Here is a 72,089-nt window from a genome sequence, read left to right as displayed (position 1 = left end):
AAGCAGAGGAACCTCAGTTCACTGAGTTTTTTTTTAAAGGTGAGAGAGAAAGTGAAGAATGGGGAGACAAAGCTACTCCAGAGGCTGGAAGAGGTGACTCCGTCTACACGGACTGGCTTCCCCCACCATGGGGGCCCTGACCCTCCTGACAGCCTATGGGGGTCATCACCCACTCTTGATGTGGCAACAACGAGGGCAGAGGACTGAGAGACTGGCCCACCTTGACACAGCTTGGTCCGCAGGGAGGGGGTCCACAGGCACCCAGAGCACCAGGGACGGGAGAAGAAATGGGAAGATCCCCTGCTGGTATTTGCTGTCCTGTCCAAGTGAGCTTCGGGACAGGAAGCCTCAGGGCCGGGAGAGGCTGCCCAGGGCTGTCTCACTGAGACCTGGACCCCTGAGTGGATGGTAAGAACCTCCTTGTTTGATGGCACCAAGGACTCAGACAAACAGAGAAGATGAGGAAGCTAGATGACACAAGGCAGTGGATCTCCAAGTGAGAACTGCCTGCCCTGGTCTCCAACTGGCAGTCTGTCGAGAAGGGTTGAACCGGTGGCTCAGTGCTGAGTGGGAGGGTCTTGGAAGCTGCAGGAAAATGTTTGCTGAGGGACAGGCTTTGAGTAAGGGAGTCACTGGGCAGATTTTCTTTAAGACACAACCATCACTTGGACACCTGGAAATGAACTTGAAGGGAGCAATGCAAGAGACAGATCATGTGGGAAGCTCTTACAAGAGGCAGGTAAATAAATGGGGAGGGTGGTTTAATTCAAGAGGAGGGAAGGGGAGACAAAGGACTAGACTACAAATATTTAGAAGGTAAAGAGCATCAGTGAGGAGCAAAGACAAGGGAAGGCCTCAGATGATCCGGTTCATGATTGGGGTAGGGGCTTTGATGGAGATGAGCAGTACTGAAGGAGGGGGAGAGGTATGCTCTGGCTCCAGGACACCTGGGTGCAATGGGGCTGTGTGCTGGCAAAGGGAAGGCTCCAGCAGAAGGAAGACCGCAACTCCTGGTGAAACAAACCCAAGCAAACCTTGGTGTAATTCTCTGAACAAGTGGAGGGTGCCCTGGCCATGAGTCCCAAAGAGTGGGACCTGCCCACCCCAGAGAGAGCTAGGGAGAGGCAGGCTCCTCATGATATGATGGAGAACTTGGCATCTTGATCCATGCCCACTGGTGAGCATGGGGCATCCCAGTGGCCAGGCTGTTGCTTGATGGGGCATGACTTTGAAAATTATATCTTTCCCTGATACTGATCCCTTTCCTTCTACAACAGTCCCCTCCATGCCTCCACCCCTTTACCCAGAAGCCAGTGCCTGTGTCCAAGGGAAAGAGCAAATGACACAGCTCAAGTGCCCAAGAGCCCAAGCCTGAGCCAAATGAGCCAGTTCTCACGTGCAGGGTCGCCCACCACCCACCATTAGCTCAGCCCACCCACTCTGGGCCTGTTCCCCATTCCTCCTGTTGGTGGTACCCACAGCATCTCAGAGCCATCTGCACAGGGTCCCAGGAAGGCTCTCATGCTCTCCCACCCACCCAGGAGTCAGGGTTTCTGTTTTCCCCCAGCTGCACCTTTAACCGAGACCCTGCCCACCTTTCCAACCTACAAATGAACCTGCTTCAGTAGAAACCGGCTGTCATTTTCAGTTTTAGTTTGATTCCCTGGAAATGAGATGGCAGTCAGCGAGATGGAGCTGGCCTGCTCCACGTCCAGGCTCCAGCTGTCCCTCCGCCTTCAGAGTCCTAAAATGATTTCTTATCTTTAGTTTATGTTTATAGTCATAAGCACACTTTCAAATTTCTTGCTAGAATTCCTTAGTCATAGGAAGAAAATTAATTCCCAAGAGTAATTCAAATTAATTTATTATCTTAGTATTTTACTTATCTTCATGGTGGCCAACATGAAATTGTTGCTATTTGACCATTCTGATCTACAAAATGACAGTTTCTTCTGATTCAACCCAATATTTTCAGCCACCGATGGAATTCCTATTTTATAGATGAGTTGGGAGGAAGATTTGTTTGCTAGTAACAACAGAATTCCTCTTCGGGAGTGAACTGTTTTCTGTTCATGGGCATTTGCAAAAGATGGGAGATGGCAGGATTGCTTTGCTTAATCAAATCATGACCTTCTCAAGGTTTTTTTCTACTTTTTAAAAATAATTTTTGTGTACTTATTTATTTACTTTTTACTGGTATTCATTCTGGGCATTTGTTCCCAAGTGGGCTTTCCTCTAGTCGTGGCAGGGGTGGGCTACTTTCTAGTTGCAGTGAACGGGCTTCTCATTCCAGTGGCTTCTCTTATTGCAGAGCACAGGCTTTAGTGTGTGTGGGCTTCAGTAGTCATGGCTCCCAGGCTGGAGAGCACAGGCTCAATGGTTGGGAGGCATGGGCTTAGTTGCATCGAGACATGTGGGTGGAATCTTCCCAGATCAGGGATTGAACCCACGTCTCCTGCACTGGCAGGTGGATTCTTTACCACTGAGCCACCAGGAAAGTGAAGCCCCTCTTCTGTTTTTGTTCTGTCTCTGTCCTCTCAGACAGAGGAGCAGGGAAAAGGCCCTGCAGGCTGTGCCAGGGGAGGTAGGGAGTGGAGGGTGGTTTCAGAAGAAACCAGAACACACTACCTCTTGAACAGAGGGGACAGGTTACCCCTTAAATGCAATATCCCTTGGGATCCCTCAGAAACTCTGCAGCACAGGACCAGTATTAGTCATCCTGTAGTTTCATGTGTGATTCTATTATAGAAGTTTAGGGGGCTTGGAGACATCTGGAATCATTCATTCTGAGAGCTCAGATCATCTGACCCTCACAACTTACTGTCTCTGTGACCATGTCTTTGCTCTCTCAGGAAACCCCTGCCCAGGAAAGTAAAAGTTCCAAATAAATTTGTTTCAAGAAATTTCTAGTAAAGTCCATTCAAAGTAACATTAAACTATTAGACTTTTCAATAGATAAAATTAAGGACTATTTACATCTCACATTGTTGTGTTCAAATTCTAACTCTGATGTCATGAACTTCACCCAATCTGAACTAATCCCCCACCCCAGCATTGAAAGATCCTCTGAAGCCCATGCCTAAGCCTCATAAATACCCTGACTTTGACTTTCCTCTCTAACATACTATTCTAACTGCCAAGCCCATGAGGCCCTGATCACGTCAGCAGCAGATGTGGCCCTCAGCAGGTCATGTGGTGTTGTTTTCAGAGAGCCATGATTTGTTCAGAGCAGTTGCGCTAGGTCGTGGGGGTACAAAGGTCAACAGAACTGACCTTCTGCATCCTTGCTTCATGGAGCTAACATGTTGGCACCATAGACATATATCCAACCACTCATCACAAGTTATTCAACAATTGCTCAAAATTATTTAAGCACCAGGCTTTCCAGGAGGTGGTGAGTAGTAAAGAACCTGCCCACCAATGCAGGAGACATAAGAGACACGGATTCAAACCCTTGGTTGGAAAGATATCCTGGAGGACAGCATGGAAACTCACTCCAGTATTCTTGCCTGGAGAATCCCATGGACAGAGGAGCCTGGTGGGTTATAGTCCATGGGGTCTCAAAGAATCAGACATGACTGAAGCGATTTAGCATGCACACGCATGCACTTTAAGCACCGGGGTGGTAAATGCTACAAACAGAGGGCCCTAAACAGAGAAAGCCCTGATCAGGCTCATGGTATGCAGGAGCTTTTGGAGTAGAGATGGGGCTGAGTCTGCAAGGGATGCCAGCAAGGCTGGTTTTCATAGTAGGGCAGGACAGGGTCCCCAGAGAGTCTCAGGCTTAATAAAACTGGACTTGCATTTGTAAAGAGGGAGGAGCCTGCCTCAACCCACAACCAAGGGACTTTGGAATCTGAGCTGTGTATAGCAGTGCCTCCAATGGGGAAGGACTTGGCTTGGGGTGCTGGGGAGGGCCAGGAAGCAGAGCAGGGAGAGAGGCCCAGAGCAAAGGTGGTGACAAGAGTTCTCAATATGTAATCCTGAGGCCTGGGTGCAGGCAGGCAGGGGATGGGGGGAATGTATGGTGGGAGGGAGGTGGTTCCAAGTTAGAAGCCTCTCTGGGTCTTCAAAGAAGAGTCCACAGGGTCCTGGACTGATGCCATGGGAGGAGGGACCCTGAAGCTGTGACAGACGTGAGGCTAGAGAACAAAGGCCCCCTGGTGCCCTGTGGTGACTGTGGGGAGTGAGAGTGGGGGGTGGGTGGCTTCAAGTGGCCTGAAGCCCTGTCCAGATTCTCAATCTTAGGAGACTGTAAAGGAGGGCCTAGTGCCAGGAATATGAAAGAATACAGACAGGCCCTGAAACAGAGTGCAAGCTTGGTCTTAGAGCTGCAGGTGCAGTCCATGGAGGGATCTGGGCCTCCAGGATGGGGCCAAGTGGCCTGATTCAGACCTGCTGCCAAACATCAGGAGAGGCATCTTCATTTCTCTAATAGAAGCAAGACTGACCAGGACCATGTCTGCAAGGGGTGGGGAGAGGAGGGGCTCAGGGAAGAGAATCAAGGCAGAGACAAGAACTGGAGAAGGACAAGGGCAGGTTTGGGGGATGGGAGGACAGGATGGGGCTGCTGGCTGGGCCCTCCTTTGTGGATGAGTCAGAGAGGAGATGGGGGGCTGGAGGAGGACAGCCCCAGGGGAGAACCAGAGGCCTACTGGAGAGGCTTGTAGCAGGCTGCTGCTGCTGCTGCTGCTAAGTTGCTTCAGTCGTGTTCGACTCTGTGCGACCCCATGGACCGCAGCCCACCAGGCTCCCCCATCCCTGGGATTCTCCAGGCAAGAACACTGGAGTGGGTTGCCATTTCCTTCTCCAATGAATGAAAGTGGAAAGTGAAAGTGAAGTCGCTCAGTCATGTCCAACTCTTGGTGACCCCATGGACTGCAGCCTACCAGGCTCCTCCATCCATGGGATTTTCCAGGCAAGAGTACTGGAGTGGGGTGCCATTGCCTTCTCCCTTGGAGCAGGCAGGGGGTGATTAAAAGCAACGTCTCGGCTGGGGACACCTGGCATAGGAGACCGCCAGGCAACTCTGGCCTTTCACAGCTGGTGGTGGAGACTCAGCTCTGTACAGGGTGACGGCAGCAGGATGGCAGGGACAGGCTGGAGGGGAGTCCCAGGGCCTCCTGATAGTGGGAGGGTGTGAAGGGAAGCAGGGATCACTGAGGCTGAGGGACTGGGACTCAGGAGAAGCTGAGGGCAGACAGAAGGCCAGGGAGAAGCAGGCTTAGGAGGTCACCACAGCCTCAGCATGGGACACACTGAGCTTGCAGGGGAGGGTGTGATGTCCAGTGGGGAAGGGTCAAAGAAAAGCCTGGAGACCATCTGCTCTCCCACTGGACTGGAGACTGATGGAGATCCAGACCCTTGGATGGGCTGTCAAGTCCTGCATGCCCAGCACTAATCCACATGTGATGGCCTCGCCTGTCTAATTGGTTGTTAACTGTCTAACAGCAGCTGGAGAAGTGGCTGTAGCTGCAGCAGCAGCAGCCACACCAGCCAATATGCCACCTATCCAGGCACGTTGCATCATCCCCACACCAGGCATCAGGACACATGTAATCAAGCCCACCTGACCAAGGAGGAGTTCAGTGATTTCTCCAGCTCAGGAAGTAGAATCAGACTTTGAACCCATGCACTCCACTGCCAGAGACCATGCTCCTGCCTGTGGTGGCCCCACTTTGGGTGGGCCAGGTGGTCAGAGTAGATTTGTGAGTCAGAAGAGAGGAGAGACCTCAGCCACCAGGAGAGTCAAGGAAACAGACACAAGAACCGAAGACATGCACCTTCCTTTCCGATTAGGGATAAAAAGGGGGAGAGAACATGTCATCTGTCCTCCCCTCCATCCACATCCTCATTCCTGGAAGAGGACTGAGTACGCTACCTCACCTCTGAGGAAATACGTCCTTATGAGGCTTCTTACTGAACACTATGGACGACTCATCTGGCTCTAGGACAAAGTCCAAGGAGCCGGCTGAAGGCAAATTCGATGGACTTTTGAGCTCTGAAATGAATAACAGTACATCCATCATTCCCGTGGAAGTGACCTTCCAAAACCTCTCTCTCTGTAGCTGTCTTTCTTCACACACACACAACACACACACACACACACACACCCTTAAAGAAGTCTTGAGTATTATAAGTGGGATAAGAAGACTTCTTATCCTGTAGAGAGTCTGGCATCTATCTCTGAAACAAAAGCTCTTTAGGCAACCGTCAGGTCAGACACCTCCACCTCTGAAACAGTGATAGCTGGCCACTATCACTAACACATAACATCCAGATGCAGTTAAATTCCCCCAAAGCACAGGGAAGGGGCATCACTGTGGGCAAGTGGGGTGTGTCCCTATCTGAAGAGAAGGTGATGAGACAACAACCTAGTGTAACTAAATCTCCTCTCCTTCCCAACCATGCTGCTTAAGTCACAGCAGAGAAGCACACTTAGAACTGGACGGTGGTTCTCGCGAGGCTCCCAATCTATTTCATCTGTTTAAACATGTTCTCATCTCATGGCTGCCAGGATGTCTCCAGCCGCTAGAATCTTTTTCAGCCAGGCCCTGCCCTACCCTTGGTGGCTGCCTCCCCAGGGAGCTGATGTTCGGGTTCTTTCACTTCTGAGATGCAGTACACTTTATATTGAGACAAAGAATCTTTTTGTTCTTTGTGATGCAACTCTAATTTGGTTTTTGTTTTTGTTTAATTCTGCACATGGCTTCAGAGCACAGCTGACTTTTGCCTGGGATCATCTTGTCAATGTTGACAACTCCATTATTTATTTGTCTTGGAAAATTCTCTTTTCATTTTGCGTATAGCATCCGATTCAGGGCTTATTCCCGCCTGACTGCTGCCTATAACCTTTTATAGTTAAGAAGACACGTGTTATGAGCCCCACCAAGGGCAGGGCCCTGTGCCACAGGATGGGGATGCGGGGCCCAGGATCAAGGGCCAGCATCATGTGGGCACAGTCTGAGCTGGTGTCCGGGAGCCCTGTGTTCTTACCCTGCCCCTCTTCCCAAGACGTCCTGAGCTGTGGGCAGCAGACTCATGGTTGGCTTCATGTCACTTGCTCTGACTTGATCCTCCACATGCAGAACATGGTTATGCAACCACGTAAAAAGACTCACTTCCTTTCTGGTCATTTTCTGTTCTTCAGCATGTAACTCATCTACTGCCATGTCCTTTGACCCCTACTTACTGTCTTGCTCCTTAAAGTGGGCCTCGCTTGACCAGAGACCCTGGGGAATCAGCACACCCTTTCTCACCAACCACTTCTGAACTTACACCCACAGAGGTGATAGGGGGTCTTTGGAAGCACATGATTTAATCCAGTAAGCAATTTTTCCAGAATTTGCCCTGAGTACTAAGTTCATTCCATAATGATTATCATAGAACAAAGCACCAGGTTCTTGAGTAATTGTGAAAATGCAGACTCCTGGGTCACATTCCAGACTTTCTGAGTCAGGACCCCTTGGGGGTGGAGCCAGAGAACCTGCACTTTTACAATCTCCGGAGGCACGTCTTACAACAACTGAAGTTTGAGATGCAGGGCAAGATGTGCAGAGCAAGCCAGGTCTCAGGAAGCTTGCGACCATACAGAAGTGAAAAGCAGACAAAACTGCAGTTCAAAGTCATCCCCAGTATGGCCTCAGCAGTGTTGATAAGAGGAACGCAGGCCCTTGTGCCTGAGGACTCCGCTCTCCATGGCTTCTGGCTTCCAAATGTGAGTTACTTGCTGGCACAGGTAGGTGATGTTCTGCTGCTGAGAGAGAATGCTTTCCCCATAAATAATCTACTCTTTCATCCCAGTACATATTAAGTGCCCAAGAGTTGGACACGACTAAGCAACTTCACTTTGACGTTTCACTTTATGCATTGAAGAAGGAAATGGCAACCCACTTCAGTATTCTTGCCTGGAGAATCCCAGAGACAGGGGAGCCTGGTGGGCTGCCTTCTATGGGGTCGCACAGAGCCAGACACAACTGAAGCGACTTAGCAGCAGCAGCAACAGTACATCCTTTAAAATATACATCTGATGTCTTTAGTGACTTCCTCATATCTCCCCGACTTATTGAGTCATCAGCCAAGTTTTCATCCATAGCACAGCAGTAGTCACTAGAGTTAGCCTGAGATGTTCTGAGGCTAGGACAATCAATGGCCCCCAGAGATGTCCCCATCCTCATCCCTGGTGAGCAATGACTAAAGTACACCACATGGCAAAGGGGGATTCTCAAGATGGGGAGATTATCCTGGGTTATCCAGGAGGCACACTTTAACCACATGTGGTCTTAACAGTAGAGATCCCAGCTGATGCCAGAGAAAGAAGATGGAAAGGAGGCAGGAGAGGCTTGAAGCAAGAGAGGGGCTCAGCCTACCATTGTTGGCTGGAAGATGGAGCCAGAAAGGTGACAGCTTAGCAGATGCTGGGGTTGACCTTCCATATGGAAATGAAAACTTTGGGGCTGCAGTCACAGGGAACTGAAGTCTACAACAACCTGAATGCTCAGGAGAATGGACTCTCCCTGAGCCTCTAGAAAGGAGAGCAGCCCTGTTGACACTTTGATTTTAGCCCAGTGAGATCTACACCCACATCCCAACACATTTAAAATAATACATTCTTGTTGTTTGAGGCATTAAGTTTGTGGTTACTTGTCATAGCAACAAGAAGGAAGTTCTGCATTAGCCATCAGTGGTGGTCACCTTGTACTTGCTGGTTTTAGATACCTGTAAGGAGACATTATTGGGATCCGTGTTCCTACCTAATTTTTAGTTTATTCATGACCCAGTTATGTTTGAAGAAGTTCTTTGCAGAGCAGTGTCCCTTGCATAAGTTCTCTTGTTGACTCCATTCCATCTGAAATCAGGCAACCAGCCAGAGGTTGATGCGCCTCAATCTGTCCTTGAACCAATTTGGATGTTAATGTGGGTCCTTTTGACCTTAGATTTAGTAATGTTTTCACACTTTTATTCTGATAAAAAGCAAAAACAGTCTTTTGAACTTGTATTTATGCTCTTATATTTTAATTTTCAAGAGCTCTTTCTTTCTTGTTTTCCAAAAGTTTTTTAATACCATGCTGTTCTTATTTCATGAATACAAAAACCTTTCTCATCTCTTGATGATATGCACTACAGTTTTCTTTTCTTCTGGCGTTGTCTCTCATTTCTTTCAATGTTCTTTTTTTAAATTGTTTCGGTTCTTCCCTCTCATGGTAAAATCTCTCCTGAGGTGTCTGCTGGCATTCTCTGTCTGCTAGAGCTGAGGCACTAAAACTCCGATTGAAGCTGGCATCCCATGAACTCTACCACATAGGGTGACAGGCTGTATTGCCCCATTGTTTCCTTGGAAAACTTCATATATTCATACCTCTACCTCTCTCTTTCTTGGGTTACACCCCCTTGGAATGCAGGATTTCACTTATTCTCCCTCATTTCAGTAGGGTGCCTCATCCCTATCTTTGCTTGCATGACTAAGTCCCAAGTATGATTTGTTTTCTCTGCAGAATAAACCCTCCTTCTCCTTGTTGCATAGGTTAACAAAGCAGATAGAGTAGGGAGTGGAGACAGATGTACCTAATTACTCGCTTGGACACATTTTCAACCAGTTCTACTATTTTGTCCCTTACCAGCCAGTCATCCTGCCTCCTGTGATCCTGGGGGCCTCCAGCCCCTCTGGGGCCCTGCAGTAGCAGGCCCTTGCCTCTTGTGTTCTTTCTCTGTCCTGTTGCTCAGGTACCAATCATTGCCCATCACTCAGGTACTGCCCTCATCTGCCCAAACTTTGCTGATGTTCCCTGTCTTCTAGACTCAGCACTACTTCTCTCCTTGTCATTATGGGTTTATCTCACTCACTCACTCATTCATTCATTCATTGTCATCTTATGGAGTTTGGAAGAGAGCATGGGTTCAAGCCTCTATGTGTAATTGGAAACCCTAGAGAAGTTTGAGTCAAAAGCATTGACTATTCAAGTGGAAGCGACCTACTTCAATCCCTTCATTGGAAGGAAATGCAAACAAAGAAGAAAGACCTTCCCACTTTAAACTGCTCTTGTATTTCAGAGGTCCCTAAGAGTCAGGCCTCAGAGCAGATATTCTGAGATGTTCCTGTTTGGAACTGGTCAGTCTGGGTGGAGGACAGTGACAGAACTACAGTGCTTGTCCTAGTGGGAAGGAGAGTCACCCCCACGTAGGCAGCTAGAAGAGTTCCTCACTGGCAGGTCATGATCGGAGAGGTGACAGGCTTCTCCCAAAGAGAAAGACACCGTCACACAGCCCCAGAGTGGAAATGACCTTCTGGATGACCTTCCCTCTCTGCTTTCCTCCCCCATACACATGGACACCTCCAGCTGTGACAGCAGCCGAGCACAGGGGCAGGAAGAGAGACGAAAGCCATCGCCACCTGCAGAGCAGACTCACAAAAGGTCCAGCTGGCTTTGAAATCATGTGTTTCACATCTTTGTTTTCTCCCTATGAGTCAAAGTATGGGACCTGCATACCTTCTGCTTCTCCTCTGAACCATAGTGTCAAGAGGGCTCCCTGCCTCCTCCCATCTCCCTTGATTCTGCTGACACATCCTAACTGGGGATGGCCATGGCAGGGAACACACTGGACCCCCTCATAGGATGGCAGGCTGGGCCCTCCTCATTTCAGGAGCAGAGAGGTATCCTCCAAGGCCCAAAGCACTTCCAGAGTGGGGTCACAAGCCTGTTGTCAGGAAGTTAAATGAAATAATTCATGTGAATCCTCTCTTTCTATGAGAAGTTGTTTCCTTTTATTGACTTTTTAATTTTTATTTTATATTGGAGTATAGTTGAGTTCCCTGATGGCTCAAGTGGTAAAGAATCCACCACTGCAGGAGACACAGGAGATGCAGGCTTGATCCCTGGGTTGAGAAAATCCCCTAAAGAAGGAAATGGAAACCCACTCCAGTATTCTTGCCTGGAGACTCTCCTTGATAGAGGAGTCCATAGGGTCTCAAAGAGTCAGATAAGACTGAGCATGCACATGCAGAGTTGATTTACAATGTTGTGTTAGTTCAGGTGTACAGCACAGTGGCTCAGTTATACATAGACATATATCCACTCTTCAGATTCTTTTCCTACATAGGTGACTTTTATTGATTTTTTATTTTTTTGTTGAAGTGCAGCCTGTTTACAAAAATTTACACAACTTGCCCTGACCTAATTTAAAGTGAACAGACTCATGTGACCAGGATCAGAGCATGACCAGCCCTCCAGGTGCCCCTGTCCTGCCCCATTCCTGTTAAAACCCCAGTGATAACCACTCCTTGGTCTCCTAACACCACAGATTAGTTTTGCCTCCTTTTATATAAGTAATTGTGTGGGATGGAATCTTCTGGGTCTGGCTTCCTTTGCTCAGCTTTACATTTTGTGAGATCCACCCACACTGGATGTGTTGTGTCACTCGGAATGTTTTATACTGTAAAGCAATAGATAGAATTAGGTTTTCGCTGTACAATTCAAATGCCTTTTAGTGCAATCATTTCTTCTACTTGTCTTAAAAGCTACCAGGAAGAGTAAAAGATTATTTGTATTTTAAGCATATTCATATAATGGATCTGAAATTCTTTCTTTTATAAAAAAGAAATGGCAAGGAAAAGGGAACTGTGATTCGCCTGTGTCATCAGAGCCTGTCAAGTTCTCCAGGTGCCTGATGGGTTTTGTCTGTCTTCTTGCTTGTTCCATTCCCACAGGACCTGGGGGCCCCCTTTTTGGAGGCAGACCATCCCCACAAAGAAGAAGCCTCTGATTACCCAGAGAACAATGACAGTATCCAATTCTAGATGCTGTTTGCAATCTGTATTTAAGTAGTTACATAAATCATCAGGATCATACTGTTCATCTCAAGGGAAAATACAGAAGATGAAGCTGCATGGGGACAGTGTCACGACCTACTCACACCAGAGTACCCCATCCAGCGTAATTATGAGATCACTAAAATTAATGAAACTTGTATTTAGCTAATAAAATAGCCTGTGGTCAGATCACATACAAACAAAATTCATTAACTTCTAATTCAGGAAGGACGAAAGCCAAATTGAATGTTCTATGCTCATGTTTCCCTGAAACAAAGCAAAATCAAACAAGGGCGAAAAGAAACAGGATATTCGGAAACTGAACAGCAAGCAGCCAGCATCCTTTCTCTCCACGTGGGTGCTGTGCTGACTGCTGTACATTATTCTGTGCACTGTTAGCCAAGGGACCCCACAGACGCTGTAAAAATTTCTGTGAAGTAGTCAAATGCCCAGGACAGCAATGAGATTATTACCTAAACAGCAGATCATGAAAACAGCAGGCAGTTTTTCAGCAGAGTGGAGACAGCTGGCTGAGCACAGTTCCCAGATGCCATTTGGAGGCACTGGGAGGTAGGAAGGCTCGAGGGGGCCCCACTGCTCCCCAAGCCTGCTTGCTGCTCTGAGTCTCCACTCTCCTTTCAGAGCAGCTGCTATAGAGGTTGAGGCATCCTCATGGCAAAGACACCAACTCAATTACTTTCTTTCATGAAACAGAAATATCGGTCAGTGGCAGCGTTTGAGGAAACGCAAGTGTAATGACCCTGATTAAAGGGACACCAGAAAACAGAAGACGTTCTCGGGAGGGCACAGCAAGATCTGTGTGGCTACTGGCCCACCAACCATGACAGAGCCCAGCAGATGAAACAAGGCCATTTGTAAACATGAAATTGCCTGATCTTGGCTTCCAGCCCAGCTGCTAATTCATCAGAGGCAGAGATGACCCTGGGAGCCCCTCAGAGATACAGGTTACTTTAAAAGGCACAGATGTAGAAACAAGGGCCAGAAAGGGCTTCAGAAAAAGTCACATGAGAAAAGAGCTCTCCTGGAGCAGTTTGTCATAAACAAGACATCTCCGAGTAAGCCTGTGGGAAGCCGCTTTCTTTCACATGTCAAGTACAGAGCGTACAGAATACGTACATACAGCTTCTACCTCGCTTACACCTTTGAACTTCTTACTGTTTTCTTTTCCAGAACACTCCTGGTAATCTGAATGAGAAGTGGGTAGCATCTCTCAGAATACGATTTCTAACAGTTTGCCGTGATCCTTTCTGGGCTGCTGCTGCTGCTGCTAAGTCGCTTCAGTCGTGTCCGACTCTGTGCGACCCCAGAGACGGCAGCCCACCAGGCTCCCCCGTCCCTGGGATTCTCCAAGCAAGAACACTGAAGTGGGTTGCCATTTCCCTCTCCAATGCATGAAGGTGAAAAGTGAAAGTGAAGTCACTCAGTCGTGTCCAACTCTTCGTGATCCCATGGACTGCAGCCTACCAGGCTCCTCCATCCACAGGATTTTCCAGGCAAGAGTACTGGAGTGGGGTGCCATCGCCTTCTCCGCCTTTCTGGGCAACCATCCTCATATTCATCTCCCAGAACAGTGTCCACCCTAGGCCCTTTCTGTGGTTCTCTCCACTCAGAAGGGCAAGCCCCACACCAGGGCCCCTCAACTGTACCCCACTCCCCGAATCAGAGCCTGCTGGGCCTGCCAGACTAGGCCCCTACCAAGACCCCTCAGAGCCTGCCTGGTCCTACGTACGGTCACATAGGCTGTTCCTCCCACTCGAATCTGTTGAATTCAAATGCCCTTTCACACTGCAACCCAGATATTATTATCTCTGCTCTGTGCACAGCTGGGTTAGTAGGTTTAGCACAAACATTCTGAACAAGGAGAGACTCTGTGTTGTGGGGACAAGACAGAACCAAGAGAGGTGTCCCTCTGGGGTGGACAAAGAGAAAAACCCAAACCCTCGGTACCAGGGGGCCCAGAGCCACAGAAGCCCAGAAAGTGGCACTGTGCTTCAGCTCCAGAGGGAGGGAGGTAAATACCCAGACACAATACAGGTTAGGTGTGGCTACCAGACCAGGATCAGCCAATGAAATGGGAATGAAGTGATGATTCTGAACACTGTTATTTACCTTTACTTTTTTGCTTGTTTCACAGAACATTAGCAAATGCCACTTGACTTGATTTCCTCTCCCTCTCTGACTGCAGCTGATAAATTTATTTGGTATTTGGTCACTCCTGGCCACAAGCTAGTCACCTGAGAAATACAGACTTTATTTATTTTTGTAATCTCATAGTGATACTGAGTGCCAGGATCACAGAGACAGAATCCAGTGTGAACAAGTCGCTCCAAGTTCTTGGGTCAATTTTGCAATTAAAAATTGCATGTGCCCCTTTTATTTAATAGAAATGAGTCTTTTACTTTACTTGACAACGTTGAGGGGTCTGGTCAGGGATTTTGTTGAATGTGCTTCAATTTGAGTTTGTCCTGTACTTTTCTTGTGATTAGCCCAGGGTTGTAGGTTTTTGGGAGGGAGATGCAGAAGTCAGTGGCTTCTCAGGGCATCATATCAAGGCCACAGGTTATCAGTGTGATTTCTCCCTGGTCACCTGGCCAATGGGGTGTTTGCCAAGCTTCTCCACCATCAAGTTAATTTTTCTTTCTTTTCCGTGCCCATGGGAAAGCATAGTGAATGCAGCACACACCAGGGGCTGGGAAAGAGCATTTATACACTTATTTGGAATTCTTCCCCAGGAGACAAAAAGGTTGGCCCTTTGTCCCACGTGCCACTGATATGGAATTTTTAGTGCCAGTGCTAGTTTTGCCATGTTCTCTCTTCCCATTGCCATCATGACTATGAAGAGTGGCTCCATCAGCCCGGAATCAGAGAGAGGAAAGTGATGACACCAAGCTGTGTCCCCTCCTCACTCGCAACAATGTGTAATGTGAACAAGAAATAAGCCCTGGGAATTCCCCAGCTGCCCAGTAGTTAAGACTCCATGTTTTCACTGCCAAGGGCCCTGGTTCAATTCCTGGTCAGTGAACTAAGACCCCACAAGCTGTGCAATGTAGCCAAAAAGAAAGAAAGAAAAAAAGAAATGAGCTTTTATTGCTGTGAGGCTTTAAGATTTGAGGGTAGTGTGTGTTGTGGCACTAACACCAAACTGATCCTTCCTCAGGGAAGGGTAAACAGAGATCATATTCAACAGGGCAGAAGTCAGAAAGTTTGGGGTGTGCAGAGACTGCACACCCATTTTGTAATTTAAGACTGACATGCAGACAGGCCAGAATGACGACAGTGAGCTCTGACATCGTGTGAATGATGCTGCTTGGGGCAGATGGCTAAAACCCCTGCCAGCCAGCAGGTGCAGCCCTCCCTTCCAGAGCTCTCCGAATCCTGTAGCGTAATCAAATGATTATCTCCCCACAACCCGCCTCTGACTTCTCCTCCTGACTTGGTATTGCTGCATGTGGTGTAGTCATCTTTCCTTTAAGATTTTCTTTTTGATGTTGAATGCAATTTATTCCATGGTCAATCATTTCTAAAGGTTCTTCCCCGTAGTGTTAACACTGGTCCTCAGCTTTTCATTCCCCAGCCCCATGTCTGGCTCAGACCCTCATCACCTTCTGTCTGCACCACTGTGAAGGATCTGCATTAATCTCCCAGTCTGTCTTCAAACCTCCCTTCTTCTGCTCGAGGTTTGTCTCTAAATCAAAGACCAGCTCAATTATTTCTACTGTATGAACTGCTGTCTTGGTTCACCATTCATGGTCTCACAATCTGTAGTCACCTCAAATCTCCTTAGTTCTCCACATCCAGCCTACATGTTCAACATGCCTGATGGAATCTTATTTCCAAGGATTTATGTTTCTTTATAAATGTATCACCCCTCCTGTTATAATTTACCCTCTTTTCTCCTTTTCCATGTAGCAAATCCTGATGCCCTTTAAGTCTTGGCTTATATATCACCTTTTCTCTGATACCTTTGCTGACTCTTTTCCTATTTCAGGTAGAACTAAGAATACCCTCTTCCTTTTTTTGATTTAGAAAAATCATACACATCCTTTGATGTTTGACTCAATAATTATCTCTTTCATTACATTTTTGTGACTTTTTTTCCCTTCCTCCCTCCTTTCTTCCCTCCTGCCCACCTATGTCTTTATACTTTTCTTAAGAAAAAATAAACTTAATGCTGATCTTTTGTAAGGATAAAACAACAAGAAAAACATGGTTCTTGTCCTCCAGCCATAGCTGGCTACCAGAGGGGACACAATCCAGGACAGAACCACCAGCCTTGGGCATCCATCAGGGTCCAGCTACAGAATTCCTTACAGTGGGATAGCTTCCAGTCTCAGGAGGAAACTGTGGGCTTCTTAAGACACGGAACCTTCATCATCTCTGAATTTACAATGCCAGGAATAGTGTTTAGAATGTGATGATTGATCAAGAATCACTTACTGAATTGAATGCAAGTAACCTGCCAATGGCATCCCACTCCAGTACTCTTGCCTGGAAAATCCCATGGGCAGAGGAGCCTGGAAGGCTGCAGTCCACGGGGTCGTTGAGGGTCAGACACGACTGAGCAACTTCACTTTCACTTCTCACTTTCATGCATTGAAGAAGGAAATGGCAACCCACTCCAGTGTTCTTGCCTGGAGAATCCTAGGGATGGGGAAGCCTGGTGGGCTGCCGTCTAAGGGGTCGCACAGAGTCGGACACGACTGAAGTGACTTAGCAATAGCAATAGCAACCTGATAATATTCAGAAAATGAAGATCATGGCATCTGGTACCATCACTTCATGGGAAATAGATGGGGAAACAATGTCAGACTTTATTTTTTGGACTCCAAAATCACTGCAGATGGTGATTGCAACCATGAAATTAAAAGACGCTTACTCCTTGGAATAAAGGTTGTGACCAACCTACATAGCATATTGAAAAGCAGAAACAGTACTTTGCCAACAAAGGTTTGGCTAGTCAAGGCTATGGTTTTTCCAGTGGTCATGTATGGATGTGAGAGTTGAATTATAAAGAAAGCTGAGCACCGAAGAATTGATGCTTTTGAACTGTGGTGTTGAAGAAGACTCTTCAGAGTCCCTTGGACTATAAGGAGATCAAACCAGTCCATCCTAGAGGAAATCAGTCCTGAATATTCATTGGAAGGACTGATGATGAAACTGAAACTCCAATACTTTGGCTACATGATGCTAAGAATGGACTCATTGGAAAAGACCCTGATTCTGGGAAAGGTTGAAGACAGGAGGAGAAAGGAACGACAGAGGATAAGATGGTTGGATGGCATCACCAACTGGATGGACATGAGTTTGAGCAAGCACCAGGAGTTGGTGATGGACAGGGAGGCCTGGCATGCTGTGGTCCATGGGGTCACAAAGAGTCAGACACAACTGAGTGACTGAACTGAACTGAACCTGATGTTAATGCCCCATCTTGCTGGATTCTTGCTGCTGAGTGATGTTTCATCAGTCTTCCTTAATAAGGAATAGCTTCCTTTTTAAAGTCAGCTCACGGGCGAGCAATTACACTTTGTTTTTCTGTTAAACCAACAAAAAAATGGATCCATATCTAAAAGAGGGCAACATTTGTATAATGCTGGAAGAAATAGCTACTTCTGAGTTTTCTTCTATTGAGACATTTCACAGGTTTTTCCCACTGCAATGAGTTATGTATTTATTTTTTTTAATTTAATTTAATTTTTAAACTTTACAGTTTAAAAATTTTTTGCCAAAAATCAAAATGAATCCGCCACAGGTATACATGTGTTCCCCATCCTGAACCCTCCTCCCTCCTCCCTCCCCATACCATCCCTCTGGGTCGTCCCAGTGCACTAGCCCCAAGCATCCAATATCGTGCATCGAACCTGGACTGGCGACTCGTTTCATACATGATATTTTACATGTTTCAATGCCATTCTCCCAAATCTTCCCACCCTCTCCCTCTCCCACAGAGTCCATAAGACTGTTCTATACATCAGTGTCTCTTTTGCTGTCTCGTACACAGGGTTATTGTTACCATCTTTCTAAATTCCATATATATGCATTAGTATACTGTATTGGTGTTTTTCCTTCTGGCTTACTTCACTCTGTATAATAGGCTCCAGTTTCATCCACCTCATTAGAACTGATTCAAATGTATTCTTTTTAATGGCTGAGTAATACTCCATTGTGTATATGTACCATAGCTTTCTTATCCATTCATCTGCTGATGGACATCTAGGTTGCTTCCATGTCCTGGCTATTATAAACAGTGCTGTGAAAACATTGGGGTACACGTGTCTCTTTCCCTTCTGGTTTCCTCAGTGTGTATGCCCAGCAGTGGGATTGCTGGATCATAAGGCAGTTCTATTTCCAGTTTTTAAAAGTGGTAACTTCAAGGATTAATTAACACTACTTACATTTTTACAAGAAATAAAAATAATCCTCATACGGTGTAAAACTGCAAGTTAACCAGAATTTCACTAAGACTTGAACTATTTTGAGGAAATAAAAAGTGCAAAAGAGAAATGTTCCATTTAGTTATCATGTAATTAAGTTTAAACAACTAATCTGTAGTGTGAATATCTCAATCTAGTTTCAGGCTATTGGTGACTCTTTGTAACTGGCCATTGGTTGACTGCAAGTATAGACTGTAATTACCAGATGAAGAGTCACACTTTTCTTGTGTATAAATTATGTTCATTTTCCATCAGCCTCATTTCCATTTTCTGTCCTATGGTCTATGGAAGGATAGCCTGTGACCACTCTGTGGCCACTGGCATTGGGTCATGGCCAGGGCAGTGGAGCTTGAAGTAGGAAGCCAGTGGACAACTGCAGGTGAGGAGCAGGCAGGCCCCAGGAACACCCCTGGGTCACAGCCTGCAGAGCAAGGCCCTGCTCTTCCTCTTCAACCCCTGCAGGGCAGGTGCAGAAGCAGAGACCAGGTGTAACTTCCACAGATGTGCAGCTGACAGTGGAGCCAAGCTGGGAGAGGGGGTGTCCATGCTACTTGGGAGGTGGAGCAGAGCCCACTATTGGAGCAGAGTGCTACCGGACTTGGAACCATGGTATGAAAAGATGTTGCCAAAGTCAAATAGTAACAATGATTCTGCCGGGCCCTTATCCAGTACTTATTATGAGCTGGTCAGTGTTCTAACAGCTTTACTCATACTAACACATGGTGAGGATATTTTTCTAATATCAATCCATTTTTCCTCAAGGCTCTTTAAAATTCAGCTCTTTGCATGCAAGGGGGAAAAATAAAAGAGCAAGCCCTACATTAAGAGAGATTACCAGGCATGCCCTAGTAAACTTTTTTCTAAAATCGGTTTATGTCATTAAACTCATGAGATTTCCTTTTAAGGGCCACAACAGGTTACATGACCAAAAACCAAAATCAAGTGATCTTTATGACAGGCAGCAAAGAATGCCCTGGCCATGACCCGATGCCAGTGGCCACAGAATGGTCACATGCTATCCTCCCACAGACCCTAGGACAGAAGATGGAAATGAGGCTGGTGGAAAATGAACATAATTCATACACAAAAAGAAAGTGTGACTCTTCATCTGGTAATTACAGTCTGTTTGCACTCATCTTATCCACAAAAGGGGGGGGTAGAAGGATGTGCACTTATCTTCTCCTGTGAGAACTCCAAAACTGCAACTAACTGCTGAACAACCATTGACAGTAATGTTGGATCCCACCAAAAGAAGACATCCCACATCTAAGGGCAAAGGAGAAGCCCCAACAAGATGGTAGGAGGGGTGATTTTAGAATCAAACCCCATGCCCGCTAGAGATGCTTGGAGGGCTCAAACAAAACCTTGTGTGCACCAGGACCCAGGAGAAAGGAGCAGTGACCCCAAAGGAGTCTGAGCCAAACTTGCCTGTTATTGTCCAGGAGTCTCTGGTGGAGGTGTGGGTTGATAGCGGCCTAACAAGGAATCAGGGGCACTGAATACAACAGTCCTGGCATAAGTCTTTTTGAAGGAGGTAGCCAATACCCTACCATAGTTTGGTCTTAGGCCAAATTACAGGGACAGAACACAGCCCTGCCAATCAACAGAAAATTGTATTAAAGATTTACTGAGCATGGCCCCACCCATCAGAGCAAGACCCAGATTCCCCCACAGGCAGTGCTTCCCATCACGAAGCTTCCACAAGCCTCTTTTCCATCAGAGAGCAGACAGAAAGAAAATCACAATTACAGAAAACTAACCAAACTGATCACTTGGATCACAGCCTTGTGTAACTCAATGAAACTACAAGCCATGCCATGTAGGGCCACCCATGATGGATGGGTCATGGTGGAGAGTTCTGATAAAACGTGGTCTACTGGAGAAGGGATTGGCAAATCACTTCAGTATTCTTGCCTTGAGAACCCCATGAACAACATGAAAAGGCAAAAAATGTGAAACTGAAAGATGAACTCCCCAGGTTGGTAGGTGCCCCATATGCAACTGGAGAAGAGTGGAGAAATAGCCCCAGAAAAAAATGAAGAGGCTGAGCCAAAGCAAAACAGTTCCCAGTTGTGGATGTGACTGGTGATGGATGTAAAGTCTGATGCTGTAAAGAACAATATTGCATAGAAACCTAAAATGCTAAGTTCATGAATCAAGGTAAATTGGAAGTGGTCAAACAGGAGATGGCAAGAGTGAACATCGACATTTTAGGAATCAATGAACTAAAATGGACTGGAGTGGGCGAATTTAACTCAGATGACCACTGTGGGCAAAAATCCCTTGGAAGAAATGGAGTGGCCCTCATAGACAACAAAAGAGTCCAAAATGCAGTACTTGGATACAATCTCAAAAACGACAGAATGATCTCTGTTCGTTTCCAAGGCAAACCATTCAATATCACAGTAATCCAAGTCTATGCCCCAACCAGTAATGCTGAGGAAGCTGAAACTGAACAGTTCTATGAAGATCTACAAGACCTTCTAGAACTAACACCCAAAAAAGATGGCCTTTTCATCATAGGGGACTGGAATGCAAAAGTAGGAAGTCAAGAGATACCTGGAGTAACAGGCAAATTTGGCCTTGGTGTACAGAATGAAGCAAGGCAAAGGCTCACAGTTTTCCCAAGAGAAGGCACTGGTCATAGCAAACACCCTCTTCCAAGAACACAAGAGAAGACTCTACATGAGGACATAGCCAGATGGTCAACACTGAAATCAGATTGATTATATTCTTTGCAGCCAAAGATGGAGAAGCTCTATACAGTCAGCAAAAACAAGATTGGGAGCTGACTGTGGCTCAGCTTATGAACTCCTTATTGCCAAATTCAGACTTAAATTGAAGAAAGTAAGGAAAACCACTAGACCACTCAGTTCAGTTCAGTTCAGTCGCTCAGTCATGTTCGACTCTTTGCGACCCCATGAATCGCAGCACACCAAGCCTCCCTGTCCATCACCATCTCCCAGAGTTCACTCAAACTCGCGTCCATTGAGTCAGTGATGCCATGCAGCCATCTCATCCTCTGTCATCCCCTTCTCCTCCTGCCCCCAATCCCTCCCAGCATCAGAGTCTTTTCCAATGAGTCAACTCTTCACATGAGGTGGCCAAAGTACTGGAGTTTCAGCTTTAGTATCATTCCTTCCAAAGAACACCCAGAACTGATCTCCTTTAGAATGGACCAGCTGGATCTCCTTGCAGTCCAAGGGACTCTCAAGAGTCTTCTCCAACACCACAGTTCAAAAGCATCAATTCTTCGGCACTCAGCCTTCTTCACAGTCCACTTAGGTATGACCTAAATCAAATCCCATAGGATTGTACAGTGGAAGTGACAAATAGATTCAAAGGATTTCATCTGATAGGTAGGTATCTATTTGATCTGATAGACTCAGGTTCAATTCCTGGGTCAGGAATATTCCCTGGAGAAGAAAATGGCAACTAATTTGAGTATTCTTGCTTGGAAAATTCCATGGACAGAGGAGCCTAGTGGGCTATAGTTCATGGCACTGCAAAGAATCAGGAACATGCTTACTAACTTGCATCAGGGAATCTGTATTTTTTTTCTTTTTTAAAAAATTGAGGTATAGTTGACTTATGATATTGTTTAAGTTTCAGGTGGACAACATGCACAATTTTAAAGGATAGACTTCATATATAGGCATTATAAAATATTGGCTATATTTCAGAGAATCTGGCTTTTAAAGGCAGCTCAGCCATGTGACCACAGAGAAGACTTGTGTCTTGCCTTTACCTATCAGATCTGATAGATAGAACTGCCTCCTAAGAAAGATAGACAGATAAAAAGATAAGAACACTGGACGGAGGTTCTAACTGTTGCTTCTTGACCTGCATACAGATTTCCCAGGAGGCAGGTAAAGTGGTCTGGTATTCACATCTGTTTAAGAATTTTCCACAGTTTGTTGTGGTCCACACAGTCAAAGGCTTTGATGTACTCAATGAAGCAGAAGTAGATGTTTTTATGGAACTCTCTTGCTTTATTAATGATGTTGGCAATTTGTTCTCTGGTTCCTCTGCCTTTTCTAAATCCAGCTTGACATCTGGAAATTCACAATTCACGTACTTTTGAAGCCCGGCTTGGAGAAGTTTGAGCATTACTTTGCTAGCTACTGATATAAGTACAATTATGCAGTAGTTTGAACATTCTTCGGCATTCCCTTTCCTTGGGATTAGACCCTTTCCAGTCCTGTGACCACTTCTGGGTTTTCCAAATTAGCTGGCATATTGAGTACAGCACTTTCACAGCATCATCTTTTAGGATTTGAAATAGCTCAACTGGAATTCCATCATCTCCACTAGATTTGTTCATAGTGATGCTTCCACTTGACTTCACATTCCAGGATGCCTGGCTCTAGGTGAGTGATCACACCATCATCATTATCTGGGTCATGAAGATCTTTCTTGTATAGTTCTTCTCTGTATTCTTGCCACCTTTTCTTAATATCTTCTGCCCATACCATTTCTTTCCTTCATTGTGCCCATCCTTGCCTGGAAAGTTCCCATGATATCTTTAATTTTTTTTTGCAGAGATCTCTAATCTTTCCCATACTACTGTTTTCCTCTAATTCTTTGCATTGATCACTGCAGAAGGCTTTCTTATCTCTCCTTGCTATTCTTTGGAACTCTGCATTCAGATAGATATATCTTTCTGTTTCTCCTTTGCCTTTCACTTTTCTTCTTTTCTCAGCTATTTGTAAGGTCTCCTCAGACAACCATTTTGTCTTTTTGCATTTCTTTTTCTTGGGGATAGTCTTGATCACTGACTCCTGTACAATGTCATGAACCTCCATCCATAGTTCTTCATGCACTCTGTCTATCAGATCTAATCCCTTGAATCTATTTGTCACTTCCATTGTATAATGGTAAAGGATTTGATTTAGGTCATACCTAAACGGTCTAGTGGTTTTCCTTACTTTTTCAATTTAAGTCTAAATTTGGCAATAAGGAATTCATGACCTGATACAATCAGCTCCTCATCTTGTTTTGCTGACTGTATAGAGCTTCTCCATCTTTGGCTGCAAAGAATATAATCAATCTGATTTTGGTGTTGACCATCTGGTGATGTTCACATGTAGTCTTCTCTTGTGTTGTTGGAAGAGGGTGTTTGCTATGACCAGTGCCTTCTCTTGGGAAAACTCTGTTAGCCTTTGCCCTGCTTCATTTTGTAGTCCAAGGCCAAACTTGCCTTTTACTCCAGGTATCTCTTGACTTCCTACTTTTGCATTCCAGTCCCCTATAATGAAAAGGACATCTTTTTTGGGTGTTAGTTCTAAAAGGTCTTGTAGGTCTTCATAGAACCGTTCAACTTCAGCTTTTTCAGCGTTACTGGTTGGGGCATAGACTTGGATTACTGTGATATTGAATGGTTTGCCTTGGAAATGAACAGAGATCATTCTGTCATTTTTTAGATTGCATCCAAGTACTGTATTTCAGACTCTTTTGTTGACCATGATGGCTACTCCATTCCTTCTAAGGGATTCCTGCCCACAGAAGTCGATATAATGGTCATCTGAGTTAAATTCACCCATTCCAGTCCATTTTAGTTTGCTGATTCCTAGAATGTCGATGTTCACTCTTTCCATCTCCTGTTTGACCACTTCCAATTTGCCTTGATTTATGGACCTAACATTCCAGGTTCCTATGCAGCATCTGACCTTGCTCTTTACAGCATCTGACCTTGTTTCTATCACCAGTCACATCTACAACTGGGTATTATTTTTTGCTTTGGCTCCGTCCCTTCATTCTTTCTGGAGTTATTTCTCCACCTGATCTCCAGTAACATACTGAGCACCTACCGACCTGGGGAGTTCCTCTTTCAGTATCCTATCATTTTGCCTTTTCATACTGTTCATGGGGTTCTCAAGGCAAGAATACTGAAGTGGTTTGCCATTCCCTTCTCCAGTGGACCACATTCTGTCAGACGAGTTGCACTCATCTCACACACTAGTAAAGTAATGCTCAAAATTCTCCAAGCCAGGCTTCAGCAATATGTGAACCATGAAATTCCAGATGTTCAAGCTGGTTTTAGAAAAGGCAGAGGAACAGAGATCAAATTGCCAACATCCACTGGATTATGGAAAAAGCAAGAGAGTTCCAGAAAAACATCTATTTCTGCTTTATTGACTATGCAAAGCCTTTGACTGTGTGGATCCCAAAAAACTGTGGAAAATTCTGAAAGAGATGGGAATACCAGACCACCTGACCTGCCTCTTGAGAAACCTATATGCAGGTCAGGAAGCAATTGTTCGAACTGGACATGGAACAACAGACTGGTTCCAAATATGAAAAGGAGTACGTCAAGGCTGTATATTGTCACCCTGCTTATTTAACTTCTATGCAGAGTACATCATGAGAAATGCTGGGCTGGAAGAAGCACAAGCTGGAATCAAGATTGCTGGGAGATATCTCAATAACCTCAGATATGCAGATGACACAACCCTTATGGCAGAAAGTGAAATGGAACTAAAAAGCCTCTTGATGAAAGTGAAAGAGGAGAGTGAAAAAGTTGGCTTAAAGCTCAACATTAAGAAAACGAAGATCATGGCATCTGGTCCCATCACTTCATGGCAAATAGATGGGGAAACAGTGGAAACAGTGTCAGACTTTATTTTTCTGGGCTCCAAAATCACTGCAGATGGTGATTGCAGCCAGGAAATTAAAAGATGCTTACTCCTTAGAAGGAAAGTTATGACCAACACAGATAGCATATTCAAAAGCAGAGACATTACTTTGCCAACAAAGGTCCGTCTAGTCAAGGCTATGGTTTTTCCAGTGGTCATGTATGGATGTGAGAGTTGGACTGTGAAGAAAGCTGAGCTCTGAGGAATTGATGCTTTTGAACTGTGTTGTTGGAGAAGACTCTTGAGAGCCCCTTGAACTGCAAGGAGATCCAACCAGTCCATTCTAAAGATTGGTCCTGGGTATTCTTTGGAAGGAATGATGCTAAAGCTGAAACTCCAGTATTTTGGCCACCTCATGTGAAGAGTTGACTCATTGGAAAAAACTCTGATTCTGGAGGGACTGGGGGCAGGAGAAGAAGGGGATGACAGAGGATGAGCTGGCTGGATGGCATCACTGACTCAATGGACATGAGTCTGAGTGAACTCCGGGAGTTAGTGATGGACAGGGAGGCCTGGCATGCTGCGATTCATGGGGTCGCAAAGTGTCGGACACGACTGAGTGACTGAACTGACTGAACTGAACTGAACTGAAAGAAGATGTAATAAGTTTGATTTTTCCTTCCATTAACCCAACCCTAACCCACTCAGAGAAGAATTGTCTTCAGGTATGTTTAAGTTTCTAAGCATCTATTTTTATAAATAAACGACAGAGCAAAAGTCTCTAATCAGAGTACCAAGATCTGCAACGTGTGGCCTGGGGAGGCAGACTCCTCTGATTCAAGTCCCAGTGTCATCACTTGAGCTTCCTGGGGAAGGCTTCCTGTGCTCTGGGAGCCTCAGCTTCCTTGGCACAGGCATGTGGATAGTACCTGCCCCTTTGATTTCCCTTGGTGGTGACTGCCGTGCCTTCATCAGATGCTGTGACCTTGAACTAGGTATGTTTCCATCAGCCAATAACTTCTATTGATTCCAACAACTCAAAAGCTCTTGCGTTGATCTGTAATCTCTAACTGACCCCACTGCCAAACCACCTTTCTGTAGACCCCTCTGGGCTGACACTGGGTCTGTTCTTCAGTTTCACAGACTATGGTTACAGTCAGGATACCAGATAAAACACAGGATTTTAAAATACATAAATACAGATAATACTCAGATTAAAATACAAAATCAAAAACCTTTGAACTTTAGGGAATTCCCTGGTGGTCTCGTGGTTAGGACTCCATGCTTTAGCTGCCAAGGGCATGGATTCACTCCCTGTTTGGGGAACTAAGATCCCACAAACTGTGCAGAATTTTTTTTTTTTTAATTTCATACAGACAACAAATGATGTTTTAGTGTAAGTATGTCCCAACTATTGCATGGCAGGCCTTGTTTAGAGGTCATTCCTTGAATCACGGCCAAGTTCAACTGGCCCATCCACAATCACAGCCTCACGTTGTCTGGTGCAAGTTGACACCTTTCCTCCCCCAGAAGGGCTGTTTGCACAGCTACCCCACCTTCCCAAGAGTAAAGCAATCATTTCTCCCTCACTTGACTCCTCGGCATAGGAATGCTGGTGTCTGTTCTCAGTGTTGAGCATGTAGGAACAGGAGGGAGAGCTGTGCGAAACAGGGGGAAGGGGTTCACCTGTTTATAGTCACCAACTGCTCTCTGAGGGACCATCACAATTCCACCGTAAACATCGGGCGACAGAGGATTCCTCTCCATTACCTGTCAGTAGGCTTCAGATGAACTTCAGTGGGCTTCATCTAGTCTGTGAACAGATGAAAAAAGGGCCAGTCCTTCCAGGTCCTGGCTCAGTAAGGACAGTTGGGCATCAGAAAGGCCGCGTCTAAGTTGTGTGTGCCTGGTTAGTCACTCAGTGGTGTCTGACTCTGCAACTCCATGGACTGTAGCCTTGGAATAGGCTCCTGTGTCCAGGGAATTTTCTAGGCAAGAGCACTAGAGCAGGTTGCCATTTCCTACTCCAAGAAATCTTCCAGACCCAGGGATCGAACCTGGGTCTCCTGCACTGCAGGCAGATTCTTTACCACTGTGCCACCTGGGAAGCCCCTGGTCTAGGTTAGTGAAATGGAGTTCTGAAGACACTCCCTGGAATGTTATTAGGTTCAAAGCAGAAGATAAATTTCTTACCACTTTCTGAAAGCCCAAGTACAACACCACCTCAGAAGCAGAATGGGGCAGGTCCACCAAGGCCTGAAATGGAAGCAGTTGTCCCAATGACCAAGGGAGTCCCATGTTTCCATCTTCATCACCCGTGGACACTGCCCCAACAGACTGCATAAAAGGCACTGAGCGTATCAGCAGATTCAAATTAAATAAGGCTTCTAGGACTGCAAGGAGTCCATTCTGAAGGAGATCAGCCCTGGGATTTCTTTGGAAGGAATGATGCTAAAGCTGAAACTCCAGTACTTCGGCCACCTCATGCGAAGAGTTGACTCATTGGAAAAGACTCTGATGCTGGGAGGGATTGGGGGCAGGAGGAGAAGGGGATGACAGAGGATGAGATGGCTGGATGGCATCACTGACTCGATGGACGTGAGTCTCAGTGAACTCCGGGAGTTGGTGTTGGACAGGGAGGCCTGGTGTGCTGTGATTCATGGAGTCGCAAAGAGTCGGACTCGACTGAGCAACTGAACTGAACTGAACTGAGGGAAGCCAATGTCTGTCACCCAATATTGTTTAATTTGGGCTCTAAATCTTTTTTATTAAAAAAAACTTTTAAAACTAATTTTTAGCTGGGCTGGGTGTTTTTTGGTGCACAGACTTTTCTCTAGTTGCAGTGAGCAGGTGCTGCTCTTCCTTACCATGTGTAGGGTTCTCATGGCAGTGGCTTCTCTCGCTGTAGAGCACAGGCTTTAGAGTACACAGGCTTTAGTAGTTGAGTGCGTGGGCTCAATAGCTGTAGTTCCAGGGTTCTAGAGCACAGACTCAGTAGTTGTGGCTTCTGGGCTTAGTTGTTTGGTGGCATGTGGGATCTTTCCAGACCAAGGCTCAAAGCCATGTCTCTTCCATTGGCAAGCAGATGGATTTTTTACCTCTGAACTACCAGGAAATCCTCTCACCTCTAATTCTTACTTCTAACTTATTTATAACTGTTAATTCTACAGGGATAATTAATTTTGCATTTTATTTCAAAATGTGGTCCATTCTCTTCTCCCTCCCCACCTCCTCCCAATTACGTACTGCCCCTGTGCTCATTTTCTGAATCTGACATACTATGAGCAGGGTTTTTCAGGCCAATACTCTGGAAGAAAGCAGCTCTGAGCACACTAGTCCTTCTACAACCAGGACAAAACCCCTATGCTATCTGAATGCACATTTTCTATGTTTGTAAGAATATAAGCCAAGTCTCTACCCTCATTAATGACCTTATTTCCTGTGTTCAGTTTCCTTGGCTCTGCCATTTTCTAGACATTGAATTTGGACAAGCTGCTTAAGCTCTCTAAGATTAATTCTCACTTTCAAGTGTTGAAAATAAAAATGAGCTCACAGTTGTTTTGAAGCTTAAATACAATAATCTGAAACTCTGTCAAGCACATACCAGAGTCCAGTGCACAGTCACAGTTTTCACCACCAAGCTATGAACGCATGAACTGCTCAGGTTTGAGTCCATTTGGTCAGGGTGGCAGCCACAGGGCTCCTGTCATTCCCCACCACCCAGATGGAGTGGGGATCTCCAGATGGGGCAGGCATCCCAGGTGGGAGGGGCACAGGGAGCAGCCCTGCAGGCTGAGGCCATGCGCTGTCCAGGCAACCCAATTGACCCAGCAGGGAGGATCCCAGGGCCTGGCTCCTCCTGCCGCAGGTGGGCCTGACCTGAAGGAACCCAGGGTTCCCTTGGATTGACCAAGAGTATCTCACCTGCATCTCTATTTTGGGGACCCCACCCAGCCTGCTTCCTCTCCTCCGTCTGCCACAGACGTCACTCCCCCAGTAAATCACCCACACCTCCAACCCCAGCTCATGATCTGCTTCCTGGAGAACCTGAGCTAACATGGAGAGAGAGGGAAGGGCAGCCAACAATCACAAGGACCCACTTTAAGATCTGGCTTCCTGAGGAGCAGGGCAAGTCTCCACCAATGCTCCTGCTGTACTTCTGACTATCACATCTATGCCTGGCTAGAATGAGTTGAACCAAACCCAGGACCATGCCTAGTCATCACTGGGCCACCAAATTCCCACTATCTGGTAAGTTTTCAGAAGACTGGAAGCCTGGTAACCACGTCAAACATCAGTGAGCATGAGAGGTTTTCTTCTCTAGAACTCCTTACTGGTTTTTTAATTTGGTTTACTCTCAAAGCTGTCCTTGGAAGGAGTTGTTTGTTTGTTTGTTTGTTTGTTTTTAGGGAAGAAACAGGGATAGAAAATGCTCACAGTTCTACAGTCACAGAATGCAGAGCCCTGGACTTCAAAGCTGATCTGTCTGACCTCTTAGCCCCCTGCATTGTGACTCTTCAGACCCTCAACCAAGTCTCAGAACAGTGAGAATAAGGCCTTCTTAAACAAAGCAATTTGGTTTTTTGCTTGCTTTTAAAATTTTTAATTTACATTGAATTTTAGTTGATTTACAATGTTGTGTTAGTTTCAGGTGTACAGCAAAGTGATTCAGTTATACATAGACAACTATTTTTTTTCAGGTTCCTTTCCCATATAAGTTGTTACAGGATATTGAGTAGAGTTCCCTGTGGTATACAAGAGGTCCTTGTTGATTACATATTTTATACATAGGAGCATGTATCTTTAATCCCAAACTCCTAATTTACCTCCCTCACCACCTTCCAGAAACTAATTTAGAAGAGAGTAATTTCTGTACAAGACTGTTGTGCACTGATCAAGTCACAGACATGAACCTGTCACTTCAATGACCTCACATCCCTAGCAAGACCACCATGGGCTGCATCACATGTGCTCTCTGTGGGCATTACATGGTTGCATAGCCTTTTGATCTTGTAAACTTGCAGTCACCCACCTCCCAATAGTTACATTCCTCTTCAATGTTTCTGTAGAATAGTGTGGGCATAAATCATCCCCCAATTTGACTGACCAACAGAGATGCTCTCTGCTGACACCTGTGCTGCCCACAGCTGTCTGGCGGACTGTGGTGCGAAGACTAGCCCTCCTGCCATCAGGCACCCACTCAGCTGCCAATCCTCAGCCATTACAGGACATTCTGCATCCTGTGGTCCAGTTCTCCTGGACTGGAGCACTGACTGCTTCTCACACTGGGCAGTCAGGTAACATGGCAGTCACAAAGTCTTTTTGGCTCTTAAAAAATATGTACTTCCTGAATATCATGCCAACTTCACATGGAATTGAGGCCATGTTCCATTCTCAGTATGGCTGCATCCTAAAGGGTTACAGAACCTTGGGGTGGGGAAGGGAGGATAACAGCTCTTTCCAAATGTGCATCCCTGTGCCTTTGTGGGTACCCTCTCATACTTACTGTGATGGGTACCCAGAGGGAGCTTAGCCTGGAAAGAAGCCCCTGGAAAGGCTACCCACCTATAGGACAACATGGGCTCTTCAAAGTCCGTACAGCCAGCCTGGACTTCAACTTCCATTTCACGCTGCTTAAGAATGGAGATAAAACATCAGATGCTGACCAATTGCACCATACAATAAATATCTGTCACCAATAAGGAGGCAGGTGTTCAGACGAGTTGGGAGAAGCCCTCCTATCAGGGGTTGGAGTTTAGGTGAAAGTTCCCTGGGCCCCAGGACCTACAGGCCGACAGTCAGCATGATGTTCACATATGGAGGAAACTGGGGCAGGGAGTGGGAGCGCTGTGTCCCTCACTTGGGACAAACTATTGTGAAAGATTAAAGAACATTCACAAGACAAAAGCCAAAACATGTCTTAGCCAAAGTGAGCTGTTCAAGGCAGAGGCCCTGAGGAGGTTCCCCACCTCCTGTCAATGTAGAAAGGGAGTTTCAACTCATCAGTTCAAAGACAGACACACGTGATGACACACCAGGAACAAGGACAGACAGTGAAGAGGAAGCACGGTGCACAAGAGAAAGGACTGGAGTCAAGGGTCAAAGAGGGCGATGGGACTGTGGCTGTTTTTCTCCTTTCTAGTTTTTCCAATATTCTTATAATGAGAATACTTCTAATTTATTTTTTATTTTTTTAACTGAAGCATGGTTGACATAATGTTGTCAACCATGTAGTGATATATGTATGACTGAATCACTTTGCTGCGGTATTTTAAATGAATAATCAACAAGGTCCTACTGTAGAGGACTGTATAGGTCCTATGGTATAGCACAGGGAACTCTGCTTAATATTTTGGGGCAGGTTGGATGGGAAGGGAGTTTGAGGGAGAATAGATGCATGTATATGTATGGCTGAATCTCTTTGCTGTCCATCTGAAATTATCACAACATTGTCAATCAGCTGTACTCCAATATGTGAGTGACTTAGTTATATTATATATATATATATATAATATATAATCATACACATTCTTTTTTTCTCTATTCTTTTCCATTATAGTTTATCAAAGGAGATTGCAAAGGAAGGGGACTAGAGGAGGGATGGAGTGGTAGCTTGGGGTTAATGGACCTAAGCTATTATATATAAAATGGATAAACAACAAGGTCCTGCTTGTTGAGGACAGAGAATATTTTAGACTTATGATCCAAAAGGTATTAAAATAAGCAGTTGTTAATAATAGTTTTCCTAAGGTAACTTCTCCCTTGGCGTTCAGTTCCCGTCACTCTTTCCCTACCCTCTGGGACAGAGCAGGCTTGGCCATGGTGCGGGATGACCGCCAGCATTCATTACCCATTAAATCCTCAGACTCTTGGAGGCCTAGCAGACCTACATTCAACACAGTGCTTTGGGGATAAAGGTCCCCAATTAATAAGTACTTTAGGACTCACCCATTTTTGTCCATTAAGGACATTATGATATTGCTTAAACTATGGCATATTTGTGGTTGAAAAGTCTTGGTTAGTTTGTTAAAAGTTAATTGTTACTGAGTCAGTAAGAGATAATGCCATCTCCCCAAGAGAGACTAATTAACCTGGGAAATCTCAGCAACAATAGATCAAAGAGGAAGAGTATTCCTCTCTACATGTGACTTTCCACATCCAGAAGACTAAGTTCTTAAAGGGCAAGGGCTCTGTGCCTCCAGTGTCACACGGATGGCACAGTCAGGTCCCTGAGAAACTCTTTTCTTGATGGAGATAACAACAAACCTTATGCCAACAAACCTCGTGGCATAAGTTCACTTTAATTTGCTTCATTATTTTCTCTATTTTGTACTATTGTACCCTTTTCCCTTTTCCATTTTTTTCTTTTTTTCCTTTAACTTTTCACAATCTTTTTCTCTTCATTTTTTTTTTAACTTTTTATTTTATATTGGAGTATAGCAAATTACCCCAATGGCACAGCGATAAAGAATCCTCCTGCAATACAGGACTTACAGGTTCGATCCCTGGATTGGGAAGATCCCCTGCAGTAGGGCATGGCAACCCACTCCAGTATTCTTGCTTGGAGAGTCCCATGGACAGAGGAGGCTGTTGGGCTATAGTCCATAGGGTCACAAAGAGTCGGACAGGACTGAAGCTATTTACCATGCGGCACACATAGCTGATTAACAATGTGATAATTTCAGGGGGACAGCAAAGGGACTCAGTCACACATACACATGTATCCATTCTCCCCCAAACTCCCCTCCCATCCAGACTGCCCCCTAACATTAAGCAGAGTTCCCTGTGCTATACACAGTAGGGCCTTGCTCTTGTCCATTTTAAATATAGCAGTAAGTACACGTCAAGTCCAAACTGCCTAACACACTCCCCCCATCCTTCTTCCCTAGCAACTGTATCGTTCTCTAAGTCTGTGAATCTGTTTCTGTGTTGAAAATAAGTTCATTTGTATTATTTCCTCTTAGATTCCATATATAAGGGATGTAGTGATATTTCTCCTTTTCTGTCTGACTTATTTCACTCAGTATGACAACCTCTAGGTCCATTCATGCTGCTTCAAATGGCATTATCATTCCTTTTAAAGGTAGAGTAGTATCCCATTGTATATATGTACCCATCTTCTTTTATCCATACCTCTGTGATTGAGCTGTTCACAAGTTTTGATTAATGAAAAGTCACTTGCTGATCAGATCATGCATCAGAAAGTGAGAGATTTTCTGTCTTCCTGGAAAAGCTTATATTTGCCCAGAGTCAGCTTGCCATGCTCATAAGAAGCACAGTTGCCTCTTCCCTCCACGTCTCTGTGTAGAGGACACAGGGAGCAACCCCCAGCCTATAGGCATCATTTTCTGTACTTGCAGGTTGATGAGAATTAATGATTTCTTAACTTGACATTATTTTTAGTTAAGATGACAACTCCTAAGCTGATGCAGATCAAGGCTGAAAAAAAGTGCAATTATCTTAAAATTATACAGACAAGGGACAGTGGAGAGTTCATAGCTTTAGTTCCTGGTCAAGTTGAAGAAATTAAAGCTCAAAGAAGTTTAACATCGAGAGCTGGTCAATGGCAAAGGCAAAGTGAGGACCCAGGAATCTTGGTCACGCTGGGTGTCCCTGACCCCTAGCTCTGTGTCCTCTAAAGGCCTTGCCATGGCTCCTCCCCCAGGGCTTTGATCTCCTTTAAATCCCAAATGGGGGCATAGTGCAGACTGCACACAAGAGAAAAGCAAACTAATGTCTCAAAAGTGTGGACAGGGCACAGCAGGAGAACAACAACAGAAGTCAAATTAGAGTCAAATCTGACTCCAATCTCACAGTCAATTTCTATCCAGATGGGACCCCAGGCATGACCACTGATAACGGTGCTCGGGGGAGGGAGAGAGGGGAGCAGGTCCTCTGGAGCCCAGCTCTGCTCCCCTGGGACTGGGTGCAGGGTGGTCTCATTTCTGTGTAGACTTCATCATTGTAAATCATGCTCGTCACGGCAATAGTCTGGCTTTATTTACTTTATTTATTTAGGCTGTACTGGCTCTTCATTGCTGCACAAGGGCTTTCTCTAGTTGTGGTGCATGGCTTCTCACTGCAGCAGCTTCTCTAATGTTGCAGAACATGAGCTCTAGAGTGTGGGCTCAGTAGTTGTGGCACCCAGGCTTAGTTGCTTCACGGCATATGGGATCTTCCTGAACCAAGGCTGAAACCCGTGTCCCCTGCATGGGAAGGCAGATTCTTAACCACGGGACCGCCAGGGAAGTCCCATCATGGTAATAGTCTTAACACAAGGTTTTAAAAAGTGCTTTATTTACCCTGTGCTCTACATTTGTCCCAGTGCAACTGGAATCTGTCCTTTTGGCTGGAAAGGGGGCACAGGGAAAGAGTAGAAACATCTTCATTGTTATCCAGCACTCCACACACTTGGCCAGGTGCCAATTTTCACCCATTTAAAGCAGGTGCTCTCCGCCCAGAGGAGGAAGATTCAGTGAGAGTTGTAAGCAACACATTGTGTTGCCCATTTAAACTGACCCCAAAGAAAACAACGTGAGTGACAAGTACACCTTTTATCTGCAGAAGTCCTAGCTACCTAACCAGCTGGATTCTCCACCACACTTCACCCAGGACAGACATGAGCAACGTGCTGCACCAGCCCTGGCAGTCTCAGACCCCCCCTTCCCCCTCATCAGTACAGTAGGTGGGCCCCAAGAAAACCCCCTCCCAGTGTTCACATACATGTGCATCACTTACCCCTCCCACCCAAACTGTCTCTGGACTTGGCCTTGGGACTTCCTTGGACCCAAAGACATTAAAAAGCACAGTGCAAATAGGCTTGGTAAGACCTTGCACACATGTTTGCAGAAGTCAGTCTCCACGCTGCAAAGAAACTCAGTTTGGAAGATTTGAGGGAACAGTGAGAGACCTGAGGGTTCTCTAGACGGTCTTCCCGAGGAAGGTCGCAGCTTCATGTGACCTCAGAACTGCCCAGCTGTGCCCAGTCAACCCACTGGATCACAAGAGCAGAATAAGCAGCTATTGTTTGAGCCCTGAAGCTAAGTGAGGGGGCGGCTTGCTATACAGAAATAGATCCTTGAATTAGTACATCCCCACTGGGGTTTTTAAGGGTTCATCTATATCATCTGTACAAGAGCAGGAAGGGAAAAAGGAAATTCAGGCCTAAAATACCCTTGCTGAGTAACAGTTCTACCACTAAGTCCTAAGAGTTCCTTCCTTAGCAAATTAGTCTTTTTGTTTCTCTAAAAATAATAACAGCTAATCTAATGTGTGCCCATCATGGGTGATGTGAGGTTAGGAGAGACATTGTATTATATGTCTGTATTCATTTATATCACAGTAAAATATTCTTCATGCTCAAGAAATGAATGCCCTTCATAATTGTCAGATATTATAATATCACCCAAACATTTTCTCCTCTTATCAACCATCTCTGTTCCCTGGTCTCCTCTACCAATATTTTATAAGAAAAAATTTACTTGTTTCACCTAAACAGTTGTTTATCTAATCAATAATTGACACCCTTCTACTTTTCCCCATATTGAAATAGACACACTTGATGCCCAGCACCCATCAGCATGGAGGTGATTGTGAGGTGGTGCAGGCAAGGGCCTGGTTCCTGCCAACACAAAGACCAGCTAACCTGGGTAAGGACCAGTCTTAACAACCATGGGAGGTTGTCCCAATGGTAGGCACTCCCCATACCCATCTTCATCCCTCAGATCCTGAAATAAAATGACAGAGGAGGCAAACTGTGTTGATCAAATAAATGCTTTGAAAATCCACTTATGAGTCACCAGGTCTGGTTTCCATCATTCATGAACAAGACAAGCCTGTATACAGTCCTCCTGGCTCCATGATCTGGACTGAGAGTTCATCCAGAATGAAAAGCAGGAACTCAGAAAGATGAGGAGAGGGAAGGGACAGTAGAGTGTGGGGAAGTCAGAGTGGAGGGCACTGTCTGGGGCTTCTGGGTGATTGTGTGATTGTGTGTATGAGTGTGCTTTTTACCAATTAAATCTTTGATAAATAAACCCAAGCCAAACTATTTCTGTTGTCATTGCTACAGTTGGTGACACTTTAGACAGTAGGGTTCTAAGTCCCCACAAGTACCTCTCTCGATACTTCAGCAGACTCAAAATGGAACTCAGGCCCAGCCAGCAGGATCTGGTGAAATATAAATCCAGTAGCATCAGGCTTCCTGATTTCCACAGTAAAATGTCATGTGTGGTATTTGCTTCCAAGCACCACAGTCCCCTCCCATCAGCCACATATTGCTTCCCATCTTAAAATTAACACCTGAATCGGTTATTACCCAGCACCTGTCAGAGTGTTATTGATGCTCAGACTATGAAGACAGTTTAGGTGCCAAGGGGTCCACATAAGTGTCTAAGTTCTCATTGTGCTGGAAGCGTAAAGGCTCCAGAGCAGCAGGACAGGAAGGACATGTGCCCTCAGGGATGCTTCTGGAGTGCCTACCACCAACTGCTAAATTAATGTTACATAGCCAGCTGTTTGACTGAGAGGAAGTCCTAGAATGGGCCTTATGGAGAATGTTTCTCCACCTTCTGTGAAACTAGGCAAAGACAAAACATATTTACATCAGCACTTTTAGTACGTTTTCTCCCAAGATCAGGTCAGAAGTGACTCAACTGAGGTAATATGACAAAGCACTGTCTTGGAAAGGGAAAGTCAAGTAGTTGGTATGGTGGGTGCAGTCCCCTCCATTTGGAGACCTCCTGAGATGCCCTTTTGCCAGTGGGACCAGAAATAATCACAGTCTTTGAACACTACTCTTAGCAGCTCTCACCCAACTAGGGATGACCTGCAAATCCATCCTTCGTCAACCAGTAAAGCCAAGGAGCATCCTGCCCACATTGCCCGGGGACCCCCTTCTCCCATCTGGACCAAGACTGCAGCCACCACCTGCCAGGAACCCTCTCCATGTGGCTGTGAGTTCAGGCAGCTGGTCCCCAAGTTCTGTTGGCCTTGGAGCCGGTCTCTCTGCCTAGTTCCACTTTGTGTTCATTTATCAATTTATTTGAGCATGAAGAGGACACCCTGAAGGCCCTGCCCTTCACATCCTTGGAGACCATCTTCATGTTGGCCTTCAACTACCAGACAGATCATAGCATCCCTAACACTTGAACACATGCACACACACACGACTGTCCTTTATTGGGTTTTGCTTTTGTTTCATTCTTGTGTCTATGTTCAGCAAAAGGAAAATAGGTATCATCCAGGTACCAATTAGCAGGGAGAAGAGGGCAAAGTAGAAGGAAGGGCCATGTTTTCAGTGTCTGGGAGCCCCCATCTGAGGAGTAAAAGCATGTGGAGGGGACCTTTTCTGAAGGCTGGAGCAAGCTACAGGTGATTGATATGTTTTCCCAAAAGTATGTCCTCTTTGCAGAGAGACAGTAGAAGTTACTCTGCAAGGGCTATCAGAATGCTCCTCAGAAAAGGTGGTATTAACCCTGAAACTGAGGAGGGACTGATTTTACAGACATGTTCGAGGGGGCGTCCACACTGTGGAGGTGAATGCACTGAAGTCCAGGCACATAAGAGTACAGGGTTCAGCTAGGAGAAGGCAATGGCACCCCACTCCAGTACTCTTGCCTGGAAAATCCCACGGGAGGAGGAGCCTGGTAGGCTACAGTCCATGGGGTCGCGAAGAGTTGGACACAACTGCACGACTTCACTTTCACTTTTCACTTTCATGCATTGGAGAAGGAAATGGCAACCACTCCAGTGTTCTTGCCTGGAGAATCCCGGGGATGGAGGAGCCTGGTGGGCTGCCGTCTATGGGGTCGCACAGAGTTGGACACGACTGATGTGACTTAGCAGCAGCAGCAGCAGGGGCACTGGGGTGTGAAGCAGGTGGGGCAGGGGCAGGACATACTAGGCAGACAGGAGTTGAGATCCTGAGCAGGAGACTCTTCAGGCCTGTGGTTGCCACCTGAGGGCCACAAAGCCTGGGGAAGCTGTGGCATTCGTGATGGGATGGGAGGGTCCACAGGCACCCCGAGCACATACATGCTCCTGCTTTTCAGTTATATGTAGACGCTTCATGATTAATGTGATATCTACTGAAAGTGTTACCAAACACAACACGAAATGAAAGTCAGTTTTTAATTCACAAAGGCTTTGAAAATTATAATGACATGAGCTCTTTTTCACTATGATTTTGGTAGAAATTGTAAAAGTGCAACGATTATCGTGTGTGATTGGCAAAATTCGAAGGCATAATAAAATGTTTGGAGATGAATGCTAGAAGTGGAGTGTCATGAAAAGCTTCTCTTATTTAAAAAAAAAAAAAGTCCCTGCTGGCCCACAGGTGCCATGGAAAGAAGCCAATGGGCTGGGCTAGAGGAAGAGACAGAAGGCAGCAGTCAGGAGAGTGCTGAGTGGCAGCACTGGTGGCAGAAAGGGGAGGATGAGGATGACATCCAACAGACAGGACCTGGCGACCCATCAGGTGAAAACGTGCAGGTAAGGGAGTCTGGGCTGATGACCGATTTCTTGTTTGGACCAGTGAGCGGCTATGTTGGTGTGTTGTGAGCACAGGGGCTCAGAGGATGGGGTGCTGGGGAGCCGTGAGACAGAGGATGACTGTGGTCAGCTGAATGGTCCCCAGAAATATCCACACCCTAAGCCTTGGATTCTGTGACCAGGTGGGTCACACAGCAAAGGGAGATTAAAGTTGCAGATGGAATTACGATCACTTATCCTGACCCTGAGATGAGATCACCCTGGACCCTCTGGGTCAATTCGATACGAAAAGATGTGGAAGGGGAGGTGGGAGTGTCAGCGGGATTGCACGTGAGGAAGACTTGACGGGTCATCACTGCTTTGAAGGTGGAAGAAGCCCCCAGGTCAAGGAACGCAGGTGAGGCCAGAGCTCCAATGAGAGAGGATGAGTCCCCCAGTACCTGCACATAGGACCCTAGCCCCGACCATTACTTGACTTCAGCCAGGGAGACCCAGTTCAGAATCTTACCTCCAGAACCAGAGGTAAGAAATCTGAATTTTTTAAGTTTGTAATCATTTGTAACATAACAATCCTTACAGTGAGTTAATTCTGAAGTAGCCATGGGGCATTAGGGGGGACTGAGAGGAGATGCTACCCAGGAATGTGCCTCCTTTTAGGATGAGCATTTGTTTCCACCCATGCACCTCCGTCATATGTAGACCCACCTCTTCAGGACCTGGTTTCATTGTTAGGGGTGGGTGCTCCCTGGGGTGACAGGGGATGTTGCAGTTGGTAACTCCAATAAACAAAGGTTCTAAAAACGGTTCAAAAGAGCACAAAAACAGAAGTGCGTTTGGCTGGGCAAGGCCCTCCCAAGTGAAGCAGATGGAGGGAAGCCCAGCCTGATTGGGAATGCAGGGTCCCACACCCACTGGCTAGCCTCGCCCGACACCCCAGGCTACCTCAGTGCTGTGATCATAGTCTTGGGTCTTGCCACCTTCCAGCCAGGGGTGAGGAGCCAGCACATTTGCCCCCCACCCATTCACCTTGTGCCACATGCCTGGAGTAACTGAAGTATCTCTCTCTTCTATAAAAATGAGTGGAAATTGAAAAATGAATTTGTTATTAAGCATAAAAACTGTAAGCCTCATAAAATTTAACAGACATGAAGATAAAAGCCTTTAGGGGCCAGTTGCCAAGTTGAATCAACTGTACGTCTTGCCCAGAAGATATTACAAAAAAAATGAGTGGGTGCTTCCTGGGGCTTATGGGCCCCTGTAACCTTTATATTCAACAACCCACCAGCCACCGGGGCAGGTGCCACACTTGTCCCTGTACTGACGTGACAGGTTAGGCACAGTGAGGTTAGGAGGTTAAGTTACTTAAGAAACCACAACCAGGAAGCAGCAGAACCAGGATTCAAGCCCAAACAGCCTGACCACAGGGCCCAGCCCTTCTCTCCCCACTGGCCCATTGCCTCTCCCAGAGATCATGGCATCCCCAACCTTCTGCCTGTTCAGGCCCCAGGACAGGCCAGACATTGCTCTGCCTCAGGGCCTTTGCAGCTAATATTCATTTTAGAAAACTTTTCTCCCCTCCTTTCAGGTCATCTCTGTGAAGACATTCTGAACTCCTCTGAGGAACTGGGAACTCTCTCCTTGTATCCTGGGAAGGCCTGTCCCAGATAAGGGAGGTGGGACTGGAACTGGGGGAGGAGAAACTTCCAGGCTGCTTTGGGCAAGGGTCAGATTGCCCATGGAGGCCAGGAGGCTAGCTGCCTTTCAGCACTCTGGAACACATGCAGATGGGCAGTGGGTTTAGTTGCTCTCTGCCCAGTTTTCCAGTCCACTGTGGTTGACTGGTCAGGGGATACAAAAGAACTATACCCTGGGATCAGAGGCCACACGGGCAACAAAGGAGCCTGAACTGTCCTTCACTAGGTGACCAGGAGTGCCGTCCAACCCCTGGAGGTGAGGCATCCGGAGCCCTGCTGGCCTTCACCATGAAGCTGGTAGGGCTCAGGCACCACCCCCCATGGCCACTGCAACCCTTGGATCTTCATCCCACATGTGCACACATTCTGTCACCCAGGACACCAACAGCCCAGTGAACAGGGCAGCCCTGTCCACACAGAAGGAAACCAAGGCTCCTCTGTGCCCTCAGCATCATCCCCACTCAGCGCTGCTCTGAGCCTGGACTCAGCTCTGAGAATAGGGATGGAGGCCAGCACTTGGCCCCTCACACACGAAGGTCCAGAGGCTGTGCGTGTCAGACTTAGCCCTGGAATTCTCACTCCCCACCCTGAACAGGCACCTAATGTTGGCCAGGGACGCGTTCCGAGGACACCTCTGGGGCCTGCTTCTTCATGCGCCTTATGTTCTCTTCACTCCCAGAGAAATTCTTTGGTGGAAAAGGCAGGTGCCCTAAGAGCTGTAGGTCAGAATTTGTTTGCTACCACCTGGAGAGCATCTTCAAAAAGACTGTTCTGCTCAACATCATTTATGCTTAAAAAAAGAAAAGCATGACTTGGGGAGAAGACCTGCCCTGTGTAAGAGCTCGAGATTTCTCTTTAAGTCTGTCAGGCACAGCAGTCAACATTACAAAAGGTTCATTTCCACACACTTGGTGAAAAAGGTGGACCCTGTATTGTTACATTATGACTGGCCTGCCCAACTTAATGCTGAGCATTTCCCAAAGCACAACTCTGATAGTCTCCTACGCAATAATATCAAGCTGTAAATTTAACGATGCTTGAGCTTGGAAGTAAATAAAAAACTCAAGCACATACTTTTAAAAAATTCTGGGGACTTCCCTAGCAATTCAGGGGTTAAGACTCTGCACTCCCAATGCAGAGGGGACAGGTTCAGTCCCTGGTCAGGGAACTAAGATCCTGCATACTGCAAAGTGTAGCCAAAAAAAATTTTTGCTGCCCAAGTCTCCATTTTCATCATGAGGTAAAAATGGAGGAAAATGTCAATTACAATCCCACCTTTACTCTTACAAATTTGGCAACATATTAAAACCTGTTGCATTTCAATGTCAACCGTCTAGACTGGGACAGGCTGCATCAAGCTAAGAATAAAACACTTGAGTAAAGCTCTAAAACCTAGGCCACAAAGGTGTTCCTCACAAACCACTGGCCGTCAGTGGTCCTAAAGGCAGAGGATGGCAAAGGTTCCCCACTCCAGGGGACCAAGAGCGGCCCGATATGCTGTCACAGGCATAAAATTTCTTTCAAGTTTTGTGTTCGGTCTTAAAAATTAACTTGCATTGTACTCCATGACATTTGCTTTAATATATAAAAACTGTTTGAAATCACTTAGCAGTCAGAGAGCCCTCCCTCACCCCACCCCACACCATGGCGGGCAGCGCCCCACCTGAGAGGTTCACGAGTTGGTGAGCCAAGCCCCAAGCTTCAGATGCACTTCATTAGGTCTGTTTGTGGCATTTCCATAAAAGAAGTAATTTTATTCACTCAGGTTGTAACTAAATGCTTCTGGAAACTATGATATCAATTTCAATGTACTGAAAAATAAATAGTGAACAGTATATATTTCAGTTTTTAAATGAAGAAATTAGTTAATTTTATTTACTAACAGAAAAAAAGAAGCCCCTAACCTAAAGTATAGCCTGATCATTTACTTTTTATATGAAGAAACACAAATTGGATTTTTTTTAATATAAAAAGGACAAGATCCACAGAAAGATAAACTCCTCTACTTGTTGGCACTAGAGAAATTTCCCCAGTTACTGGTTGATTTTGGTAGATCTTCTTCACCAGTGCAAGCCTGACATCACAACTTGATGTATTTGGCTACTTCTCAGCAACTCAGAAGCAACCCCATCCCAGAGCAAAACTGCTCTCTGGATGTGACACTTTTTTTCCTCCAGAACATAAAGCCCTAAAAGCCACCATCTGGAACAACACAAATATGTCACAATCTGTGGTTTTCTGACTATTCTACAGTGTAGAAAGTGCTGAGCAAGGGCACTGTGGTCCCTGCCACCGCCACCTCCATGGCCCCTGACCCACACACTGTCTCTGCTGCCAGCTCCCTGAGAGGTGTCTGTGGCTTTAGTAGGTTTCAAGAGGCATTAATTTTAAAACAGGTTCTAAGAGATGTACATGTTTTAACATAGGCTCCAAAATGTGTGAAGATACACTTAGAATCACATCTCAGATATCATTAAAAAGAGTTGTTCCAAAAAGTGTTAAAAGAGGAAGCCAGGCTTCCATCACAGCTGTTCCTGGGGCCACGTTTTTTCCATAGTTAAAAGTCTGAATCGGCAGCAAGAACAGCCACATATATATCTGTGTTCATGTGTGTACACAAAGAAGTACCTTTGGACTGACTTAAAAAAAAAAAAAAAAAAAGACATTTTGTTTCATTTCCCAACACACCTGCCTGCTACAGCCCTGCTAGAGTGTTCATTTCTCTGCAGATGGGGCAGGGAAGGCCTAGAAGTTTAGAACCAATCCAGGCAGGTCTCCTGAGCGCTGTCATCATAGAGGTTCAGGCAGCTTGTCTCATGTGCATGACAGCAAACATCACACTCTGATCTCAGTGTGAGTCGTTCCCTAAAGAATAAGAGAGCTGCGGGCTACCACTGTACTCCTCACGGCATTCTGGCTGTTCACATGATCTCAGGATGAAAAACCCCCATCAACAATTTTTCCTTTTTGGTCTATATAGCACCATTGTCAGTGGGATGTTTTTTGTTGGTTGTTTTTAAATCTTAAGCAACGGGGTATAAGAATATAACCAAAGTGTCTGATTTGAGGTTTTACAGGCAGAAATCTTTTTTTTTCCCTCAGATTTTTTCCCCTTAAAACAAAGGGGAAAAAAGTATAAGGTTTCAAAGCTGAGTTACTCTGACCAGCCTTCAGTGAAGGGATAGCTAACCACACCATTTCTTCTTTGTTCTTCTGTGTGTTATCTCATAGCAAACTTTCACTCTGGACACCCAGACCTGAGGTGTGCCTTTTTCATATTAGATATAAATTAATCAAAAGGTCTAAAGCTCTAAATTTCCAGAGTTATGAAAAATTCTTAACTTACTTCAAGATATCTTGCATAAGTATCTCATCCCTCAGCTCAAACAAACAAGAAGGTCAAAGGCAAGAAAGAATCACATAAATTGGAGCACCTCCTATAATCCATATATACATGCACTCGCTATACAGGTCCTATACAGTCAAAGAATCACGTCAGCTAATATAGCCTCTAGTGCGGGTTTTGTCGGACACAGCCCGCTGGGGTCCCCATCAGCATCATACGAAACAGCAGTACTTCTTCCACCAGGACTTGGATAAGGTCTTCATCTTGTCGGGAGTCCTGCTCTTGGACTTCTTTGGCTGCTGCTGGGAGTCTGAATACTGAATGCCGGCTACAATGGCTGCATCGAAGACCTCTTTGAGGTTCTTCTGAGTCAAGGCCGAGCACTCAATGTAAGAGGTGGCTTTGATCTCCTCGGCACACAACCTGGCCGCCTCCTCGGGTACCGGCTTCTCTTTGCATTTGTCCAGCTCGATGAGGACTTTGACGTCTTCTCTGAGGTCCGACTGTGTCCCCACGAGGACGATGGGGGCTTTGGGACAGTGGCCCCGAATCTCTGGCACCCATTTCTCACTGACGTTCTGGAAGGAGGAGGGACCCACAACACTGAAGCACAGGAGGAAGATGTCGGCATTGGTGTAGCACAGAGGCCGGAGCTTGTCAAACTCATCCTACAAGGGAATCAAGCACCCAAATGTTATCTTTTACATCGTTCTCATCAGCAGAGAGACCATTTGAACATTTTTCTGGAAAGGGTCTGGTAGGTAACAGAAAGCCCACAGATAGTGGAAGGAAGAACCAAAGCCTGATAAGGGCCACTGCTGCCAAGTGGGGCCTCACTCCCAGCTCTGCAAAACTTGCCCAAAAACCTTCCTCACTGCTCAGGACCTACTTGCAACTTACTGTAGAAAAAGTACTTATATTAGATGGATTTTCAAAATAAAATTTACTTTCTCTAGCCTTCAGGCTAGAGTAACTCAGACTTACTGCTTCAACTCTGGTACTTAGCCAGGCTTTTAAAATGTAGATGGTACCCACACTGATCCTCGGGGCTTCATCCAGACCCCAGGAAACCCCAGTGTGTGAACTCAGCAGCTCTGCCCATCCTCATGGCAGCTGTAAGCCTGGCTCACTTCAACCCATCTGTGCTATGCATATCCAGGGCACACTCAGGGCACACTTGGTGCAGAATCATGGGACTCAGACACAGGACTGGAATTGATGACCTAGGCCTGGACACTCTCACAGTGACCCAGAGAATGTGTGCCTCTCAATGTCACTTAAAACACAAGTGAATATGTTCTCACACTTGCTGAATACACCTTTTATCTCACTTTATCTTTTTCTCCCTCCTTCCTTTTCTCTTACTTTCCCTCCCCTTTTCTCTCCGCAAACCCCAGAGGCCTCCAGGAGTGATGCTTTGGGAAGATAAAAGGACCAGAGAAAAGGCATACCCATCCTACTTCCAAGGGATAAAGAACTGAATGGAATAAGTCAGAGTTGATTATATAAACCATCACCCTGCTGAGTGCCTCACTGTGTGCATTCACTAACAGAGATGCACACAGGACTCTGGACCCCAGACCTAGGGGATTTGGTTGGGAACAGACACACATGGCCTCAGTCCTTATAGGGAAATGCATGCGTGCATGCTACCTGGCTTCAGTTGTGTCCGAATCTGTGCAACCCTATGGACTGTAGCCCACCAGGCTCCTCTATCCATGAGGTTCTCCAGGCAAGAATACTGGAGTGGGTTGCCATGCCCTCCTCCAGGGGATCTTCCCAAGTCAGGGATTGAACCTACATCTCCTGTGGCTCATCATTGGCAGGCAGATTCTTTATCACTGAGCCACGTGGGAAGCCCTTATGATTATTTACAAACTATTATTTATGCACATGTTTTGTAGCACCTGTGGACTTTTTCTAGGGATGAAGAAAGCCTGGATCTTTTGAGTTTACGTGCCTCGTCTGAGGCCCTGTATTTCAGTTTATAGGGCGACAACCAAGTGACAATATTGAAGTTGACCAGCTAAATCCTCAGGAAGCAATATGGCATCTCACCATGTCACTGCCAATTCTCCACCTTCTATATGCAAAAGTTAAAAAGAAGAAGAAGAAGAATTGGATTTCTCAGTGCCAACTTTGTGCTGAAAGAAGAAACACAGAAACCCAACCAGGTGGCCAACAGCCCAGCCCCGAGGATCTTCTAATGAAACACTCCCTCTGTTCCCAGAGGCCTGCAAGAAAGCAGCACAGGACAGTCTCTGCCCTCACTGCTGGCAGGCATCATGCCTGGCCAGGCCCTGGATCTGGGGTTGTATTATCAATAAAAAGAAAAGCAAACACAGCCCTGAGCCTTGGGACATGGCTTCGACAACCTGGCTCCCAGACTTGTGGAGGTTCTGGCTGAGGGACTCAGGAAGCAAAGCAGAAACTAAACCCTGCTGGTCACTACCTGACCAGAAACCTTAGCTATTTGCAGAAATAAATGCCACACACGTACGTGTGACGAGTCCAATTGGAATGGACCCTTAGAGAAACGAGTTCTGAGACCCAGAGATTTGCCTGGGGTTTAGGGTAGGGCTGGGTGGGGCTGACAGGTAGCTGGACAGCTGCACTGGTCTAGTAGCAACCGGTGTTTGTTTTTTTTTAAGTATAAAGATTTTCCCAGGTGCCTCATGAGTCAGAAGCTGAAGAGTTTTTACCTGCTATTGGACAGGCTATTGCAGTCTGATCAATTTCCACTGGAGTGAAATTGATCACAGTGAAATTTCCATAATGAGTCCAGTGTTAAAAACTTTTAACATTTTATATGCACACCAGGCCCCCAACAAAAAGGCCCCAAGGCATAAGAAGCAATTTCTAGTTATTTTTCCAGCTCTCAACTGCTATGTGAAACTTATGTCTGATCCCCAGGCAACAGCTACCTGTGTCCACATTCTCCTGGTGTTTGGGAAGGAGGCAGCTTGAGTCACTTTATCCCCAGTAAGCTACCATGACCACCGCTTGGGGGGATGTGCCACCACAGGCAGAGGCAACGCTAAGGAAATATGGCAGGTGTCAAATCAAGTCCCTTAAAAAGGGAGGTTATCAGATCTGGGGTAAGGAGGATAGGAGAGGACTATCACCTTGCCTAGTTTTACTAACGATCAAAACAAATACTAATTGATAGCTGGAGAGCTGGGAAAAAACTGACTTTTTCTCACCAGTTGTGTACTTTTTAAAATTTATTTTTATTTATTTGGCTACTCTGGGTTTTAGCTGTGGCATGCAGGATCTTTAGTTGCATGTGTGATCTAGTTCTCCGACCAGGGTTCAAACCCAGGCCCCCTGCATTGGGAGCACAGAGTCTTTTTTTTCCACAAACTTTAATTTTTTTTTTTTATATTGGGGTATAGCTGATAAACAATGTTACGACAGTTTCAAGTGAACAGCGAAGGGACTCAGCCATACATATATGTGTATCAGCTCTCCCCCCAGCCCCCTCCCATCCAAGCTGATACATAACACTGAGCAAAGTTCCATGGGGAGCAGAGTCTTAAACCCCTGGACCACCAGGAAAGCCCGAGCTGTGTATTTTTCATAGTTTTGAAGATGGTTTTTTGAAGATGTGGTTTTCCATAAATCTGTAGATGGTGACCTCACACATTACACTATTAGGCATACTAACCACTCCATCAGGTAAGAAATACAGTGAATCTCAACAAAAACACTGCTGAGAGGCAGGAAAATGAAGGAAAATTTCCAAATAAACCAAAGTGTACCAACTTGCACTGAAACCTTTTCATTTCCCAAATTATAAGCTTTTTCATGAAATCATTTCTAAAATGATTCTTGTGATTCCTTAACTTTGAAACAGATCCTATTAAGGAAAAATATCAAACTCTTCCTTGATAATTCAGGATCATTTCTACAAAGTGCTCCTGGTAAAAGTCCTAATCCTTTTGCAAAACTGCTCAGAGGTTTTCCTCCTGTTCTACCCATCCTGTCCTTCAAACCAATGTTGCCTTCCTCCTCCTGTAACCTTGTTGATTTCTTCACAAGTTCTACTGGGTTGGCCAAGAAGTTCATTTGGGTTTTTCTATAAGTGCCTACTGGAAAATCCAAATTAACTTTTTGGCCAATCCAATACTAAGTGGTTTGTCTTTCCCCACGGACTATAGTCCGTCAAGGGGCAAGCCATGACTTAAGCTTGCATCCTGCGGGACTCAGCACTTATTTATTTATCAATCCAGTCTATAAACAAGCAAAGTCCACTATGGGCCAGGCACCGGCCAGGCATGAGGCAGGGAGCTCCAGCCCAGGAAGCTGTGTCTGCCATCAGAGCTGACAGGTGAGCTAGTGGTGGGGAGCTGCCTGCACTGGGCTGTCCGCTCCTCTCTACAGGGCCCCAGATAGGCATGCCCTTTGGTTTCTTGAGTTTTCTTGCCTTCTTCTTATTCTCGGACTCTTCAACTACCACTTCTTGCTTCAGCAGGGAGGCCTCTGTTTTTTGAGGGGCTACCCAACTCTCATTGTAAAGATCAGAAAATGTGACCCAAGGTAAGAAAAACATTCTTGATTTACACAAAGCAATTAAGCTTTAATTATAAATAGCAGCAGGGCATCCAGAAAAATTATTAGAAGGATATATGTTCTTTGATTTTTTCTTCCATATGCAATAAAATTCAGATTGCGTGGTTTTTCATTTTTTTCCTGCTCCAGTAGAAGGGCAAGGAGACAGCAGAGGAAGCTGGGCTATGACATGCGCCCTGTGGCCACTGCCAAACCAATGTTCAACTGGGGATCGAGGCAGCCCAGTCTTGTGTCACCTTGAAGTTTGAAAAACAAAGCCCTGAACTTGCTGTCCCGCAGTGGGTAAGTGACTAAGAAGCCCTGGTTTGGAGGAGGCTCTTAGGGACACTGAAAAGTCAGACACTTCTTAAGTGTAGGTGGTCATATGACATCTTAGAAAGGAAGTGGACACTTTCATCTGTCGATAAATTACCCCAGGACTTTCTCAAACTCTAGCAAGCACTGGAGAAACTACGTGCTTATTAACTGTGGCTTTGGCAAGCTCTAAAGACAGACCCTAGGGGCTTCTGTGATGGCTCAGCGGGGAAGACTCCACCTGCAATGCAGGAGATGCAGGTTTGATCCCTGGGTCGGGAAGATCCTGTGGAGAAGGAAATGGCAATCCACTCCAGTATTCTTGCCTAGGAAATCCTATGGACAGAGGAGCCTGGTGGGCTACAGTCCAACAGGTTGCAAAAGAGTCGGACTAAATAACTTAGTGACTAAACAACAACATTAATGACTAAACAACAAAGACAGACCCTGGGCTCTCAGACGGCACAGTGAGAATTAGTGATGTAAGCACCATGCGGGGGACTGGAGCCCCCCCAGCTCTTGGGGACACCCCAGAGGGGACTCCATACTGAGTCCTCCCCATCCCGGGCTGTCTCATCCAAGCGCCTGGCCCTCAAGACAAAAATAAATGTTCACTATTCTGAAGGACCAAGTCCCAGTTCATTCATTCCTCCAGGTTAGGAAAGGAAATATTAACACTTACTGACATGAACTCCATCTTTTTCTTGAGTCAATATCTTAAGAATTTGGTTTGTTGACCTTTAATAAAATGATTATAAGGCATTGCCAACTTACTCTGAGAAATGAGTACAAAGCATCATTGACAATTTTTAATAAAAACCAGAATGTAAATAAGATCAGAAACTCCCAGAAGATAAGAACCGCTCTTGACCCTGTTTCCCTTGTCCTGCCCACAATGAGCAGTGCCAAACCCTGCTTTATTGGTGTGGAGCTCTCTCCCCGCCACCTCCACCCTCTGTGAGGTGGGGGTGGGGCTCTAGAATGGCCCAGTAAAGGAGAGGGGCAGTATTTGAAGGCCTTTCAAAGACCCTGTTCTTGCCCAGCACTGAGCAGTGATGTGATACTGACCTGTCCTGCAGTGTCACAGAGCTGGAGTTTCACGGGCCGCCCATCCACGGAAACCACAGCTTAAAAATAAGACCGAGAGGATTGTCAGTAGTGGGGAGGGTCTCTTTTAACCCTTTCCAGAAGAACAATAATTTTAGTTTGTATGATCACTCTCACTCCAAACCCTTCAGCTCCTATTCTGAGTCCCCAACAAATTCAAGACTTGCCTAAAACAAGGAGACTCCATGGAAGCATTTTTTTTTTTTTTAATGCAAACCTGCCAGGCCAGCAATTCGCTCCATGCCCAGAGAGAAGGCAGAGAGGCCCAGGGCCTTTGATGGCACCCTGGAAGGGTCTGAGTTTTCTCCCAACCCCAGACGATTTATTTTCCTATGGCACGTGTTTCAAAAATCACAAAAACAACACTGGGTGGGGTGGGGGGTAGGTGGGAACCAACCTCATGGTTTTAAATCACGGGAAAACCTCACAAATAAGTCTGTTTTCCCTTGGGAAATGTTTGGTAACTTCGGGGTCTGTCACAAAAGCGAAGCTTATTTTGAGAACATGTGTAAACACAGGCTGCCGGTATTGTCCTGTTTATAAAAGAGGGCACTGCTTATCTCTCCACGTCAGCTCAAAGAGAGGATTAAACGAGAAAAGGAAATCGTGTCCACCTTTCCACTAGGAAGGGGTATCTGGGGAGGGGCCTGCGTCAGAGTGCTGCTCAAAGTGCTCTATTTGATGAAGCACTCCGTTTTGTCTCAATACAACTTTCTAAATTGTTTATAAATGTTTGTACTACTCAGTTGAAGAAGGGGATTAAAACACACACACACACACTCAATATCGTTTAGGTGGGAAACCCACCAGCACAGCACTGCTTTATCTACGGTGCCTTCCAGGTAGATGAAAGCAAGTCCTTGCCGTCAAAACTTTCTGAAAGATCACGAAGTTCTTTTTTTTTTTTTTTTAAGAACAAGAGAAAGGATTTCACTCTAGCTTCCATGGATTTTAACTTTTTCATAAATTTCAAGAATACTTGAAAAATCAAGAGGAAAGATTACTTTATCTTGGTGGCTACAAACCAAATGACACAGCATCGCATACATAACAGTTTTCAGGAGCTTAAGAGATACTGAAAAGACACTAAGAATCAAAAACAGAGCCAACGGGGGCGGTGGGACTCAGAGGCAAGAAGTCATCTTTACTATCCTGGTTTAATCCAAAGCTCAGCCTTCCCCAGCGCCTCCAATGCCATTTTCACTAAATCCACACTTGTCCCTGCTCTCCGCGGCTTTTGAAAGTGGAGACGCCCTCGGAAGAGGAGCCGCTGACTGGAAAAGACCGACCCTCGGGCCACAGGTAATGGCACCTGCGCGTCACCTTCCGATCGAAAGCCGGCAGCGGCGCCAGCAACGTCGGCCTGACGCAACTGCTTTACGCAGGAAACTGATCAGGCCACCTGGGCGCGACCTGTGCGACCCCGCCGTCCGTACCCGAACTGCGAGGCGCCCTCGGCTCCCCGCGCCCGGGTTAAGACCCCACTCCCGGCGGCCTTGTGTCCCCCGGGGTCTCCTCCGCCCCAGCCCCCACGGCCCCGCTCACCCGAGAAGTTGTCGAAGGCGGTGGGGATGTACTCGGTGGGGTAGCCGTTGGTGGTGTAGCTCACCACCAAGCTGGTCTTGCCCACGGCGCCGTCGCCGACCAGCACGCACTTGACGCCGTGCCCCTCGGGGCCGCCCGCGCGCCCCCGGCCCCCCGGCGCCCCGGGCCCACGGACCCCGCGCTCCCGGCGGGGCGGCACGGGCGGCGCCTCGCAGCGGCCCGGGAACGCGGGGTCCCCCTGCTGCGGGGGCATCGGCCCGCGCAAGCCGCGGGGGGAGCCGTCCCCGACTCGAGGGCCGCGGCTCCGGCCGCGCGGCGCAGACAAAGGCGGTCGGGTGGGTCCGGCGGGGCTCAGGCTCAGGCGACGCCGGCTGTGTTCTGCGGCCGAGGACTGCGGACCGAGCGGCGCGGGGCCCGGGTCTGTCTCCTCCTGCTTCCCGGCGGCCCGGCGCGCGGGGGGCGGGCGCGGGGAGAAGGCGGAGCGGCCGCTAGGTCCGGGCGTCGGGCCCACAGCGCCCCCGTCTGAGCGCCGTGTGGTGCGCTAGAGCCGGAGGGAGCCGCGTGCGCTGGGGCGGGACCGCGACTCGGTGCAGGGACCCCGACACCCACGGGGGAACCCCAGATGCCCAATCTGGGAAGTGCCGAGGAACCAGGCCACGGAGGGAGGCTTCCCGGCGCCGACACTGCCGCCACCGCAGAGGGGCTCGCGGTCCCGCCTCCTGCGCCCAAGTGCCCGACGACTGCCCTGCTCCTCCCGGCCCTGTGCCCCCTCCTCCCAGCGGTCCCTGCCTCGCAGGCCACAGCGTTCCACCCAAGGGGGCAGTGCAGGGCCTGGGCGACAGTCGTCGGAAGGAGGCAGAGTTAATAGGCAACTTTTATGTAGCCGAAGCCCATCGTGTGATTTTGGTCCTTCTAACGTATTCTTCTATCATTTGGGAGCAAAGGAACGCAGGTCCACTGTTAACGCTAGTGTGACTTTCTCTTGAGCATGCCCTGAACCAACAGATGTCTTTATAGCCCCAGTTCTTTCATCTACGTAAATGTAATTTGGTGACATTGGTATTATTTAGGGGAAAAAAATATCCGTTTTTCTCTGACTCCCTTCTATATTTAGTCAACAATCCATCGGAAAAACAGGGAAACCTTTGTGGGCATAGTCTAGACGCAAAGTTTCCCAGAGATTTATGCTGTGGTGTGAGAAGAGGCTCATACTGTGAGTAGGAATAGTGATACTGATAATAAAAGTCACAGCAACTAATAAACGCTGAACCTTTCTTATATACAGGGCACTGGTAAGCACTCTGCATGAGCTGCTGCTGCTGCTGCTAAATCGCTTCAGTCGTGTCTGACTCTGTGCGACCCCATAGACGGCAGCCCACCAGGCTCCCCCTTCCCTGCCTGGGATTCTCCAGGCAAGAACACTGGAGTGGGTTACCATTTCCTTCTCCAATGCATGAAAGTGAAAAGTGAAAGTGAAGTCGCTCAGTCGTGTCCGACTCTCAGTGACCCCATGGACTGCAGCCTACTAGGCTCCTCCGTCTGTGGGATTTTCCAGGCAAGAGGACTGGAGTGGGGTGCCATTGCCTTCTCCACTGCATGAGCTAGTTACTGTCATCTCATCATTACTTATACCCATTTTATGGGTGAAAGTGTTAGGCTCTCAGTCGTTCCCGACTCTATTTCCAACGCCATGGACCAAAGCCGACAAGGCTCCTCTTGTCCATGGGATTTCCGAGGCAAGAATACTGGAGTGGGTTGCCATTTCCTTCTCCAGGGGATCTTCCTGACCTAGGGATTGAACCCCGGTCTCCTGCATTACAGGCAGAGTCTTAACCTCTGAGCCATGGGGAAAGCCCATTTTATGGGTACAGGATGAGAAAATCTGAGGCACAGGGGTACTAGATAAAATGCTGAGGTCTCACAAGCTAGGGAGTGGCAGTGCCAGGATTCAAGCACTCTGGCTCCAGAGCCTGAGTTGTTTCTTACCCAGTGTCCTTAAAGCAAAATCAAGCCAGAGTAATAAATTGAGCCTTGGAAGTGTGGCTGTGGTGGGAATGCAGGGGTGGATTTGTCAAGAGGCTGAAGGCTTGAATTCAGGGCCCTCATTTGCAGAGAACCTCCCTGGGGGCCCTAGCAGTGTGAACACAATTCTGCAAAAATTGACAAAAGTTTATATGAAAAAAAATTCATATATTTTAATCACTACCAACAAAGCCCAATGTTGTTTCAATTCTAACTTCTCATATTGAATGGCTTTGATGTGGCAGGGGACATTCTGAGCATCAAGCCAAGGAAAGTGAACTTACACATTTCATTTGGGTTTAATGGATGCAGAGCTGGGACTAAAGTCAGACAAGGAAGGAGCCAAGGGAGCAAAATTCAAGGTACCAACCTTGCAATTACCTGACCCAGAGAATGAGCACCTGGGTACCTGGCCTGCCTCTCCACAGCCCTGACACTGATGGGATGTATTTGTGTAATTTTCGACTCCCCTGTGTAGTTACCTTGTTTCTTGCCGTCTGGGCATAGAAATGGTGGCCAGTAATGTGCCTGCAGGTTTCTATCTGAACTTTCCCACTTTCCCCAGCACTGGTTCCAGTAGAAAACACGAGGTTTTCTAGAGTTTGGGATGTACCTTCTTGAAGCCAAAAACTAGTTTGTGGCTATCCTTCCCATCAAAAAGTACACAGTATTGTTAGAGGGGGCTTCACTGGTGGCTCAGCGGTAAAGAACCCGCCTGCCAATGCAGGAGATGTAATAGACTCGGGCTCAATCCCTGTGTTGGGAAGATCCGCTGGAGGAGGGCATGGCAACCCACTCCAGTCTTCTTGCCTGGGAAATCTCATGGACAGAGGAGGCTGGCAGGCTATAGTCCATAGGGTCGCAAAGAGTTGGATATGACTAAGGACTAAACAACAATTGTGAGAGGGATAGTGGCTCTCCCACCTCATCTGGTCAAAATGGAAGTTCCTGGCAGGAATAAACTCTAAATGCAGCATGTGCATTTATTCAGGCACCATACGTTTTTGAAGGAAATCACATGAAATAGAATTGAGGTGAACTCCTGTGTTTGTGAGGATGCAAACCTGTCTCGGGACCACAAACAGCAAGTTCACCAGCAAGTGAAATAGGTTTTCATTGTTCTCTACATATTACAAAATTATAGAATTGAGAAAGGGCATGCAGCAGGGGGATGTGGGGGAGGTGGTGTTCCAGAGACACAAAGTTTCAGTTATGCAAGATAAATACATTCAGGAGATCTAATGCACACCCGTGTGACTAGAGTTAGCAATATTGTATTGTACCCTTACATCTACTAAGTGTGGATTCTGAGTGTTCTCAAAACAAACACACACCACACACGCAGGTGACTATTTCACAATATATCTGTACATCAAATTATCAAGTTGTACACCTTAAATATGTACAATTTTTCACTGTAATCTAGACCCTCAGTAAAGTTTGGGGGAGCTTGTGCAGCCAAAAAATGTGGGAAAAAATAGTATGATCCATGTGTGTCAGGAGGTTTATTAAATGTTTTCTTCTGGATACTTTTAAAGTTTATGGTGTCTGTTGGCCTTTTAAAGTGCATAGCTTATTGTGATGCATGTCTCATTTTAAATCAATATTTTTGTACCTAATTTTCTATTCTTAAATGTTTATCCTTTCTCTTAAATAAGGGCCCCAAATATGATCAGCTTCGGGCCCTACAAAATGTGGGTCTCCCCTGCCTTCAGCCATATGGTAGTTTTTGTATCCCGTAGCCACTGACTTTGCTTTGTTCCCTTTTCTATGTCAAGTATTGTCCCATTCCACTTATTTTGGCCCATCTTTCTAGAGCCAATTTAATCAACCCCCTGCAGCCTTACCTAAAATCCCCAGAACTAATTGTTCACTATTAGTAGGCTCTTCTGCAGTCCATGGTATCAAGTCCAAAGATGGGGGTGGGGCCCTGGAACTCAGTGCTGACCGAGACCAGGGCTGTGGGAGGCCCCTCCAAGTGTACGGTCAATCAGTGAATCCACAATAAATCAATAGATCATCTAATGTATTTTCTTGTTTGTTTACTGTCTGTCTCCCTTTCAAGCCCCAGGAGGTCAGGAACTTTATTTTGTTTATCTTTATACCCCACACTTTACATCATGCAAGGAAAATAGTAGGCTACTGTTTTCTGTTTTATAAAATATTTTGAGAACACGTGAGTCCTGCAGCAGTTAATAAGAAAGACCATTTCTCCAGTCTCTGAGGATGCCTTAGCCCTCCTGTACTCCCATCTGTATCTACCAGGATGGCACAGTTTGTGCAATGTTTCCTTTGTATCTGGTAAGTTTGGGAAATACTGTCATTTGTGGGGAAAAAAATTTTTCCTCTCTTAAGATCTGGTACCTATGTAGCTCTCCAGCCCACCTGTACGCATTCACCTACCACACCGGAGCTCCACCTCTGGGTCTTCCAGCATCCACCCCATCCCCACTGACACCCATCCACCCCCACCCACCCCACCCCCTGTGGCCCCAGGGACCTGGGCACACTCCTCTCTCCAATGCTTGAGAGCCTGCATGCCTCCCGCTCTTCCTCTCACTTGCTAATGTTGACCACATGGGTCTCAGTTCAGATGTCACCTCCTCTGGGGAGTGTGACCCAATGCCCTTAGGTAGGTGCATTTATGCCTAATCCCTGTCATAGCACTTTGCTGAAGTAACCTACTGACACTTGCTCTTAATCACCTAAAAAGCAGGACCCTTGCTTCACCAAACTCTTTATCCCCACCACATTTTCTTGTATTTTTTAAAATAAAGCTCTTTTGCCTGTTCTACTAGCAGACTATCAAATTTTCAAATGAACTAATTATCATAAATTTTTATTTTGGTACTAATATAGTAGAAACTGTGCTAATAAACTTTATACTGTATACCTTTCACCTATCTTTTAACATATTCAAGAAATAAGTTAAAATAATTTTTTGATTAATACATTCCTGGCCAGGGTATAATTTCCATTATCAAGCTCAATATAAAGGTTTTTTTTGTTTGTTTTGTTTTTCTTACTATTTGTAACTTTTCACTATTTACCCATCTTCCATAAATAAATAACAGCAAAGAACCAAATCAGAAGCCTGTAGTTACTGGATCTTTCGTATTAGTGGGTTGTGTAGCTATGAGTGTTTGCCCTTTCTCCAAGCCATCACTGTTGACCTAGGACATGTTTATCTCTGAAGGAAACTTCTTCCCTTCAGCACTGCCCTACTTTTTAAATATTCTATAAGAGATTGCTAGTTAGAAAATTATTTCTCCAGAGTTCCCTGGTGATCCACTGGTTGGGATTCTGAACATTCACTGCAGAGGGCCCAGGTTCAATCCTGGGTTGAAGAATTAGGATCTGAAAAGCCACAAAAGAAGAAAAAGAAGATTACTTCTCATTAACTAAAGATTCTGAGCTGGGTCGTCTAATGCCAAAAGGGCCCCCTGTTTCCATCTGAGGTTGGGCTCATGTTCCCCAGAGCGTCCTGCTCTGTGTGTTCCAGGCTATGGCTGTCCAGTGAGAGGACCACCCTGGGGATTGGGAAGTGGAGGACTTCATAGGGCTGCACGTGGTGGTGGACAGGCTCAGAGGGCCCGACATGCCTTCATTCTCCTCCTGCTCTGTGCCCACCTCGTTGTGCTCACAGCAGCCCAAGCTCACAGGAACCACAGAGGGCATGCCCCCAATTCTGCTGCTAAGTCGCATCAGTCGTGTCCGACTCTGTGCGACCCCATAGACAGCAGCCCACCAGGCTCTGCCGTCCCTGGGATTCTCCAGGCAAGAACACTGGAGTGGGTTGCCATTTCCTTCTTCATTGCGTGAAAGTGAAAAGTGAAAGTGAAGTCGCTCAGTCGTGACCGACTCGTGGCGACTCCATGGACTGTAGCCCACCAGGCTCCTCCATCCATGGGATTTTCTAAGCAAGAGTACTGGAGTGGCTTGCCATTGCCTTCTCCAGCCCCCAATTCAGCATACCCTAAGTTCCCTTTCATGGCTCTGCCGGTGCCCACATCTGCAGGACAACTGGGTTTTCTCGAAAGCTGCAGCTGGAGCCTTGTCCCAGATTCAGCTGAACAGGCTTAGTGGCTGTTTCCCTTTCTCCTGCAATTCTAAGGCTTGTGAAATCTTCCTTCCTTCACCCTATACCTTGGAAGGGCTGTTTTCCTGACTGAGCCCTGAGTGTACCCATCCTTAGTGCTTTTTTTTCCCACCAGGGATGCCAGCCTAGGGGAAAATAATTGAGAAAGAAAATAATGTTGGCGTTTCTCACTAGGGAAGATGAGAGAATCATATAAATGTCACCAGATCACCAGCTTTGTCATTAATTGCTGACCCCAGACTCTCCCATCAGCTACTACTATGGTAAGGGGCCACAGACATCGTCCCACATATTGAAATTACTGCCCTGTCTCCAGATGTTCGTTTGTCACTTGCCTGTTGGTAACGAGAATGGATGAATTTTTTTTAACTCAACAAGAGTTCCCATTAACTTAACGAAAATTTCAGATGTGAAAATCAATCATTAATTTTGATTGTAAAAAATACTTCTGGAAAGAAAATGTTTATATTGTTTTTATTGTCAGATTAGGCCAGGCTGTGCTAGAGTGATATAAATAAACTCAGAATCTTGATGTCTAGAAACATAGGAGTGCATCTTTAGTCACGCAAAATCCACTGCAGATCAAATGGCTCTCCAAGGCAGCACCCTTCCAAGTGGTGGCCCAGGGATCCAAGTTGCTTGTATTTGGCATCTAGGCAGCCCAGGACACACAGGGCTTCCTGGACACACAGGGTTTCCAGGAAAGAGTGTGGAAGGTCATCTACCAACTATGCAATGCTTCATGTCGGAAATGATTTCTGCTCACAGCTCTGCATGTGCACCATGTGTTTCTGTGCATGTGCCCATGTGTTCAACAGCAGTTTTATAAGAGCTCAAAACTGGAAATTATCTAAATGTCGAAAACAATAAAATGTGAGTTAATTTTGTAATTTATGCTATTACTACTTAGTAAAGAAAAGGAGTGAACTACAGATAAATACAAGACAATAATAAACTTCACAAATAGAAAGAGAAGTGAAAGAAGCCAGACACCAAAAAAAGTGTAAACTATTGAATTTGATGTATATGGAATAAACTGCATTTCTAAAGAAATGGGCAGAACTAAACAGTGTTAGATAGCAAAATAATTGAGGATAATTGTTACATTTGGGAAGGAGAGGGGCCATATGGGGCTTCTCATGTTCAGTTCAGTTCAGTCTCTCAGTCATGTCCGACTCTTTGCGACCCCATAAATCCCAGCATGCCAGGCCTCCCTGTCCATCACCAACTCCTGGAGTTTACCCAAACTCATGTCCATTGAGTCGGTGATGCCATCCAGCCATCTCATCCTCTGTCGTCCCCTTCTCCTCCTGCTCCCAGTATCAGGGTCCTTTCCAATGAGTCAACTCTTCTCATGAGGTGGCCAAAGTATTGGAGTTTCAGCTTCAGCATTGGTCCTTCCAATGAACACCCAGGACTGATCTCCTTTAGGATGGACTGGCTGGATCTCCTTGCAGTCCAAGGGACTCTCAAGAGTCTTCTCCAACATCACAGTTCAAAAGCATCAATTCTTCAGCGCTCAGCTTTCTTCACAGGAAGTGAAAAGGAACTAAAAAGCCTCTTGATGAAAGTGAAAGAGGAGAGTGAAAAAGTTGGCTTAAAGCTCAACACTCAGAAAACTAAGGTCATGACATCTGGTCCCATTACTTCATGGGAAATAGATGGGGAAACAGTGGAAACAGTAGCTGACTTTATTTTTTTGGGCTCCAAAATCACTGCAGATGGTGATTGCAGCCATGAAATTAAAAGACGCTTACTTCTTGGAAGGAAAGTTATGACTTTAATATGCTAGATAGCATATTAAAAAGCAGAGACATTACTTTGCCAACAAAAATCCAGCTAGTCTAGGCTATGGTTTTTCCAGTGGTCATGTGTGGATGTGAGAGTTGGACTGTAAAGAAAGCTGAGCATCGAAGAATTGATGCTCTTGAACTGTGGTGTTGGTTCAGATGTTCTGTTTCTTGACCTAAATGATGGTTACATAGGTATTCATTTTAATTCATTATGCCATATGTTTGTTTCATTTGTTTTAATGAATTGCATTATATTTCAAAATTATGATGGTTAAAAGTAGTCAAACCTATAAATTTATTAAATCAGACTCATGGTTATTTGCATCTTAATGAGCTATTTGCTAAAACCTAGCATAGTGCTGGTGACCTGTGTGCACCTTTTGAGTTAAATAACAGACTTGTGAAGTAAAGCTTATATGTTACTTGATTGGCCCAAATCCTCTTTCTACAGAACTTTCCCAGGAACATATATCATGAAGTGTGACTGTGCATTTTTTTACATCTTTATTATTTATTTTTAGTAAGGGTATCATCTTGCACAAATGTTACTGATAGATGTTTAAATATTTTTAGCAAATTAAACTGGTCCACCAGGATTATTACAACAGAAAAGAGTGAATGGTGATTTAAATATACATAAGTCCCTGGAGAAAAATGACACCCCCCCCCACACCCCACTGCCCCGGGACAGCTGTTAGAAGGATGGCAGGTAAATTTGCACTGGGATCTCTCTGGGGCAAAAACACTGGAACCACTATGAATGCTGAGGACAGATGCTGTGCAAGGCTGAGAGGACAGATGCTGTGCAAGGCTGAGCAACACTGAGGGACCCTTTCCGCCCTCAGTCTGTTTATTTTTCCCCTGAAGTCCCGCCACCACCACCACCCCGCCAGTCCTCTGCCTCCCCTACCCTCCAACCCACGTCCCTCGTGCCCCCCTCTTCCCAGCTGTTGCTGATCCCCCTTAAGGGGAAACACCTCCATTGCCATTCCCTCAGGGCTGCTGCAGCCTCCCAGTGACAACGTGCCTTCCCAGCTGTTCTGACCCTTCCCATAAAAAATCCTCCTCCCCAGTCCCTTGTAGCAACTCATATGTTTCCAACTTCCCTCCCCAAACACACATCACAGAAACTCCCCAGGCCAGACATTTCCCAGCTGCCCACATCCTCGAAGATGATAAGAACTCTTTAGAAATCCCTCTTAGCTGTTGCAAAACCCTGACCTCCTCTAGTTTTTCAGCCACCCTGAAGATAAGAACTCACCACACAATCCTTTCCTAGAAGCTGTAATTGCCTGGGCCAGCAATTCTGAAATGACAGAATTGTCTTCTTCCCTTCTAGAAAGTGCAATCACCTCTCCTTTCTAGATCTTTCCAGCTGAGGGAAGGATTGCCACAATCCTACAATGGGGAAGAGAAAAGAATTTTCATACATTCAAATAGGGCTCACAATCCGCTCCTGGGTTTGCAGTGGCTGTGTAATGCTTTGGATGAATGTGCACATCCAAAGGCCAAAGATGCCCAAGTCCCTCTTTGAGAAGGGATGCTTTAATGCAGAGGTCGCTTTCTCTGTTATGTGCACCTAGAAAGTGTTAAAGGATGGATACTGCCCTCGGCACAGTGAAATTGTGTCATTAGTTTGATTTTGGAGGGGGAGGGATACAGTTATTGGCCCAGTCATTGGGTAGAGCAATCCCAAGCAAGAACAGTGGCAATATGTGTACAGATAGGCTTGGAGCAAGATCTGGATTTGCAGGAGTTTATAATCCCAGTAAGAGAGTAAATATCTATAAAATAACTATAATGGCGGTGCAGTGTAGCTCCTCTCCATTACTTCATTTCCACTACAGGAATGGAAATACGAGTATTTCCCCTTAAGGGGGATCAGCAACAGCTGGGAAGAAGAGGGCAGGAGGCGGGTGGGTTGGAGGGTAGGGGAGGCAGGGTTCTGGCGGGGTGGTGGTGGTGGTGGGACTTCAGGGGAAAAACAAACAAAGACTGAGGGTGGAGTAACAGGATGTGCAAAGTAAAATAGCAAGTCAGGGGTGCCTGAGGACGAGCTTCTGGATGGGAGAATGTCAACCCCTATCCTTCGAGATGAAGCAACCTTGTGCCCCCAAAAGACCCTCCTCCTGTTCCCCCTTCTTTTGATCACAAAACTTCAACACATTAGAGCCACACTTATGAAGCTCACAGTTTCCTAAGCATTTGGTATGTGTTGTCATGTTTAATACTCAAAACATTGAAATGTGCACTATTATTTCCCCAGCTTTATAGATTAGGAAATGGCAGTTCCGAGGGACCCAAAGTCGCCCAGCTGGTAACTCTCAGGAGTGAGAGGTTTTCACTGTACCTTATAACCTGCTAGCAAACAATCACACATACATGAGACAGCAAAACAAGGTGGTAATTTTAATAATGACACTTAAAAAAAAAGCAAGCCTTCAGCAGCATGTCACAGAGCAGTCCTTGATCATCGACTCAATCTGGGTTGCACAGACTACATGAGGAAATCCTGATCATTCAGGAAAGACAGAAGAAGCAGGCCTCTAATGTCTTGTGCTATCAAGCGGAGAAGATTGCAAATGTGCATAAAATAATAAAACCTGAGAATTAAGAAGAAAAAAAGAGAATAGAAAACCCACAACAGTTTGGAAGTATTTTTTTTTAAAGACTGAGGTAAAATTATCCTTTTGTAAGCTTTTTTTAATGTTTATTAGGATATTAGGTGGATTATAGAGAGAAGGCTTAAAAATTTGAGAAGTGGAATTCATGTCCCACTAAAATAGTATCTTTGTACCTGTATATTGCCAAAGTCATTTTGTCCATTCCTTACATCAATTCCATAAACACTGATTGAGTCCCTTTGTTAACATAAGGAGTTGTTAATAATCAAATATTTTATGTTTAAAATTTTTTATGTAATTGTAAAGGTTTGTTCATTCAGATGGTTTCATAAACAGTAAAAATTGGAAAGTTTTAAGTCTCGTTATGAAATATTTTATGCACTTTCCAGGCAATGCTAGTGGTATGGAACTTGCCTGCCAACACAGGAGACATAAGATCTTGGGTCAGGAAGATCCCTTGGAGGAAGGCATGACAACCTGCTCCAGTGTTCTTGCCTGGAGAATCCCATGGACAGAGGAGCCTGGTGGGGTACAGTCATCGGGGTTGCAAAGAGTTGGACATGACTAAAGCCACTTAACACACACATACAAAATATTTTATAGTGTTATTACTGTCTGGAGATCCTTTTCCATTGCCTTTACTGAACTACATCACAAGGGTCTTTGTGGGTCTGGCCAGAGGTATGGCCATCACTCACCCTGGGAAGAGCCCTCCCTGTGATCCTCAGACCCTAGGGTGTTGCCTCCTCCCAGGCCCTCTCAGTGGGGCTCTGTAGGGGTGGAAGGTGAAGAGAGATGCAATTTATAGGCAGGCCTCTTAGCAATGACTCCCTGGGTTGCTACACCCACACAGGCCTGGGACTGAGCCTGGAGCTCTGGACCTCACAAGCAAGGACAGGAAACCAGATATCAGAACTTCAGGCTGAGTTCTTCTGAACTGTTCTTCCCTAGCAATATAGACTGTGCCTGGTAGCCACGGGAATCTAGATTCTATAAATTTTGAACTCTGCCCTTCGATCTCACAGACAGAATTCCTGTACTCCAAAGGGAATGCCTTCAAATGTGTTCATTTGAAATAACTTCGTAAAGGAAAATGAGCAGCAAGAAAGTTTTTGTGGTGCTAGAAATATTAGTTTTCTTTTCATTAAATTCCCATAACAGGAGACCTGAGAGTTTAAAAAATATACAGAATAAATGAAAAGACACAGAAAGACTGTCAGAAGAAAAAGGACTCGAGGACAGCCAAGCACCTCAGGTGACTTTGTTCTGTTCCTGGAAAGGAGTAGAAGTTACCTGGTTTGACCTGACTTGCTTGAGCCCTTAACTGTTGAATGTCTCTGTGAGTCAAAGGAGGTGTTTAAATTACCAGGATGAGATGAACATAATAAAAGAGGAAGAACCCAAGTTACACAGATTTAATGTAAGTTAAAACTGCCCTGGTCACAGGGGAGAACTCAAAAAACAACCCCCACCAGGTTTAGAGTAATACAAAGGAAACTCTACACACTTGTCCATCCTCCTCAGACAGTGCACTTCTCAATATAAATAGTGGAGACTGAAAGGACGTCTCTGGTGGTCCAGAGGTTAACTCTCCACACTCCCAATGCAGGGGTGCAGGCTTGATCCCCTGCCAGGGAATTAAGATCACATGCTGTGCAGATTAACGTCTGAAAAAATAAATAAATAGAGAACACCATGTAGGAGAAATGCCATTGTTAAGCACTGCATTGAGGACTGCTGGCTGGACTCTGTGGGTGAGCAAAGGGGTGCAAAGGGCTCCTCGTGGGGCAGACATTTCAGGCAAGAGGAGTGCAGACCCAGGAAAGGAGAGGCCAAGGGCTGAGTTCTGAGACTCTAGGGTCCAAAAAAGCATCAACGTTAAAAAGGCAAAAATATTACAGGTAACTATATTCAATATCCTGTGTTAAACCGTAATGGAAAAGAATATGAAGAATGTATGTGTGTGTGTGTGTGTGTGTGTGTGCCTATGTATAAGTCACTCAGTTATGTCTCTTTGAGACCCCATGGACTGTAGCCCACCAGGTTCCTCTACCCGTGGGATTCTCCAGACAAGAATACTGGAGTCTCCTTCACTGCAGGCAGATTCTTTACCATCTGAGCCACCAGGGACACCCACATATATATATATATGGTGGTGCTAATGGCAAAGAATCTGCCTGCCAATGCAGTAGACACAGGAGACATGGGCTTGATCTCTGGGTTGGGAAGATCCCTTGGAGGAGGGCATGGCAACCCACTCCAGCATTCTTGCCTAGAGAATCCCATGGACAGAGGAGACAGGTAGGCAACAGTCCACAGCATCACAAAGAGTCGGACATGACTGAACCAACTTAGTACACATGCATGTATAACTGAATCACATCACTGTACAGCTGCTAAGTCACTTCAGTCATGTCCGACTCTGTGCAACCCCATAGACGGCAGCCCACCAGGCTCCCCCATCCCTGGGATTCTCCAGGCAAGGATATTGAAGTGGGTTGCCATTTCCTTCTCTGTACAGCAGCAACTAACAAACACAGTATTGTAAATCAACTATACTTGAATAAAATAAAATAATTTTTTTTTAAAAGCTAGAAATACTAAGGCCAAATATCAGAAGCTGGGGAGGCAGCAGTGACTAGATGCCTGCCCAGGGCACAGCCAGAGTGAGAGCAAGCTTGCCTATACAGCCACCAGGCGCCTGACTGCACACTTAGCCATCAGACCCCTCTGGAACTGAAAAGAGTCCTCGGCTCCTTTGTTTACAAGGTGGCCAATAATAAACCCCACGTGGTTCTGGAGCCACCCTCTGTGCAAACCGGTTGCTTCACTGGTTTTTGGTGCCGGTTGAGTTTCAGTGAAGGAGGGAGTGACCAAGATTGGAGCAAAAGAAATCTAGGGGAGCATGAGGGTGTGTCTTTGGCACAGTCCTGAACCCAACAGGCTGGTTTTCTTTGCACAGCACACCCTGTGGGTCTGGACACTGGTTGTGTCAGTAAGTAGAGCTGACCAGAGCCGGTTCTGCCAGATGAAGCCCATGTGTATTCCAAGCTGTCAGGCTTGAAGGGGTGGCCACAGGGGTTCTCAGGCTTTGCTGTGACTAATAATGAAACTCCAGCCATCAATTTCCTTTTCAAAAACAGTAAAATACCTTGTTTATGACAAGCATGTCTTAGGAAGAAAAATGTTCTCTTGGATCTTCGGAATTATTCAAGAAGCTCTTATAGATAGTATTAAAAATTAAAGTGGCAGTTGAATTCTCAAAGTGCACAGTGGGAATCCAGCCAGCAAATAAGCATAGAGGCTCGGCCTGGTCTACTCTGCAAACCTGAGAAGGGCTTCTCGTGAAGAGGGCTGGTGAGAGAACCCAGGGAGGGGTGTAAAATCATAGCTAGCATTTATCATTTTCCTAGAGCATGTTCTGCTGGAGTGGGGTGCAGGACATGGCTTCCTGGTCGGGTGGGCCCACATCTGAGCCTGAGAGGGGCTCATACCTGTGCGGCATTTCGGTTCTCAACTGGTGAATCCCCTCATCTGTAAAACATGTGTATTAATTTGCTGAGGCTGTTATAACAAATACCACAAAGTGGGCAGTTTAAACAACAAGACATTTATTGCTCACTGTTCTGGAGGGTGGAAGTCCAAGATTCAGGTGTCAGCAGGGGTGGTTCTTTCCGAGGTCTCTCACCTTGTCCTGTCAGTGGCCACCTTCTCCCTGTGTCTTCCCATGATCCTCCTATGAGCTTCCCTCTGTGCTTGTTTGTATCCTAATCTCCTCTTCTTATAAGGTCACTAGTTTTTTTTGATTAGGGCCCACCCTAAACCCCTCATTTCAATTTAGTTACCTCTTTAAAGACCCTGTCTCCAAATATTGTCACACAGTCTGAAGTATGAGAGTTAGAGCTTCAGTACATGAATTTGGGGGGACACAAATCAGCTCATAACAATATGGATAATGCTACTGTACAGCACAGGGAACTTTGCTCAATATTATATAACAACCTAAATGGGAAAAGAATTGAAAAAGAATAGATACATATATATTTATAACTGAATCACTTTACTATGTACCTGTAACTAACACATTATTGATCAACTATATTACAGTATAAAATAAAATGTTTTTAAATGTGGAAACACAACTTGTAGAGAGTATTATACTATGCTTATGTTGCATATTGAGTATTATAAACATAGTATCTGTTGAGAATTATATCTAATAACCAAAGTTCTGTTTATAAGTATTTCTTTTTGTACACACACTGAAAAGAATTTTGCTTGATTGTCCATAATTTAATAGGAATCCTTACAATTATGTGTGAGACCAATATAGATGTTTACCAAAGGTTACTTACATCTCACTTTTCTTTAAGGAATGGAGATATTGTCATGTAATTTTCTTTGGAGTTATTTCAGGTATGCTTGGGGGCAAGGAGACTTCTCAAAAGAAGCAACAACGAGGATCAGGAGACAGAGAGCTATTGACCTAAATAAAAAAATAAACCGTTTTGGGTGATGTGATCCAAAGGGCACAGACAGACTGAGTAACCTGAATTTAGTTTCAGGTTTGCCTGGTAGCTCAGACGGTAAAGCATTTGCCTACGGTGCGGGAGTGAATGAAGTGAAGTCGCTCGGTTGTGTCCGACTCTTTGCGACCCCATGGACTGTAGCCTATCAGGCTCCTCCGTCCATGGGATTTTCCAGGCAAGAGTGCTGGAGTGGGTTGCCATTTCCTTCTCCAGGGGATCTTCCCGACCCAGGAATCCAACCGGGGTCTCCCGCATTGCATGAGACCTGGGAGACCTGGGTTCAGTCCCTGGGTCGGGAAGATCTCCTGGAGAAGGAAATGGCAACCAATTCCAGTATTCTTGCCTGGAAAATCCCATGGATGGAGGAACCTGGTTAGGCTACAGTCCATGGGGTCGCAAAAAGTCAGACAAGACTGAGCAACTTCACTCACTCACTCACTCACTCACTTACATTTGTTAATTGTGTGACTTCCACCCTCAACAAATACTAGCTCCCTTCTCCTTGGTTACTGTGGTTACACACTCGAGACAGAATACCGTGGTCTTGATTTGGGAAAAACACAGTTTTATGAATTGAAAATTCAACTATTTTGTTTTTTGTCTAGTGAATCAAAGCACAAAATAAAAAAACAACAAGCATGGGATGGATGGATGGATGGGAAAGCAAAATAACAGAAACGTATGAGGACTTTTTTTTGAGTCTCACTTGGTCTCCAGCTAAGTATTGCATTGGCTGCGGCTGGTGAATCCAATAGGAAGTCTCCTACTTGTGGTCTTGCTGCCCTTTCAAGGTAGGTGCAGTGGAGTAGCTGCTGTTACAGGTTATATCTCTGCTTTAAAGCCTTATCACCTCTTGCTTCATCAACCATGTCACCGAGGCTGTTTGGTTTGGTGCTGCCATCAAGTCTCATGTGATCCTCACTAGCTCTCAAAAGCCCCACATGGTCAGCATTCTGGGTCACGTGCAGAATGGACCTCCCCCAGATCATGTTCTGCATACAGGTATTCACATCACTCCATTGCCATCCCAATCTTCTCCGTTCACACCTTAGTGCCCAGGTTTCTAGATGAAAAACACAATTTTCTAATATCCCCCAAACATTCTACTTCTAAGCTTAACTTTAAGCCCAAGTTCCCTAAGATTCTGGGCTCCTGTTGTCCAATCCTTGTTCCAACCCATTCCCCTATCCACTTGATGAGGCTGTTCTTACCTTTAATGAATTGCAGCTTTTCTACACCCTTCTGTGCTGACATCAGGCATGACCTCCTGTGGTGGCCACCCTGAGTGACTCCACCTCCCAGCATTTGCGCCCTCTGTAGTCCCCTCTCATTCTGAGTAGGGGTGACTCATATCACCTATAGAATATTCTAGAAATAACAGCAGCCATGTGGGTGCACCATCTTGAAGTCAAGCCCCTGGAAGACTGCAGCCCAACCAATACCATGACCACAATCTCAAGAGCTAGAACCAGCCAGCTAAGCTGCTTCCTAATTCCTGTCCACATAAACTGGAAAATAATAAATGCTGTTTTGGGCCACTATGTCCTGTGTTCAATTTTAGGTGGCCATAAAAATGAATAAACCTCCCAAGCACACAAAACCTTGATAATGGATTCTTCTATCCTCAAAGCTTATTTGCATCATCCGAACATCTTTCCCTCATGCCTAGAAGTGAACTTCTGGTCTTTCTGTTCAAAGTCCTCTTTCCACTAGGAACTAACAGGTGGAGAAGCAGTTTTTGTGGAGGGTGAAGGGACTCAGGGTGTCATCCTTCCCCTCACTTCCTCAGATCCTCACTTTGATTTCATTTCGGTGTCTACCAAGGAAAGGTTTTCTGGAATCCTACTTCTTAATATCAAATTATCTTTAGTACAGAGTCTATATTCTATATATAGAATAAGAACAGACATACTTTTCACAAAGGAAGTTAACCCAGGGGAAACGATCTGTATGTATTGTATACATGACACACCCTGTGAGTCACATGTGCAAATAAGGGCATGGAATCACCCTGATCCCTTCACTTGTATCATCTTCTGATCCTGAATAAGCTATTGAATTACTGACTGGATTCAAAGGTTCAAGAACACAGAATTGGATGTACTGAGAAGGACTAGGACACCACTCTCATTAACCAATTAAGTGTCATCTCTGATAAGACTGTTGCACTAAAGTTGCATTCGTGTGTGACTAGATCACTTCAGTCATGTCCAGCTCTTTGTGACCCTATGGACTGTAGCCTGCCAGGCTCTTCTGTCCATGCGATTCTCCAGGCAAGAATTCTGGAGAGGGTTGCCATACTTTCCTCCAGAGATTCTTCCTCAGCCAGGGATTGAATCCATATCTCTTATATCTTCTGCATTGGTAGGCAGCTTCTTCATCACTAGCACCACATGGGAAGCCCCTTGCTAAAGTTTGTCCTCAACTTTCTCCTGCACCAAGACGCCAGGGTGCATGCATCCACCCGGCTCTGCAGCAGCCCCTCACCCAGGCAGTGGTTTCCACACTGATGGGCCCGGGTGGTAGGTGGTAACTGTGTCTCCTCCCCGACCCACCTGCCCCTCCATGGTGCAACTAAATATATTTGAAGGGGCTCTACAGTTCATGGTGACTTGGACATTCTCCCTGACATCTGAGAATCCCTCCTCTAAAGTGATATGAACACATGGGACCTAGAAGTAGAGGGAGGTCACTCCAGTCCTGGGGACACTCATGAATTGCCCATGAATTATTTGTGTTCAAACCTTGCTGGTGCTCTGCTTATATTGTGCCCTGTGCTTCTGTCAACCACACATCATCACCACAGACCAGGTATCCTTTCAAACTTGACCCGTCCAAAAGGCATCTTTTGGGTTTTAAAAGATATGAAATTCTTTGCTCTTCTAAAACTCTCCTCAGGAATTTGCTGATGGTCTAGTGGGTTAGGACTCTACCCTCACTGCTGAGAGCCTGGATTCAATTCCTGGTCAGGGAACTAAAGTCCCACAAGCCACATTGTGCAGCCAAAACAATTTAATAATAATAAAAACAGTAAAACTCTCCTGGAAAAGATAGAACTTTGGTTTCAGTGACTGACTCCTAACTTCAGTTCCTTCGGCGCTGTTACCCATCAGAGTAGTGCATCCTCCTCATGGACCACAGCCCATTCATTTTGAGACATCTACAGGAGAGCCAGCTGGTTCCTGGCTTCTAGTCCCTGGATTAGAAAATTAATTCACCCATTTATTCAAAGGTGAAAGTGAGGGGAATGTTTGCTGAATTGAAAGGGAAGCCTAGACTGTTTCTCAGTGAAATTTCTTTGTGAGACATTTCAGATTGCACCTGAATGAGAAAAATGTGCAGTTTAACAGAAAAAAAAAATTGTGTGTGTGTAATTCTGAATAGTTTCTACTAGCCTGGAAAATAAAACATGTGAAATATAAAAATAAACATAGATCTATAAATTCATGTGTGCTGTGTGTGCTTAGTCATACAGTCATGTCTGACTCTTTGCGACCCCATGGACTGTAGCCCATCAGGCTCCCCTGTCCATGGGGATTCTCCAGGCAAGAATACTGGAGTGGGTTGCCATGCCCTCCTCCTGGGTCTCTTCCCAGCCCAAGGATCAAACCTAGGTTTCCTGCATTGCAGGCAGATTCGTTACCATCTGAGCCATGGATTCATCTAGTACATACGCAGTATCCACCATATGTGCCTACTGTATCAACAGTGAACAAAACACTGTCCTTTTTCTCATGTTGTCTACAGACAACAAACAGACAGGCACTGTTAACCTATTTAATACTAAATTTATTAAATGTTAAGAAAAAAGCAAATAATGTCTGTGAGCTGTCTGAGGGTACATTCTTGCTTCCTTATTCACAACTCCTTCCTCAGTACCTGAAATCCTGCCTGGCACATAGGAAGAACCTAACATGTAGAGAGAGATTTGATGAATTTATAGATTCATCATGAGAAATTATAATGAAAGGACAACTTAAATTGTGGGAAGTCAGAGAAAGGCATGACATATAAACACCAATGGGAAAGATAAGCAGGAATCACTCACATGAAGTGGGTGGGTTGCAGAAAAGCATTTCAGGAAGAAAGTAATATGGGCTTAAAAAAAAAAGTCTATGTGTTTTAAAGCTAAAATCACAAATCACAATGAAGTGATTTTTATTATAAAGACCTACATACCACAGGATGCAATAATGCAACAGAACTCCACACTTACAGAGTGGCAATTGAAAGAGATGTAAAGAGGCAAAGGTAAAAAACCCACCAATAAAGAGAAGATTCAACACACCACTCAGAATAAGACAAATCTAGTGAACCAAAAATAAATGAGAATACAAGAGCTAAGCAACATAATCAAAAAGGTATCACATGACTTTTCATCCTGATAATAGAAAATACAACTTCCTCTCAAGGTACAAAGATCATTCATAAGGAACAAGGTCATCTATCAGGTCACAAAGAAAATATCACTAAAGTTCTATAAAGTAGAGCTATTAAAAATAACAGCCTCTGTTTGCAATGAAATAAAACTAAAAATTATTAACAACAAAAAACAAAAAACGCTGTTCCACCTGAACATATAAAAATTTCTACTGCAGACTCTTAGATGAACGGAAAATTATGAAGTAAAATTTCTAAAGCATAATGATAATATAAACACAATATATCAGAAGAGGAGATAGGACACATTGAAAGCAGTGACCATAGGAAAATTCATAGCCTTAAACACGTTTGTCAACAACAATAAAAGATTTTGAATAAATGAATTAAATTCCCAGCTCAAAAATCTTTTTGAACCAAGGCTCTTTTGTTCAACTAGAACAACAACAACAACAAAAAACTAACTAAAGGAAAACACAAATATGGAAAAATTAAAGGTAAAAGAAATTAGGTAGGTAGAAAAATAGTAGTTCTAACCACTAAATCAAATTTCTGGTTTTTAAAAATAAATAACAAAATAAATAAACCACTTGCTAACTTAAAAAAAAGAAGGGGAGAAAGCACAAAAATACAAAATAAAAAATGACATAGGAGAAATAACTATTAAAACAGAAAAAAATGAGTATTTTGCAGTCACCTATGCAAATCAATTTGAAAAAAAATGGGTGAAATGGATAATTTCCTAGGGAAATATAGTTAAGCAAAACTGCTTTTTTTAGATTTAGAAAGTTCAGACTAATGTTTATGGAATGTATGAAAAAAGTAACCAAGGAACTACAGCCTCAAAATGTGTGAGGCCTATATGATTCCAGGGGAAAGTACTACTAAACTTTCAAAAATAAGATAGCCCCTAAATTCTCTCAGAGCACTAAAAAAGAAGAAAGTTTTCCTAATTATTTTCTGAAGCAAATATAGCTCTGATGCCTGCACCTGTTAAAGATAGGTCAGAGAAAGTAAAATTAGCAAGCAATATGATATATGAATATTGAGGTCCAATTTCAAAATAAAAACTGATAAACAGAATTTAACAGCAAGTTAAGAAAATAATACATCATGACAAGATGGGGACTATTACAGAAATTCAAGACGGGGTCACTCCTAAGAAGTTTATTAATACAATAAAACCTATTAACAGATCTAAAGAGAAAAATCAAATGATTACCTGCATAGATGCTGCAAAACTTTTTATGAAAGTCAACATTCATTTGTGGTAAAAGAAAATGAAAATAGGAATTCACTGACATTTCGTTAATCACAGCTAGATTAACATAAAAATGTATCCATCTAATGGGACTTTCTGGTGGTCCAATGGTTAATACTATCTGCCAAGGCAGGGTGTGTGTGTGTGATCCCTGGTTGGGGAACTAAGATACTTTTAATACTGGAGGTATTAAAAACAGTGCAATTAGGGAAGAGGAAAGCAATGACAGATTGGGCAGGTAAGAATTCAAAAGAATCAAAAGCATTTCTATTTGCAGAGAGGCTGATCAGGCAACTGTAAAACTCAAGATAATCAATGACTAAAATAAAAATAATTCAGTAAAGTAACAGGTTCTAGCAGTAACATGTAGAAACTATTGGCTTTCCTAAAAAGTTAGCTGGTAAAATGAGAGGGAAAAACTCATTTACAACAGCAACCAAGAAGATAAAGTAACCTGCTGCTGCTGCTGCTAAGTTGCTTCAGTCGTGTTCAACTCTGT

The 72,089-nt window shown here is 45.4% G+C and overlaps 1 protein-coding gene across 1 annotated transcript; it reads right to left on the bottom strand.

Moving 5' to 3' along the window:
• Nucleotides 1-41,670: 41,670 nt before the first annotated feature.
• On the bottom strand, nucleotides 41,671-51,340 carry RHOU (ras homolog family member U). The gene is made up of 3 exons (XM_005888174.3): nucleotides 50,883-51,340; nucleotides 49,299-49,357; nucleotides 41,671-44,032 (listed from the first exon to the last, which is right to left on the bottom strand). Exons 1-3 carry the CDS (start codon nucleotides 51,133-51,135, stop codon nucleotides 43,577-43,579), a joined length of 768 nt encoding a protein of 255 aa, XP_005888236.2. The 5' UTR covers nucleotides 51,136-51,340; the 3' UTR covers nucleotides 41,671-43,576.
• Between the last annotated feature and the right edge of the window lie 20,749 nt (nucleotides 51,341-72,089).

This window comes from Bos mutus, chromosome 28 (genome assembly GCF_027580195.1).
Source record: "Bos mutus isolate GX-2022 chromosome 28, NWIPB_WYAK_1.1, whole genome shotgun sequence".
In the NCBI taxonomy this organism is placed as follows: domain Eukaryota; kingdom Metazoa; phylum Chordata; class Mammalia; order Artiodactyla; family Bovidae; genus Bos; species Bos mutus.
The sequence above is the reverse complement of the archived record's forward strand: the minus strand, read 5'-3'. Positions and strand labels throughout refer to the sequence as shown.

Coding starts and splice junctions, on each gene's coding strand:
- RHOU (XM_005888174.3), bottom strand. CDS start 51,135: ATGCCCCCGCAGCAGGGGGACCCCGCGTTCCCGGGCCGCTGCGAGGCG. Junction 49,358..50,882: donor CGCCTTCGACAACTTCTCGG/GTGAGCGGGGCC, acceptor CTTATTTTTAAG/CTGTGGTTTCCGTGGATGGG. Junction 44,033..49,298: donor TCTGTGACACTGCAGGACAG/GTCAGTATCACA, acceptor ATTCCCTTGTAG/GATGAGTTTGACAAGCTCCG.